We start from the raw sequence: 60,948 nt of genomic DNA, 5'->3' as shown, positions 1-60,948 counted from the left end.
AATAATGTCACTTTTATTGACAAAATGATATCTCTTAGGTTTACTACAGGGTATGATACTTCTCAAACTTTTCCCCATAATAATACTTTGTATAGTCCTCTATACTTCCTCTTTTTAGCAGGGTTCACATTTATAAATATTTGTTTGTAATTATTACACTTTTGTTAGAATACAAGTTCCAGGGGCGCCTGGGTGGCTCAGTCGTTAAGCGTCTGCCTTCAACTCAGGTCATGATCCCAGGGTTCTGGGATCGAGCCCCACATCGGGCTCCCTGCTCCGCGGGAAGCCTGCTTCTCCCTCTCCCACTCCCCCTGCTTGTGTTCCCTCTCTCGCTGTCTCTCTCTCTCAGTCAAATAAATAAATAAAATCTTAAAAAAAAAAAAAAAAAAGAATACAAGTTCCAAAAGGACAAGGCCATCTTATTTATTACTGCATCCCCAAATCTAAATCATAGCTGGCACTTAGCAAGCATTTAATAAATTTTTATAGCATGAAGGACTTTCTGAAATTACCTCTGATGGCCACTAGTCAATGCATACTTCCTAAGATATGGGGCATAGTCCAAAGCTGCCTCTATCAGAAAATATCTTTCAAGGCATCTGTTTTATTTACCTTTAACATTCATGTGACTTTAATTCTAATCCATTACATGTTTCTTTTAATATATGTTATTCTAAAGAAGAATTGATACATCAGGGATAAACATCATAATTTTAAGGATACAGCTGTGTGTGAATGTGTGTTGTGTATGGGCTACATTTGATTTTTAGCAAATATGTTAAACTTAATTTAATATCTAAAAAATGGGTTTAAGAATACTTACCGTGAAGGTTTTTGTTGTTTTTTGAGAGAGCGAAGTGAAAATGCACTTAAAATTCTTGGCATACATAATATGTACTTAAATATTGGCTCCCTTTATCATCTTTTTTTTTTTTTTTTTTTTTTTTTTTTTTAAGTAAACTCTCTTCCCAACATGGGGCTGGAACTCAGGACCTGAGATTGAGTTTCATGCCCTACCAACTGAGTCAGCCAAGTGCCCCAGCCCTTTTACCCTCTTACTAGAAATCTTCTAGATTCCCTTCTAAGAACCTCAATTTATATCTGATTCTTTCCATTAAGTATACATGGTCAGTAACTGTCAACTAAGAGCTAAAAGTTCTCAACCTTTGAGCAAGGAGTATGGCTAATCAACTATTCAAAAATCCTGAGCCTACTGAACACCTCATAGATGAAAATTTTCTAGCCCAAATTTTTAACCAGTGCTAACAATGTCCACAGAAAATTTAAATTGAATTAATTTTTATTACTACTTATTTAAACACAAGTTTACTGTCTTAGACAAGTAAGACTTTATAGAATCTGTGCTTTATTGTATGGATAGAAACTTGAAATGCAGTTATGTTGACATAGTGCAATTTGTGGGAAATGAGAGATGATGTTCTCTGGAATACATGAAGATTCTCAATGATTGTTGCAAGGAATCACAAAAGAGATCTTTGGTCCAAAGAAGATATCTCTGAAAGAAAGTAGGACATCAGTTAAATTCAGGTGAAAACTAAGATATCTATTAGTCTTTAGTGGGTTAAAAATGGACAATGATTTCCAGGATTTCAGACATAACTATTCTTTTTAGGGAATAAAGTACCAAGAGAATGAGTGGGAGGACTTGCCACAGGAGCAACAAAGATCAAGAAAGTAATCAAGTCTCCTACTTTCCACCCCTTTGCCTTTGATATTATGCTATCCTTTATCTATAAAGAAAAGGAAAAATTAAATGATTTCAAAACCTTATGATCATACCGGAAGTATTATTTCTCTGATATGAGTGGAGATGGGCCATGAAGTTTAAATCCACAGATAAGAAATAGAAGGTTAAAAAATTCTTAGAATGTCAATAAATAAATTTCTAGGTTTTATAGGGAAAGGACAAATGTTAAGCTATTCAACTCAACTGTTACTGAAAAGATCACATTAGGTAAAGTATTAAAATGCATGAAAATAATATAAAATTTTATCAGGATTATGGCTCATTAGAAATATACTTAGTGTGTAAACTATAATGTAAGTATAGTTTACACTGCTGTATCATGTATTTGAAAGTTGCTAATAGAGTAAATTCTAAAAGTTCTCATCACAAGGAGAAAACATTTGGGGTAACTATATGAAGTGATGAATGTTAACTACATTTATTATGGTAACCATTTTGTGCTATATGTCTGCCAAGTTATAATATTGTATACCTTAAACATACAGTGCTGTATGTCAATTATATCTCAATACAAATGAGAGGAATATAGGATGGCAAATTAGAATTTGTGTTTACAGGGGGAAAAAAGGAAATATATTTAGCAATATAAATCTGTTGGTACTGGGGAAAAGGTAAGCAAAATCAGATAGAAATTACTTTTGTGTATCCAGACTTCTATTCTCATCCATTAACACAGATGGTCACAAAATTATATCATAAATTAAATACAAGTACTTCTCAATAAATTGGCTTCAGGTCTTACAATTAATTACAAAAGAGCAAACATGGTATTTTAATATTAAATAGCATTTCATTTATGTAGTCTGGGAAAAATTAAGTCATTTTAATGGAATCCGTTTACTCACGTTCTTGATATCATTTAGTACAAGTGATTCTCAAACTTTATCATGCATCAGAATCACCTGTAGGATTTGTTAAGCCATAGTTGCTGGGCCTCACCTCCAGTCTTCCTAATTCAGTAGGTCTGGTCGAGGGCTCCAGAATGGATATGCATCTTTAATAAGAACTAGGTGATATTGAAGCTGCTGATCTGGGAACCACACATTAAGAACCCAAGTGCCTTGTTAGAAAAAATATCTGGTCCAAATCAGAAGACCTGGATTTTAGTTTCAGTACTGATATTAACGAGTTGTGTGGGATGACGCTGGTCACTTTACCTCTCTGCATCTTTCCTTCGTAAGATGATTATATCTGTTCTTTCTACCTCACAGGTTTCTTAGAAAAATGAAAATATGATGACATGTGTTGAAAGTAATTTGAAAGAGCTAATTTCAGTATGAAATAGCCAAGATCATGGTATTTGAGGCTCTTCAGTATCAGAAGAAGATGATTTTAAAAACAAGAACCAAAAAAAATTATTGATTTATCTGCCACTGTATTATCCTTAAAATGCATCTCTTTTCCAAGTCAGTAGATAATTTTTATTTAGTTCATTTCTGGTTAACTCATACATAGAGCTGGAAAGTTTTTCTTTGACCATTACCACTTCTCTGTCCAATTAATTATGTGGCCCTGTTCACTAGGATCTTTTATCTAAAGCCTTTTATTGGTTTTCAAATTGATTTAAGATATCAACCTTAAAGTTGGCCTCTCCTACTGGTAGATTTTTTTGTGGTAAAAGTCAGGGAATTTAGAATTTAATATATTGGAGTGTTATTAATTTTCTGGATTATATTTAGTTTTTTGTTTGTTTGTTTTTTGGGTTTTTTTATATATTTAGTTTTATTAAAATCTGCCAAACTCTGTTTCTTAAATGAAAACAGTTTCATACACAACGGTGATGATCCTAGAAAATAGCTGAGATTTAAGTAGGATTTTACTAAAAAAGGGTGATTAATTTCAGCAAACACATATAAAGTTGTCTTAAGAAAGAGTTGTTATGCATACATTTCATAGCCATATACTTTGTGATTACATTTCCTTACTTTGGGCAGCAGAGCAATTCGCTGAAGTTGCAGTAACAGATCATCTCACATCCCTTCCCATCCCAGAAGTGATCCTGGACGTTGACATCGATCTTTGTCAGGTCAGTCACTCCCTCTGGAAGGTTGTGACAGTTGCGATCTTTTAGGGTCTTTCTGTAGCAAGAGAGGCGACTGGCAGGCATGGCTTGGACTCCTAGCAGCAAAGTTAGCCCAACAGCGACAGCAAGTACTATAAATTTCATCTTGGCTTTTTGCCCTGAGATAGAAGAAAAAGCAAAATGTGTCAGTGTTTGTTTTTTTAAAAGATGAAATTCATCTGAACACAAAGTTCTGTAGCATTCTCATAAATATTTGGATAAAAAGATTGGGAGTTGATCTTTTCTACTCTCTTCTTTGTGTTTCTCAAGTGTAATTTTATGACTACTGACAATAAAAATCCCTTAGAATAATTGTTAAAAATCAGATGCCCCCGGGGGCGCCTGGGTGGCTCATTGGTTAAGGGACTGCCTTCAGCTGGGGTCATGATCCCAGGGTTCTGGGATGGAGCTCCGAGTTGGGCTCCCTGCTCTACAGGGAGACGGCTTCTCCCTCTCTGTCTGCCACTCCCCCTGCTTGTGCTCTCCTGCTCTCTGTCTGTCAAATAAATAAATAAAATCTTTAAAAAAAAATCAAATGCCCGGGTTCCACAACAAAATATTAGGTAAGAAATGCTGGGGATCAGGGGGAGGTGATAGTAAGAGCCAGAATCTGCATTTTTAAGTACTCAAAGTAATTTTTTATTTTTGGTATATTCAGTAGAGAAGAACTGTTTTTTAAGGTGGTAAAACTCAAGTGAATTTCTAGAACTGCTTTTTATGGTGGTCAAAACTCAAGTGAATTTCTAGAACGAATACCATCAAGTTCAGTGGTTTTGTTTTGTTTTTTTTAAGATTTTATTTATTTGTCAGAGAGAGAGATCACAAGCAGGGGCAGAGGGAGAGAGACAAGCAGACTCCCCACTGAGCAGGGAGCCTAATGCAGGGCTCAATCCCAGGACCCTGGGATCATGACCTGAGCCGAAGGCAGACACTTCACCAACTGAGCCACTCAGGTATCCCAAGTTCAGTGGTTCTTAACTTGCATATCCTAACAACAACATTGTCAAATAACTTGGGTTCCACTCTGACAGGAACAAAAAACCTATCTATTCTGACATTGAGAAATCATATTCTATACATATAGTTCAATTAAGTTTTTAAAACCTACCAAAAATACTTTGGGGGCTCATTTTTGTTGCAAATTTTTAGTAATATTGTGAATTTTTATCCCATGCAGATTACTTCATCCTAGCCTCATTGAAAACAGAGACTTGAATTTCCCCTAATAAACATTTAGCCCTGTTCTCAAACACCTACCATGCTGGGGAGCTCATTATTGACTAAGTCAACATATTCTACTGATGCAGTTCTAACATTTCCCTTACTGTAAAATATTTTTTTGTAGCTTCTACCAACCAGTCCCAGTTTAAGCTCTTGGGGTCATACCAAGCAAGTGTTTTTCTCTTCCAGGAGAGAATTCTTTAAATACAGTATTTGCATACAACTGTGGAATATTCATCATCTATTTTTTTTCTTTTTTTTTTTATCATCTATTTAATCAGGCTTCTCTGGCTTTCAGGTTAGACATGAAAAGAATGGAGGCTATTGTAGCAAAGAAAAACTAGCAAAATAGTGGAGGAATCAGAATCAGAATCCACAGCCATTCAGATTTCATCTTGTTGACAGATGCCAGAGGATCTTTCCTACCGTGAAATATTAAAAAGAGGAGAAGACATATAGGTATATTGTACTTTGAAAGAAAACAATGTTGTTGAAAGGAAATTTTTGTATAAAGTTTTCAGTGACTTGATACATCTTAAAGGTGAATTAATTTAGGTAAGATTGTGGATTTTTTAAAAGGACACTTATTTTAGAGTAGTCATTGGTTTACAATAAAATTGAAAGGGAGGTGCAGATTTTCCATATACCCTCTGCCCTCACACATGCATAGTCTCCTAAATATCAACATCACTCACCAGAACGGTAATTTTTTTTTTTTCCCAAGATGAACCTGCATGGCACATCATAATCTCCCAACGGCCATAATTTCATGCATGGTGCTGTACATTCTATGGGTTGGACAAATGTATAATGACATTTATCCATCATTACAGTATCATACAGAATATTTTCACTGCCCTAAAAATCCTCTGTGATCTGCCTATACATTTCTCTCTCCTTAACTTCTGGCAACTACTGATGTTTTTTATTGTCTCTATAGTTTTACGTTTTTCAGAATGTCATATAGTTGTAATCATACAATATGTAGCCATTTCAGATTGGCTTCTTTCACTTAGTAAAATGCATTTAAGTTTCCTCCATGTCTTTTCATGTCTTGACAGCTCATTTCTTTTAGTACTAAATAATATTCCATTGTCTGGATGTACCACAATTTATTTATCCATTTACCTACTCAAGGACATCTTGGTTGCTTCCAATTTTTGGCAAATATGAATAAAGCTTCTGTAAATATCCATGGACCAGTTTTTGTATGGTCATAAGTTTTCAACTCCTGTGGATAAATACCAATGAGCACAATTGCTGAATTATATGGTAAAAATTGTTTAGTTTTGTAAGAAACTGCTAAACTGTATTCCAAAGTGACTATACCATTTCACATATCCACCAGCAACATATGAGAGTTCTTGTTGTTTCATATCCTCACTAGTATTTGGTGTTGTCAGTGTTCTGGATATTGGCCATTCTAATAGGTGTGTAGTGATATCTCATTGTTCTTTTAATTTGCATTTCCTTGATGACATATGATGTGGGGTGTCTTTTCATATACATATTTGTCATCTGTATGTCTTCTTTGGTGAAGAATCTGTTAAGGTCTTTGGCCTATTTTTTTAATCGGGTTGGTTGTTTTCTTATTGTTGAGTTTAAAAGAGTTTTTGTATATTTTGGATAACAGTCCTGTATCAGATGTGTATTTTGTAAGTATTTTTTCCAGCCTACAGCTTATCTTCTAATTCTCTTGACATATTCTTTCACAGAGAAATTTTAACTATAATAAAGTTTAGCTTATCAATTATTTCTTTCATGGATTATGTTTTTGGTGTTATATCTTAAAAGGCATCACCATATCCAAATGTTGATTTTATTCAACAGAGTTTTATAGTTTTTCTCATATACATCTTGTATATATTTTGTCAGATTTATACCTAAATATTTTATTTTGGGGGGTGTTAATGTAAATGGTATTGTTTTTAATTTCAAATTCCACTTATTCATTGCTTGTATATTGGAAAGCAACTGATGCTTGTATATTAACCTTGTATCCTGCAACTTTGCTATAATCACTTATTAGTTCCAGAAGGTTTTTTGTTGATTCTTTTGGATTTTCTACATAGGCAATCATGTCATCTGCAAAGACTTTATATACTTTATATACCTTTTATTTCCTTTTCTTGCCTTATTATATTAGCAAGGACATTCAGTATGATATTAAAAAAGAATGGTGAGAGGGCACTTTCTTGCCTTGTTCCTGATCTTAGTAGGAAAGATCTGAATTTGTCAACATTAAGGACGTTAGCTATAGGTTTTTTGTAGATAGTCTTTACCAAGTTGAGAAAGTTCCCCTCTGTTTCTAGTTTACTGAGAACTTTTATCATGCATGTGTGTTAGGTTTTCTCAAATGAGTTTTCTGCATCTATTGATATGATCATGTGATTTTTTTTTTTAGTCTATTGATGTGATGGATTGCATTAATTAATTTTCAAACATTGAACCAGCCTTGCATACCTAAATCACATTGACTGTGGTTTATCATTCTTTTTATACTTGTTTGGATTCAATTTGCTAATATTTTGTTGAGGATTTTTGTATCTATATGTTCATGAGAGATATTGGTCTATAGCTTTCTTTTCCTGTAAAGCCATTATCTGGTTTTGGTATTACAGTAATGCTGGCCTCATAGAATGAGTTAGGAAATATTCCCTCTGCTTCTATCCTCTGAAAGAGATTGTAGAGAATTGGTATAATTTCTTCCTGAAATATTTCATAAAATTTACTGGGGAACCCACTTGAGCCTGGTGCTTTCTGTTTGGGGAGGTTACTAATTATTAACTCAATTTCTTTAATAGATATAGGTCTATTCAGATTGTATGTTTGTGTGAATTTTGGCAAACTGTGTCTTGCAAGGAGTTGATTCACTCATTTTGTTTAACAGATTTATGGGCATAGAGTTGGTCATAATATTGCTTTATTAGCCTTTCAATTTCCATGGGATCTGTAGTGATGTTCCTTCTTTCATTTCTGATATTAGTTATTTGTGTCCTCCTTTTTTTCTTAGTTTACTTGGCTAGAAGCTTATTGATTTTTTAAAATCTTTTTAAAGAACCAGCTTTTGGTTTCATTGATTTTCTCTATTGATTTCCTGTTTTAAATTTCGTTGATTTCTGCTCTAATCATTTTTTATTAAAGTATTGATTTTTATTTTCTTTTTATTGTGAAAAACTTCAAATATATACAACACAGATATAATGGTTTAATGAACCTCAAACTACTCATCTATTAGCTTCAATTTTTACCACCCCATAACCTCCCTTATATCACCTATACCTCCACTTTTTTTCTCCCTCAATTTTGATTACTTTGAAGCTAATTCTAGTCATCTCATCTTATCCACAAATATTTCAGTATATTTCACTAAAGGTAAGGACTTTTAAAACTCGTAACACAATATCCTTTAACATAACTAAAAAAATTTAATAATTTCTTCAAATCATCAAAAAGCCATTCTTTAAGTTTTTCACTTGAATTCCTAATTTTCTCCTTTTAATTTTTTGATTGAAGTGTAGTTGACATATATTAGTTTCAACTGTACAACATAGTGGTTCAGCAATTATGTACATAATGAAATGCTCACCATGATAAATGTAGTTACCATCTGTCATTATACAAAATTATTACAATATTATTGACTATATTCCCTATGCTGTACTTTTTCATCCTTGTAACTTCTTTATTTGATAACCAGAAATGTGTACCTCCTAATCCCTTCCACCTATTTTGCCTATTCCCCAACCCTCTTTCCTCTGGCAACCACTAGTTCTCTATATTTATGAATATTGTTTCTCATTTTTGTTTGTTTTTTAGATTCCACATATAAATGAAATCATATGGCATTTGTCTTTCTCTGACTTGTTTCACTTACCTGTTCTAATTCTTGTTATTTCTTTTTTTCCTGCTTACTTTGGAGCAAATTGAACTTGCTCTAGTTTCCCAAGGTGGAAACTGAGATAATAGTTTTAGATCTTTCTTCTTTTCTAATATTTGCATTTAATGCATTCATAAATTTCCCTCTAAGCTCTGCTTTTGCTGCATCCCACACATTTTTTCTTTTTTTCTTTTTTTAATTTTATTATGTTGTTAGTCACCATACAATACATCCTTGGTTTTTGATGTGGTGATCCACGATCCATTGTTTTCGTATAACACCCAGTGCTCCATGCAGTACGTGCCCTCCTTAATACCCATCACCGGGCTAACCAATCCCCCCTCCCCCCTCCCCTCTAAAACCCTGTTTGTTTCTCAGGTCCATAGTCTCTCATGGTTCATCTCTCCCTCCAATTCCCCCCGCCCATTTTTCCCTTCCTTCTAATGTCCTCCATGCTATTCCTTATGTTCCGCAAATAAGGGAAACCATATGATAATTGACTTTCTCTGCTTGACTTATTTCACTTAGCATAATCTCCTCCAGTCCCATCCATGTGGATGTAAAAGTTGGGTATTCATCCTTTCTGATGGCTGAGTAATATTCCATTGTATATATGGACCACATCTTCTTCTTTTTTTTTAATTTATTATTTTTCTTTGTAGTTTTTAATTTTATTATATTATGTTAGTCACCATACAATACATCATTAGTTTTTGATGTAGTGATCCACAATCCATTGTTTTCATATAACACCCAGTGCTCCATGCAGTACGTGCCCTCCTTAATACCCATCACCAGGCTAACCAATCCCCCCTCCCCCTCCCCTCTAGAACCCTGTTTGTTTCTCAGGTCCATAGTCTCTCATGGTTCATCTCTCCCTCCAATTCCCCCACCCCCCCATTTTTCCCTTCCTTCTCCTAATGTCCTCCATGTTATTCCTTATGTTCCACAAATAAGTGAAACCATATGATAATTGACTTTCTCTGCTTGACTTATTTTGCTTAGCATAATCTCCTCCAGTCCCATCCATGTGGATGTAAAAGTTGGGTATTCATCCTTTCTGATGGCTGAGTAATATTCCATTGTATATATGGACCACATCTTCTTTATCCATTCATCTGTTGAAGGGCATCTCGGCTCTTTCCACAGTTTGGCTATTGTGGACATTGCTGCTATGAACATTGGGGTGCATATGGCCCTTCTTTTCACTACATCTGTGTCTTTGGGGTAAATACCCAGTGGTGCACTTGCTGGGTCATAGGGTAGCTCTATTTTTAAATTTTTGAGGAACCTCCACACTGTTTTCCAAAGTGGCTGTACCAACTTGCATTCCCACCAACAGTGTAAGAGGATTCCCCTTTCTCCACAGCCTCTCCAACATTTGTTGTTTCTTTCCCTGTCCATTTTTGCCATTCTAACTGCTGTAAGGTGGTATCTCAATGTGGTTTTGATTTGGATTTCCCTGATGGCTAATGATGATGAACATTTTTTCATGTGTCTGTTAGCCATTTGTATGTCTTCTTCAGAGAAGCGTCTGTTCATCTCTTCTGCCCACTTTTTGACTTGATTATTTGTTTTTTGGGTGTTGAGTTTGAGAAGTTCTTGATAGATTTTGGATACCAGCCCTTTATCTGTAGTGTCATTTGCAAATATCTTCTCCCATTCTGTGGGTTGCCTCTTTGTTTTGTTGACTATTTCCTTTGCTGTGCAGAAGCTTTTTATCTTGATGAAGTCCCAAAAGTTCATTTTTGCTTTTGTTTCACTAGCTTTTGGAGATATATCTTGAGTTGCTGTGGCCGATGTCAAAGAGGTTACTGCCTATATTCTCCTCTAGGATTTTGATGGATTCCTGTCTCACATTGAGGTCTTTCATCCACTTTGAGTTTATCTTTGTGAATGGTGTTAGAGAATGGTCGAGTTTCATTCTTCTGCATGTGGCTGTCCAATTTTCCCAGCACCATTTATTGAAGAGACTGTCTTTTTTCCATTGCATATTTTTTCCTGCTTTGTCAAAGATTATTTGACCATAGAGTTGAGGGTCTATATCTGGGTTCTCTATTCTGTTCCATTGGTCTATATGTCTGTTTTTGTGCCACTACCATGCTGTCTTGGTGATCACTGATTTGTAATATAGCTTGAAATTGGGCAACGTGATGCCCCCAGCTTTGTTTTTCTTTTTCAACATTTCCTTGGCGATTCGGGGTCTTTTCTGATTCCATACAAATTTTAGGATTGTTTGTTCCAGCACTTTGAAAAATGTCATTGGAATTTTGATCGGGATCGCATTGAAGGTATAGATTGCTCTGGGTAGCACAGACATTTTAACAATGTTTATTCTTCCGATCCATGAGCATGGAATATTTTTCCATCTTTTTGTGTCTTCTTCAATTTCTTTCATGAGTGTTGTGTAGTTCCTAGAGTATAGATCCTTTACCTCTTTGGTTAGGTTTATTCCGAGGTATCTTATGGTTTTTGGTGCGATTGTAAATGGAATCGTTTCTCTAATTTCTCTTTCTACAGTTGCGTTGTTAGTGTATAAGAAAGCAACTGATTTCTGTGCATTGATTTTGTATCCTGCCACATTACTGAATTGCTGGATGAGTTCTAGTAATTTGGGGGTGGAGTCTTTTGGGTTTTCCACATAGAGTATCATGTCGTCTGCGAAAAGAGAGAGTTTGACTTCTTCTTTGCCAGTTTGAATACCTTTTATTTCTTTTTGTTGTCTGATTGCTGTTGCTACGACTTCTAGTACTACATTGAACAACAGTGGCGAGAGCGGGCATCCTTGACGTGTTCCTGATCTTAAGGGAAAGGCTCTCAGCTTTTCCCCATTGAGGATGATATTCTCTGTGGGTTTTTCATAGATGGATTTTATGAACTTGAGGAATGTTCCCTCTATCCCTATACTCTGGAGAGTTTTAATCAGGGAAGGATGTTGTATTTTGTCCAATGCTTTTTCTGCATCAATTGAGAGGACCATATGGTTCTTCTCCCTCCTCTTATTAATGTGTTCTATCACATTGATTGATTTGCGAATGTTGAACCACCCTTGCATCCCGGGGATAAATCCCACTTGGTCGTGGTGGATGATCCTTTTAATGTATTGTTGGATCCTATTAGCTAGGATTTTGTTGAGGATTTTGGAATCCATATTCATCAGGGATATTGGTCTGAAATTCTCCTTTTTGATGGGGTCTTTGCCTGGTTTGGGGATTAAGGTAATGCTGGCCTCATAGAATGAGTTTGGAAGTTTTCCTTCTGTTTCTATTTTTGAAACAGCTTCAGTAGAATAGGTATTATTTCTTCTTTGAATGTTTGGTAGAATTCCCCAGGGAATCCATCAGGCCCTGGACTCTTGTTTTTTGGGAGGTTTTTGATCACTGCTTCAATCTCGTTACTGGTTATTGGTCTATTCAGGTTGTCAATTTCTTCCTGTTTCAGTCTTGGCAGCTTATAGGTTTCCAGGAAGGCCTCCATTTCATCCATATTGCTCAGTTTATTGGCATATAGTTGTTGATAATAATTTCTAATAATTGTTTCTATTTCCTTGGTGTTAGTCGTGATCTCTCCCCTTTCATTCATAATTTTATTAATTTGGGTTCTTTCTCTCTTCTTTTGGATAAGTCTGGCCAGTGGTTTATCAATCTTATTAATTCTTTCAAAGAACCAACTTCTAGTTTCGTTGATCTGATCTACTGTGTTTCTGGTTTCTAATTCATTGATTTCTGCTCTAATTTTAATTATTTCTCTTCTAATGCGTGTCTGAGGCGTTGTTTGTTGCTTTTTCTCTAGTTCTTTAAGGTGTAGAGTTAGTTGGTGAATTTGGGATTTTTCTATTTTTTTGAGTGAGGCTTGGATGGCTATGTATTTCCCCCTTAGGACCGCCTTTGCAGTATCCCATAGGTTTTGGACCGATGTGTTTTCATTCTCATTGATTTCCATGAATTGTTTAAGTTCTTCTTTGATTTCCTGGCTGACCCAAACATTCTTGAACAGAGTGGTCTTTAGCTTCCAAATGTTTGAATTTCTGCCAAATTTTTTCTTGTGATTGAGTTCCAGTTTTAGAGCATTGTGGTCTGAGAATATGCAGGGAATAATCTCAATCTTTTGGTATTGGTTGAGACCTGATTTGTGACCCAGTATGTGGTCTATTCTGGAGAAAGTTCCATGTGCGCTCAAGAAGAATGAGTATTCTGTTGTTTTAGGGTGGAATGTTCTGTAAATATCTATGAGGCCCATCTGGTCCAATGTATCATTCAAAGCTCTTGTTTCCTTGTTGATTTTCTGCTTAGATGATCTGTCCATTGCTGAGAGTGGAGTATTGAGGTCTCCTACAATTAATGTATTGTTATCAATATGACTCTTTATTTTGGTTAACAGTTGGTTTATGTAGATGGCTGCTCCCATGTTGGGGGCATAGATATTTACAATTGTTAGATCTTCTTGTTGGATAGACCCTTTAAGAATGACATAGTGTCCTTCTGTGTCTCTTATTACAGACTTTAGTTTAAAATCTAATTTGTCTGATATAAGAATTGCTACCCCAGCTTTCTTTTGAGGTCTGCTGGCATGGAAGATAGATCTCCATCCCTTCACTTTCAGTCTGGATGTATCTTTAGGTTCAAAATGAGTCTCTTGTAGACAGCATATGGATGGGTCCTGTCTTTTTATCCAATCTGCAACCCTGTGCCGTTTTATGGGAGCGTTTAGGCCATTCACGTTGAGAGTGATTATTGAAAGATATGAATTAATTGTCATCATGTTGCCTGTGAAGACGTTGTTTTTATAGATTGTCCCTGTAAATTTCTGTTGTAGATCACTCTTGGGGTCTTTCTCCTTTTATAGAACCCCCTTAATATTTCTTGCAGGGCCGGCTTAGTGGTCACATATTCTTTCAACTTCTGCCGGTCGTGGAAGCTCTGCATCTCTCCATCCATTCTAAATGAAAGCCTTGCTGGATAAAGTATTCTTGGCTGCATGTTCTTCTCATTTAGTACTCTGAATATGTCTTGCCAGGCCTTTCTGGCTTGCCAGGTCTCTGTGGATAGGTCTGACGTTATTCTGATGTTCCTCCCTCTGCACGTAAGGAATCTCTTCCCCCTAACTGCCCTTAAGATGGTTTCCTTGGTTATATCTCATTGAGGTTTGATTCACCTCACACCAGTCAGAATGGCTAAAATTAACAAGTCAGGAAATGACAGATGTTGGCGGGGATGCGGAGAAAGGGGAACCCTCCTACACTGTTGGTGGGAGTGCAAGCTGGTGCAGCCACTCTGGAAAACAGTATGGAGGTTCCTCAAAAAGTTGAAAATAGAGCTACCATATGATCCAGCAATTGCACTCCTGGGTATTTACCCCAAAGATACAAAAGTAGGGACCCGAAAGGGTACGTGCACCCCGATGTTTATAGCAGCAATGTCCACAATAGCCAAACTGTGGAAAGAGCCAAGATGTCCATCAACAGATGAATAGATAAAGAAGATGTGGTATATATATACAATGGAATATTATGCAGCCATCAAAAGGAATGAGATCTTGCCATTTGCAACGACGTGGATGGAACTGGAGGGTATTATGCTGAGCGAAATAAGTCAAACAGAGAAAGACATGTATCATATGACCTCACTGATATGAGGAATTCTTAATCTCAGGAAACAAACTGAGGGTTGCTGGAGTGGGAGGTGGGGTGGGAGGGATGGGGTGACTGGGTGATGGACACTGGGGAGGGTATGTGTTCTGGTAAGCGCTGTGAATTGTGCAAGACTGTTGAATCTCAGATCTGTACCTCTGAAACAAATAATGCAATAGATGTTAAGAAAGAAAAAAAGAAGAAGAAGAATGTAGCAGGAGGGGAAGAATGAAGGGGGGGAAATTGGAGGGGGAGAAGAACCATGAGAGACAATGGACTCTGAAAAACAAACTGAGGGTTCTAGAGGGGAGGGGCGTGGGAGGATGGGTTAGCCTGATGATGGGTATTGGGGAGGGCACGTTCTGCATGGAGCACTGGGTGTTATGCACAAACAATGAATCATGGAACACTATATCTAAAACTAATGATGTAATGTATGGGGATTAACATAACAATAAAAAAATTAAAAAAAAAAAAAAGATGGTTTCCTTGGTTCTAAGATTTGCAAATTTTACTATTACACCCCAGGGTGTTGGCCTGTTTTCCTTGATCTTGGGAGGGGTCCTCTTTGCCTCTAGGACTCGAATGTTTGTTTCATTCCCCAGATTAGGGAAGTTCTCAGCTACGATTTGCTCAAATACATCTTCTAGCCCTCTCTCTCTCTCCACTCCCTCCAGGATTCCAATTATTCTGACATTGGAACGCCTCATGGTGTCACTTATTTCTCTGATTCTATTTTCATGGATTCTGAGTTGTTTTTCCCTGGCCTCCTCTTTTCCCTTTTTATCTATTATACTGTCTTCCAGATCGCTTATTCTCTCTTCTGTCTCAGTTACCCTAGCTGTTAGATTATCTAGATTGGATTGGATCTCATTGATAGCATTTTTAAGTTCTGCGAATTCAGCTTTCCTTTCTGCCCTTAGAGACTCTATGTTGCCATTAATTGATTTCTCCATTCTAGCCATTGTCTTCACAATTGCTAGCCTGAATTCCATCTCCGACATCTTGGTTATATCTGCATCCATTTGTAAATCTGCAGCATAAGTCATAATCTCTGAGTCTTTTCTATTTGGGGGCTCCTCCTCCTAGTCATTCTGTTGATGGGTGTTTGAGGGAATGTATAGAGTCCAAATTATTGACCAGAACCCAAGCAAGATGCACCTGTTTTCTTGGGACCTTAGGGTTGCTGGCCTGTTGTTTTCCCAGCCTGTCTTCTGCAGGAGGGGCCTGCCGCGCTGTTACTCAGGCAACCCTGTTTGGGCGGAGTTGCCCTGCCCCCCTGTGGCGGGGGATGGGCTCAGCAGGAATCAGTCTTTGTGGCTTTTGTTCTCTGGCGGCTTTCCCTGGCGGCTTTCCACGTCTCTTCCGCGAGTCAGAGCAGAAGAGACCGTTTCCAACCCTCCGCCTCAGAGCAGAGAGACCGCAGTCTGTTCTTCAGTGAGCTCTCCAGGCCACACCGTCTCCGTTTCTGTCCGTGCTGCTATAAACTGCAGCGGCCTGGGTTGTGCACCCCTCTGCAGCGCTCCCAGTCCTGCCTCCAGGTTGGAGCACGTCTCTGCCCTTTGTGCTTCTAAAACCGCCAGCAGCTCCCAGTTCACCCGCGTGACCCCGCCGCTCCGGTTTTCCATCCCCGGGGGCTGCACTTCGCAGGCGCGACCCCACCACTCTGGGTTTCCACCCCGGGGGCTGCAGTTCGCAGGCCCGACCCTGCCACTCCGGGTTTCCGACCCGGGGGGTGGGGGTGGGGGGCTGCAGTTCGGAAACCCGGGGCATGCAGTTCGCAGGCGTGACCCCGCCGCTCCAGGTTTCCACCCCGGGGGCTGCCCTAAAGTCTTTTCCCCACCGCTACCGGTCTGCGAGTCTGTGCCCGTCCCCAGCGCGCGAGGCTGTCACTCACCGGCAGTGTAGGATCCCCGCGGCCAGGCACCCTCCCGCTGCCGTTTATCCCCTGATATCTGCCCGCGGAATCACGAGTCCCTGCTTCGCACCTCAAAACCAACCGCCTGCGATATTCTGTTTGTAGAGATCCAGATCTTCTTACATCTCAGGGTGGCTTCGTGGGTGCTCAGAGTGGTTTGGTAGATACCCAGCTCAATTCCGGGGACCGGTTGAAAAAGGGTCCCCTACTCCTTTGCCATCTTTCCCCCCAATCCATCCCACACATTTTGATAAGTTGTTTTCCTTTTCATTTAGTTCAAAATATTCTAAAAGTTCTCTTGAGAGTTCTTTTTAGCCCCAACATGTTATTTAGAATTCTGTTAATCTCCATCTATTTGGGGATTTTCCAGTTATCTTTCTGTTATTGACTTTTAGTTTAATTCCATTATGGTATGAGAGAAGAAATTGTATGATTTCTATTCTTTTCACTTTGTTAAGTTGTGTTTTATGGCCCAGAATGTGATCTGCCTTGATGAATGTTCCGTGTGAGTTTGAGAACAATGTGTATTGGCTATTAGTGGGTGAAGTAGTCTGTAGATGTCAATTATATCCAGTTCATTGGTGGTGTTGTTGAGTTCTACTGCTGGATTTGTTCCATTTCTGTGGGGTGTTGAAATCTATGATATATGGATAGTGGATTCATCTGTTTTTTCTCACAATCCTATCAGTTTTTACTTAATGCAGTTTGATGCTCTTTTGTTAGGCACATACTTGTTAAGAATTGTTATGTCTTATTGGAGAATTAACCCGTTTATCATTATGTAATATCCTACTTTATTCTTGATAACTTTCTTTTGATATCTGCTCTGTCTCAAATTAATATAGCTACTCCTGCTTTATTTGGTTAGTGTTAGTACAGTGTATTTTTCTCCATACACTTACTTTTTAGCCATATGTCTTTTTTTAAAGTTTTTATTTTTAAGTAATCTCTACACTTGACGTGGAGCTTGAATGCACGACCCCGAGATCAAGAGTCACACTCTCCTCCAACTGAGCCAGCCAGGTGCCTCTATATGTGTCTTTATTCTTGAAGTAGGTTTCTTGTAGGCAACATATAGTTGGGTTGTTTTTTTTCTTTCCTTCATAGTATCATTCTCAATTCTTTACTAACATCTATAATAACTGCCATAACAAGATACCACAGATTGGGTGGCCTAAACAACAGAAATTTATTTGTCACAGTTCTGGACCCTAGAAGTACAAGATCACAGCAGATTTGGCCTCTGTCATTGGCTACCAGATGGCCTCTTTCTCACTGTGCCCTCCTATTGCTTTTCTTTTGTGCACATGTGGAGAGAAAGAGGGAGAGAAGTGTCTGGTGTTTCTTCCTCTTCTTCAGTCCTATTGGATTAGAACACTGTGCTTATGAGCTCATTTAACTTTAATCACCTCCTTAAAGGCCCTATCTCTAAATGCAATCACATTGGGGGTTAGAACTTCAACATATGGATTTGGAGGGGGGCACAATTTAATATTATTCAATCATAAAAAAGAGTGAAATCTTGCCATCTGCAACAACATGACTAGAGCTAGAGAAAATAATGCCAAGTGAAATAAATCAGTCAGAGAAAGACAAACACCACATGATCTCACTCATATGTGAAATTTAGGAAACAAAACAAATGAGCAAAGGGAAAAAAGGGAGAATGAGAAACCAAGAAGCAGATTTCCAACTACAGTGAACAAAGGATGGTTATAAGAGGGGAGGTAGGTGGGGGAATGAGTGAAATAGGAAATAGGTATTAAAGAGTACACTTATCCTGATGAAAAAAAAATAAAAAATGCTTTTAAATTATAAAGCATTATATACAAAGTTTAACATTGGGTCATGCTTTTTGATCCACTCTGATCATCTGTCTTTTAATTGGGACATTTAGACCATTGATATCCAAAGTGATTATTTATATATTTGGACTAATATCTACCATATTTGTTTTTGTTTTCTACTTGTTGCCTGTTCCTTGTTCCTATTTTTCTCTTTGACTTTTTTTCTGCCTTCTTTTGTGGTTTTAATTGAACATTTTATATGATTCCATTTTCTCTCCTTTCTTAGCATATTGGTTATACCTTTTTTTTTTTACTTTTTTTTTTAGTGTTTGCCCTAGAGTTTGAAATATACGTTTGCAACTAATCTACATCCCCTTTCAAAAAATACTATACCTTGGGGCACCTGGGTGGCTCAGTCAGTTGAGTGTCTGACTCATGATTTGGGCTCAGGCCATGACTTTATGGTGGTAAGATTGAGGCCCATGTCAGGCTCCTGGCTCAGTGGGGAGTCTGCCTGAGATTCTCTCTCTCCCTCTCTCTACCACTCCCCTCCCACTCTCTCTATCAAATAAATAAATCTTTATTTGAGGGGGGAAGGGGAAGAGGGGGAAGGAGAGAAGCAGACTCCCTGTTGAGCACAGAACCCAACTTGGGGCTCGATCCCATAACCCCAAGATCATGACCTGAGCCCAAATCAAGAGTCAGACACTCAACTGACTGGGCCACCCAGGTCCCTTTATATATAAACATACATATACATATATATATGATCTATACATAAACATGCATAATTGAATATATCAATGCTATTTTTTATTTTTTTATCATTGCTATTATTTTGAACAAACTATTATCTGTTAGATCAGTTAAGAATAAGAAAAATTAATTTTTCTTTTACTTATTTCTCCTCTCATGCTCTTCTTTTCTTTATGTAGATCTGAGTTTCTGACCTATATCATTTTCTTTCTCTCAAAAGAACTTATTTTAACATTTCTTGCAAGCCAGGTTTACTAGCAACAAATTTTCACAATTTTTATTCGTCTGAGAAAATCTTTCTTTTTTATGTTTGAAGGATAAGTTTGCAGAGTACAGAATTATAGGTTGAAATTTCTTTCTCTCAACAGTTTAAATATTTCACTCCATTCTCTTTTTTTTTTAATTTAAATTCAATTAGCCAACATATAGTACATCATTAGTTTCTGATGTAGTGTTCAATGATTCATCAGTTGCGTATAACACCCAGTGTTCATCACACCACGTGCCCTCCTTAATGCCCAATTACCCCATCCCCCCACCCACCTCCCTTTCCACAACCCTCAGTTTGTATCCTGGAATCCAGAGTCTCTCATGGTTTGTCTCCCTCTCTGATTTCTTCCCATTCAGTTTTCCTTCTCTTCCCCTATGATCCTCTGCTCTATTTCTTATATACTCCATTCTCTTCTTGCTTGCATGGTTCCTGAAGAGAAGTTGGGTATAATACTTATCTTTGTTCTCTATAAGTAAGGTGTTTTTTACCTCTGGTTTCTTTAAGGATTTTTTTTTAACCTTTGATTTTCTGTAGTTTGAAAATTATATGTCTGTGTGTAGTGTTTGGGACATATATCCTGTTTGGTGGTCTCTGAGCTTCCTAAATTGGTGGTTTGGTGTCTGACATTAATTTGGGTAGATTCTCAGTCATTATTGTTTCAAGTATTTCTTCTGTTCCTTTCTCTCTTTCTTTTCCTTCTAGTATTCCCATTATGAGTCTGTTATACCTTTGTAGTTGTCCCACAGTCCCTGGATATTCTGTTCCATTTTTTTTTCAGTCTTTATTCTGTGCTTTTGGAGGCTTCATTTATTATATCCTCTAGCTCAGTGATTCTCTCCTCAGCTGTGTCAGGTCTGGTAATGAGCCCATAAAAGGCAAGCTTTATTTCTGTTAAAGTGTTTTTCATCTCTAGCATTTCTTTTTTGGTTTTTTCTTAGAATTTCCATCTCTCTGCTTACTTTGCCCATCTGTTCTTGCACTCTGTGTACTTTATCCATTAGAGTCCTTAGTATATTAATCATAGTTGTTTAAATTCCTGGTCTGATAATTCTAACATCCCTGCCATGGGATGTTCTGATGCTCATTTTATCTGTTTTTTAGTATGCCTTATAATGTTTTCTTGATAGCCACATATGATGTACCAAGTAAAAGGAACTGCTGTAAATAGGCCTTTAGTAATGTGATGAGATGTGAGGGGAGAGGAAGCATTTTATAGGCCTATAACTAGGTCTCAGTCTTTTAGTGAGTCCATGCTTCTGAGCTGTGATTTTCACAAGTGTTTCTCAGGTTTTTTTTTCCTCCCCTCTTTGGTTGGACAGCAAGCCTAGAGCCAGCTGCAGTTGGATATTTCTCTTTCACTAGGTCAGTTAGGCTCTGAAAATACCTTGGCAGGTTAGGTTCTGGTTAAGTAGTTTCTCCTGAGGGCAGGCCTACTTAAGAACAGAGCACTCAGGCATATTTCAAAATGGTTCCTTTTTCTTCCCCCTGATGAAACCCTGAGGGGATTTTTCTGTTATTCACTGTGTGTACTTGGTTCAGTCTTAGACGTAAATCTCACAATATTGTGGGGGACCAGCATGACTGGGTCCTTGTGGAGTTGTTAACTCTCAGAGTTGTCCACAGTGAGCCTCCACCAATTCATTGATTAGGTTCAGGCTTTTTGTTGGTGGTGGGTTTTTTGTTTTTTGTTTTTTACTCTGGCACTGGTTCCCATGACAGTTTCTACTACTGAGTCTTGGCTCTGGGAAGACTTTAATTCCTATATTCATCTGCCTGTCTTCCCAATCTCAGGGGCATGGTTTCCCCTGTGTCCTCCCCTCTCTCATGAATCCAAGAAGAGTTGTTGATTTTTCAATCTGTTCAGGTTTTTACTTATTGTTAGGACAGAGTAATGATTTCCAAGCTCCTTACATGTGCAACTGTAAGAAGTCTGATAAACCAGAAGTCTGATAAAAAAAAATTTGATAAACATATTCACTGCTTTTTTCTAAACTTAGAAACTAAAAATATTCCTTCATACTCCAAAGGAGTTTAATATTTTCTTTGTTTCATAATCTAATTTGAATAATTTTGGGCTTTTCTTTTATGTTTTCTTAGAACTTTAAATATTTAATTTAATCCCAACTCCAACATTAGTGAAAGAAAAGACAAATATGAGATCTATTTCACTTTATATTTTTTCAGATTTGATGGAGCAAGATACTTAGTGTTGTATTACATCACAATCTAATATATAGACATATAATAATGCCTTCCAATAAACTTATTACAGGTCATAGTTAAAATTTTATATTTTAAAAAGTATAATTCTCTGAGGTGCTCTAGTTCTCAATTACTTCAGATCAGGGTCTTCCTTATACCCATTAGATAGGTAATATTTTTTAAAAGAGCCACATTTCTTGACATTTTTTTTCAGGTTAATCTTCAAAGAAGGTTAACTAGACCTTCTGTTCACTGAACATTTACTATGTGGCAGGAATCACCACAACCATTAAGCTTTCAACAATATATTGAGATATAAAACAAAATTCTACTATATAAGCAAAACATTTTTGAAGAGTTTTATTGAGGTAAAATTGACATATAATAAACGGTAAATATTTAAAGTATACATTTTGATAAGCTTTGGCATATGTATATTCCCATGAAACCATTACCACAATCAAGATAATGAACATATCTGTTATCCCTAAGTTTCCTCATGCCCTTTTGTAGTTCATCACTCTTACCTCCTCCCTTCCCTCCACTCTTACCAGATAACAACTTATCTGCTATCTCCAGAAATAAATTTGCATTTTCTAGTTTCACATAAATAGAATCATAAAATATGTACTCGTTTTTTCTGGCTTCTTTCACTCAGCATACTTATTTTGAGATTTATATATGTCATTGCAGGTATCAATAGCTGATTTCTTTTTATTGCTGAGAAGTATTACATTATATATGCTTTAGATTGTTTATCTATTTACCTGTTGATGGTCATTTGAGTTGTTTTATGTTTTGGGCTATTCTAAATAAAGCTGTTTTGAACACTTGTGTATAAGTCTTTGTAAGGTCATAGCTTTCATTACTCTTTTTTTTTTTTAAGATTTTATTTATTTATTTGACAGAGAGAGACACAGCGAGAGAGAGAACACAAGCAGGGGGAGTGGGAGAGGGAGAAGCAGGCTTCCCACGGAGCAGGGAGCCCGATGCGGGGCTCGATCCCAGGACCCTGGGATCATGACCTGAGCCAAAGGCAGACGCTTAACCGACTGAGCCACCCAGGCGCCCCAGCTTTCATTAATCTTAAACTAATACCTAGAAGTAGAATAGCTGGATTGTATCATAGGAGTATGTTTTACTTTATAAGAAATTGCCAAATTGTTTTTCCAAAGTGATTGTACCATTTTTACATTCCCACCATCAGTGTATGAAAGTTCCAGTTTCTCCACATTCTCTCCAAGACTTGGTATGGTCAGTCTTTTTAATTTTTGGCCATTCTATTAAGTGTCTCATTGTGATCTTATATTGCATTTCCTTAATGATTAATGGTGTTGAGGCCCTTTTCATGTACTTATTTGTCATCTGTATGTCTTCTTTGGTGAACGACATGTTCAAATCTTTTGCTCTCTTTTAAAAATTGGGGTGGTTTTCCTGAGTTTTGAGAGTCCTTTACATATTCTGGATACAAGTTCTTTATCAGATATATACTTCCTAAATATTTACTCTTTATCTATGGCTTTCCTATCACTCCCTTAACAGTGGGCTTCAAAGAGAAAAAGTTCTTAAAATTGATGAAGTCTGATTTATCAATATTCTCTTTTTCTTAAAAAAAAATGCTTTCATTGTCATATTTAAGAAATCATTGCCTTACTCAAGGTCACAAAGACTTTCTCTTATGTTTTCTACTGGTTTTATAATTTTAGGTTTCCTATTTAGTTCTGTGATCTATATTAGTTAATTTTTTATTTAGTGAGTGGTGTGGTTGAAATTCTTTCTGCATTTCTTCATACAGTGTCCAGTAGTTTCAGTACTATATTTGAAAAGATTGTTGTTTCTCCACCGAATTGCCTTTGCATCTTTGTCAAATATCAGTTTTCAACATAGCTGTGAGCCTGTTTCTGGACTCTATTCTTTCCATTGATCTATTTATTTATCTTTATGCCAATATTATAGTTTTGATTACTGTCACTTCTTAATAATTCTTAGAATCATGTAGAATTAGCCCTGAAACCTTCTTCTTTCACAAAGTTGTTTTGGCTGTTATAGGTCTTTTGCATTTCTGTATGAGTTGTATTATCAGCTTCTCAATTTTACAGAAAAAGCCTTCTGAAATTTTGATTAAGATTGCATTGAACCTATAGATAAATTTGGAGAATAATGGCATTCTAATGGCATTGGATCTTCGGACCCTGAATATATTTTTCCATACTTTTATTTTTACTCATTTGTGGTTTTAGATTTCCAATGTGTTTCTTATAGGTAGTCTATCATTTGGTCTTGCTTTTTTATCCAAACTCTCTGGATATATTTATCCAATCTCTGCCCTTTAAGTGGAACATTTAGATCATTTACATTTAATGTGATTACCGACATCATTGGGTCTAACCGACTGAGCCACCCAGGTGCCCCAACATCATTAGGTTTAAATCTATCAACTTGCATTTTGTTTTCTGTTTGGTCTGTTTGTTCTTTGTTCCTTTTTTCCTCTTTGTATGTGTCCTTTTGGATTAATTGAACTTTTGTGTGTGTGTGTGTGTGTGTGTGATTTCATTTTACTTCCGTGGTTAGCTCATAGCTATAATTCTTCATTTTGTTATTTTAGTGGTTACCTTAAGATTTATAGTATATATACTTTAACTTATCATTTCCTTCAAATGATATTATACTTTACATATAGTATAAAAACTTTACAATAGTATACTTCCATTTCTCTTATCCCATCCTTTATGCTATCACTGTTACATATTTTACTAATGTATATGCTAAAAACTCAAAATATATTATTATTGTTGCTTAAACAATTGTATTTTAGGGCATTAGATAATAAGAAAAAATCTTATGTGTTTATTCATGTAGTTTCCTTTTCAAGTGCTCTTCATTTTTCTGTGTAGATCCATGTTTCCAACTGATATCATTTTCCTTATGCCTGAATGATATCCTTTAATATTCTTATAGTGTTAGGTTTTCTGGTGAGGAATTCTTTAAACTTTTGTATGTCTGAAACTGTCTTTATTTTACATTTGTTTTTGAAAGATATTTCTGCTGGTTATAGTATGGTAGATTGACAGTTTGGATTTTTTTCAACACCTTGAAGATGTATCTGTTCTAATATCTTTGTTGCTAATACTAACATATGTATTAATTTTGGGTTGGTTTCAATTGATTATTCTAGTTATGAGTTATGTTTTCCTACTTTTTTGCATACCTAGTAATCTTTGATTGGATTTCAGACAGTTTAAATTTTGCATGGTTGGGTGCTGGATATTTTTGTATTCTTATAAATATTCTTGTGCTTTGTTCTGGGATGTAACTAAGTTACTTGGAAACAGTTTGATTCCTTCAGGACTTGCTTTTATGATTTGTTAGATGGTTCTAACTCAGCCTAGGGCTAATTATTCCTCACAACCGAGGCCATTCCTTCCTGAGTATTCTACCCAATGGCCAATGAATTACAAGTTTTTTTCAATTTGTCTTTATGAGTATGCCTGACTTTTTGTGAGTGCCAGACATTCTGTTCTCTAATCCTTTCAGATTTTTCTCCCTGACCATGGATAGTTTCCTCATCTGCATGTACGAATCAGTTTTCTGAATACTTCAGTGGGTCCCTCTGCAGACATCCAGCATTCTCTCTGTATCTTTCTCCTCTCCAGTACTCTGTTCTGTGAATTGTGGCTGTTTTAGTCTCTCTGACTCTCAGCTCCATTTTCTCAATTCAGGGAATCTTCAGGACTCTGTGTTCCCTCTCCTTTTATTTTACCAGCCTGGAAATTCCCTCAAAACAATAGAGTTGGGGAAATCTACCTCATTTGTTTCCCATCTCTCATAAGATGATGTACTTCCTTGCTTGGAATCCAGTGTTTTGATAGAGGTTCTTTCATATGTTTTGTCTGGATTTTTTTTTGTTGTTGTTTCAGAAGAGTGAGTAAATCTGGTTCTTTTTATTCCATCTTGGGTAGAAGCAAAGCTTTCTATATTACTCTTACTATTTGCAGCTATTTTTGGAGGAATACTAAGGACAGATAGCCAAATCTTACAGATTCTAAAAATGAGTTGTGTGGTACTCTGATAATTTTAATACTTAAGCCAAATTCTCAGAACTATGTTTTTCTCTTCCACAACCTTTCCAAATTGAATTATGGTTGCTCTGACTCCGATCTCTTGGATAGGGTAAGAGCTACTGGGTCCCAAAGGACAACAAATAAGACCCATTATGGTTTACACAAGGAGCCATTCAGTCTGCCCTTCCTATTTCTGGAATGATGCTTGTATATTTTGTTCTAATTGATTTAGGCTGCTGAAAAATAGCCTGAAATCATTCTTTTATCTTTAGGCCCAAATCTTCATATACTGCTTCAGGCGACTTAGAATTTCTCTGCCCATACCAAGACCAAGCTGGCAAGAGTATTCAGGAGAAGAGCAGCCAATATTGAGAAAGTGAGGGAGTCAAAGAATAGCACTGATGTAGGACTCACTGATAAAGTGATTAAGTAATTATGTGTGAGAGAGAAAAACAGGAGCAAGCTGGTTTAATTTGGTTCAATGTAACAGACATTTTTTATTATTTCCTTTATGCCAGGCACTGTCCTAAGTACCAGCAGTGCAAAGGAATTAAGAAAAATATTAATAACTAAACCTATTCTCTTCCAATCACTCCAGTTACTTCAATTAAAGCTAAAGTCATTGTGGTGGCCTCCATATGCAATCTGGCTTCCTGTTATCCCTCTCTGAAATTATCTACTCTTCCCCTTGTTCTTTCTGTTCTAGCTAATCCTCAAAAATACTAGACACATTCTTGCCTTAGGGCCTTGGTACTGGTTAATTCCTCTGCTTGGAAAGCTCTTCCAACAGATTAACTGCATGTCTACCTCCCTCACCCTCTTCAAGTTTTTGTTCACTTTGTTCCTAAGATCTATTCTACTTAAAACTGTATCTCCCCTCACATATTCTCAATCTGCCTTAGTTGCTCTACTTTTCCATGGCATTTATGAACCTCTAAATTGTTAAAAATATTCTTATTATGTCTCCCAGAACTTGAATGTAAGCTCCAGGAAGGCAGGGTTTTATCTCATGTGTATCTCAAGCACCTCAAACAATGCCTGGCATGTTAGTGAAAGAATAAATAATATACCCTAATCTCTAGATGCTTATATATAGTCAGGGAAGGAGGAGTTTCTCAGATTGCTAAACTCAATATCGAGTTGCAGGGAACAATTATTATGGGAAGATGGTAGTGAGCTGTCAAATTCTTAAATTTGGATATCATCAAGTACTATTGTTTTGATTAAATTGTATTGTATTTTTTTCTAAATAGTCTGACTTTAAAATGAACTTCCTAATTTCTATTTTGTTTTCCTTTTTTTATCAAAACTATCATTTATTCTAGTCAGCTCATACCTGTCTTAAAAATATATATTTATAGGGGCATCTGGGTGGCTCAGTCGGTTAAGCATCTGATTTGATTTCAGCTCAGGTCATGATGTCAGGGTGATGAGATTGAGCCCTGGGTTGGGCTCTGCACTCACTGGGGAGTCTGCTTGAGATTCTCTCTCTCACTCTCTCTCGCTCTCTAAAATAAATAAATCTTAAAATGTGTATGTGTGTGTGTGTGTGTGTGTGTGTGTGTGTGTGTGTGTGCTTTTATCAGAAGATTCAACAATAACAAAGACCCCTCCCCTTTTCTCTAACCTCCCTTACCAGATTACTCTCTATCAAAAAACTGGGTGTAGGGAGAGGGGTGGAGAGAGAGTTTTAAATTTTTTGTAACCTTTTTACCAATTGTGTTTGAAGAATTTTTCTATTATATTAGTCATTAGCATTTTTCATATATTTTACAGTTTGTGTCACCATAGGTTTTTTTTTTACTATGCAATCATGTTGTTCTTATTTTTAGTAATTAGCTTAATTTTGTCTAATTCTTGTGGCTTTTGGAAAGTTGTGCATTTACTAAGCTCAGACTCTTATTACCCCTTATATTTTTCCTGCATATAAGTGTAGTTTGTTTGTGAGCTCATTTCATGATTGTTAACTGCTTAAGCTTTCTTTCGATTAGATGGTTCTAATTATAGCCAGAAACCTGATTGGGTTTTTTTTTTTAAAAATACTTTAAAAAAAAAGTAATAATACTCAGTGTAAAACACGGAAAATACAGAAAAGAATAGATAGAATAAAATACAACTAGAGTTTCCATGTAGAGATAAGGTTGTTAGCATTTTGGTATATCTCTTTTTGGTATGCATAGGTGAGGGTATTAAGGAGAAATTGAGATGGTCAGGGACAGAACACTGGAAAACTAACATTTGTAGACTGGGTGGAAGAAAAGTCAGAGAAAGATGTTATACCAGTGAAAGGTATTGAGAAGGAAGTACAGGGTCATAAGATAATGAGAAAAGGGGAAAAGTGTAAATGGGTGGAAAGCTGAGGACAAACTCATCACAAAGATCGGTATTAACTGAGGTATATTCTTCAGAGTGTCTCCACCACACCCTCCTACATTAAAGCAGATAAATTCAAAACCCATATATTACCACTCCCTGACTTCTTTTACAGTCCTGTGTCTCTGATTATATACATGATATTGACACTCAGATGATATTTAATATTGCTAAAATATAATTGTCAGATAAAATACAGGATACTCAGTTAAATTTGAATTTCAGATAAACAATAAATAATTTATAATATAAATATGTCCTAAATATTACATAGTTTCTATCTCTTGAGTTAATTTTCATAATTTATATTTTGTTAGAAAATAGCTCATCTGACCCATTTAAAAATATATTGCAATAAATATATAGAGAGTATTTCCTTATAATTAAATAGAAATCTTTCTTCCTCCGTTAGGATTTTCATATATGCTGCCTCTCTAGAAAGAATGCTCTTTACTTGCCTGGCTTATTCTTGGCTTTCAGTTCTCAATTTAAATGTCATTTTTTCAAAGGCTTTCTCTGACCATCCAACCTAAAGTAGTTTCAACTTGATTCTTTCATAGTGCCTTCTTTTTTCTAATGATATTTATCACATTTTAAATTATATATTTATGAATTTACTCATTTTATGTTTGTCATTCCCTTAAGACAGAAACCTCCATGAAGGCAGTCTATTTTGTTCGCCACCACATACCCCCGTGGCTAATACAATGCATGGCCCCTATGTGTAGTATTACATGAATGATTCTCTGAAAACACTTTTTTTTTTTTAATCCTGGGGAAGAGGCTGCAGTGGTTTCATGGTATCTAAAAGATGGTGAACTTCCTAAGGCTAATCCTAAGGCCTTCCTTCCACTTCCCCTCCACATCTATCATTCACTATAGCTCAACTAGTAGAAAGACCAGTCATCTCTTCAATCCTGCACATATGTCTTTGCCTTATTGTTCCCTCTCCCCTCTTCCCTTTATGTTAATTTCTGACCAAACCATCTATTGAGGATGAACCTCAAATTCATCTCTTCTAAGAAGCCTTCCCAGATCTAGCCCATACTGCTCTAATAGCTCCCTTGTTCTATGTGCCTATAGCACTCATGTGTAATCCATTCTTTAAGAACTGTGAATTTGACTAAATAATGCCTTGTCATTGTCAACATTTTTCATAAGACAGTTAACAATAGAGAATATGGCTACAGTTGGGAGTGGGAAATTCACTGAAAGGCATTTGGCCATTGAGTAAATTGGTCATTCTGTGTATTTACCTAGAACCAGGAAGGAAGATATGGAAACATCATAAAGGGTCTTATAGAACATGACTAAGAGTTGGATTTTATTTAAGATATTATGAAACCATTGGAAGATTTTGATAGAATAGTAACGTGATCTGATTTATGCCTTAAAAAATAATCCCTGACTGCTTTACAAAGATGTGTTGTGGTGGGACAAAATTGGAAGAAGAAAAAGGCTATTGGTGACAGTTGATGGAAGATAAGAGGCAAGAGGGAGAGAATCAAGGATGACTCTTAGGTTTTTGACATGAGTGATATTGACATTTTTTGAGCTGAGGAAGAATTAGATGGGGTCAATTTGGGGAAAATTTAAGAGTAAATTTTCAGACAAGTTAAGTTTGAGATGCCTACTAGACATCCAAGTTAAGATCTTGAGTAGACAGTATGTGTCTGAAGGTTAGGGCTAGAAATAAAAATTTGAGAATCATCAGGATGTTTATTGATCATATTTATAGCTATGGGACTGGCAAGGTAGTGAGTATAGATGAAGAAGAGAAGAGACGAAAGACTGAGACCTGGGGCAAGCCAATATTCAGAGGATTGGAAGAGGAGATGCCAGCATCATGAAGGCAAGGACTATAACTTCTACTTCTTTTGCATCTCTCAGAGTGCCTGCTTCAATACTGGGCTCACAGTAAATGTTCCAAAAACATTCACTGAAGGAATGAACAAATAAATTGCTGGAAAAGTTGCCATACCATGCACCTCTTCTGAATATGTCCATGCCAGAGCACAAAATAGTGCTTCTGTCAGTCTCAGTCACATACTAGGATGGAAATTTCCACACCTGGCAAGCACCTACTGGTAGTTTTTTTTTTTAACACTTAATAAATTACATGTTTGAACTGAAGTTTTCTCTTCTTCTTTTACTTGAGTGCAGATAAATAGATTTAACTTTTATTTAGCAAGTGGGAAAATGTCTCAACCAGTATGTTCCAATGTGATACATTGATTATTTTTTTCATTAGAAGACACCAACCTTAATCCTTGGCAATCCATCAAGACCATATATTTTCAAGTGCCAACAAGAGTGAGATGACTTTGGCAAATTTGAAGCAAAATGCTCTATTTTTTTTTCTATTTTTTTTCTATTTCACTTAAAATTCCTCCTGGAGTACATCCAAATTACAAAAGAAAACAAAGCTAAAAACTGAATACCTAAAGGAATAAGCAAGAGATCCTTAGATAGTTATCTCTTGGTTTTTTTTAATTCAAATTTATGTAATTTATATTGTTCCTAACACTGTATGATACCATTCACATCCCAATAGTGGCATAATTTTTAAAGGATCAATGCAGAGGATATAGAATCATGGGCAAGGTATTTCCAATTAAGCAACAAATCATGGCCACCATCATAAAATAGGGAATTGCAAATTTTGATTATGTGAGGGTATTTGCCATCAGAAGGCTTTTGAATGGTTGAGTTAAATGAAGACTTAAAAAGAAAAATTATCCCATTTAATGGCCAAAACTAACAGGGCTATGCAGTTTAAGTGTTCAGAGATTTATGGTGCAGTGTTCATACAGGCAACTGAGGTCAATTCTGGGAACTGGTATTAAGAGCAATGGAATGAAACAGAGTTGATGAATTCGACATAAAGGGCAGTCCCTTTTCAGATTTCTTTCAAAACACAGCAAGAGAGAAGCAAAGGCTGCAAAAACAAATGAAAATTCCAGCCCAGAACCTGACATTTAAAATATCAAAAATTATAGCTAGAAAAGATTAAAATTGCCATCTAGCCCATGATGTTTCCCATTCATCTTTCTTGGATGATGGAAAAAAACAAAAAAACAAAAAAAACCTGTCATTTCAAAAAATCTCTCTTTCTTATTAACTGTGTTAGAAGAGGTTTGTGATAGAATGCGCCCTGAAGTAGAATGTGTATGTTACAGAGAGGTGGTATGAGAAAGTGGATAAGCCTTTCAAACATCATTAAACCAGACACAATCAGCCCAAGTACCCAAGAGACCTTCATCAGTGGAAACATGAAGTTCACATCCTTCCTGAAAGTAATCTTCCTTCAGAGAACGCATTCGGAGAATGCTGTCAGATGATATTAATGTTCAGTCTTGCATCATTCTACTTGTTTTGCTGGCTATAATAAATCATCATCCCTGGAGAAAAGGACCAGCATTTGGGAGAGCTTTTCACAGCTTGCATAACTAAGTTAAGGAATTTTAAAGAGGAATTTTTATAAGCCTGAAAGGGAAAAAGTGTTCCCTTTATCTTAGCAGTACAGACACTGTAGTGTGTTCTATGGTGGGGACACCAAGGATGAATTCAGTGAATTCCCTCTTTGTATCACACATTTATACCAGTTCCTTTTTAGGAATTAGGATTTTAAAAGCAAAACAAACAAACAAACAAACAAAAACCAAAAACATTTCCTTTCTTAGACATTGCAGTTAACTTCACATAGAGTAGGTAATATGGGTACTGCATTAAAAGACTAACCTTATATACTTCATTATTCTCATATGATTCCGAGATGTGGAATAATAAGGTCCTGTTACATGGTCCTGTTACAGATTCAGAATGGACATGGGCATTAATCAGGAATCACAGTGAGGGAGCTGTCTCTTTTTAAAACTATGATTAAGTGACTCTCCCAGTTAAGGAATGTATATTTTCTAGTGCCTTTTAATCTGGTTATTTTCTTTTATCCTAGGAAGCATTATCTTTTTCAAAGTATATCCATCCCTTTCTCTCTTTCTCTTCTGATTCAACACATAAATACATCTCTGCTCTAATCTGTAGTAATAATTTGTAGTAGAATAAGTGATACAAAATGATATTTAAGAAAAAATACATACCCTTTCTTCTCCGTTCCTTTTGGTCTTCTTGGCGGAGGAATCTTCTTAAATGCTCCAATTCACTGGGTGAGTTTGGGCAAAAGGAGAAAAAAGGAGGTGCTAGAAGGAGGTTCTTTACAAATAAACCTTTGTCTGCCTTGTCTCTTGCCTGGGATTGACAGACTCACTGCTCCAGCCAGGACTGGGGGAGGAGGGGAGTGGAAGAGAGACAGAGCTGAAAGAACTGCCTCCCCTGGATTCTTCCAAACCAGGCGAGGAAGAACTGAACAGCTTCTTTACAGAGGGAAATAACTAGTCTATACAAGAACCTCAGGGAGGCAGACTCTTGGAGCAATAAAATGTAAAACCTGAGGGATTTAAAAAGAACACAGAGTAATTTCAACCTTAGAAGTGTGTGTGTGTATGTGTGTGTGTGAGAGAGAGAGAGACAGACAGAGACAGAGATAGAGAGAGACAGAGAGATAGATGGGAACAGAGAGAGCAGAAAGAGAAGGAGAGAAGGAGGAGGAGAAATGGCTAATGTGATTTAGGCAAATAGCTGAGCACCTCTTCCCCTTTCACAGTTTCTTTGTGTTTTTTCACTAAGTTTTCCTCACCATCTAGATCTCTTATTATAATATTTTGGTTGAATATATGTTCAAAGTCTCCAAATCCTCACCCAACAAGTCATTACCAGTCAATGGAAAGTAAAAAATAAAATGACTAAAAAAGAAATCTGTGTCTCAAATAAAGGAATTTTACTCTGTTTTGAGCAAACTGCACTGGAATTGTAGCATCTGTTAACTATCTTTTAATTGTTGGTTAATTTTAAAAATTCAATTTGGAGTAATGTTGCAGGAGTTGGAAAAATTAGAATACGGATTATCTAAGACAGAGAATGGAGGGAAGAGCATTCTAGGTTGTATAAAGGAAGGCAGGAAGGTGAAGGAGAGGGTAACAACTCTAAGGATCACAAGTAGCTTCATGTAGCTGGATCTAGGGATGGCAGGGGATAAAATTAGAGGACTAGAAAGAAGCAAGTTGATGAAGTACCTCATATGCTACATTGAAAATTTTGGATTTTACCCTAAAAGTGAATGGAAAGATGATGAAAAGTATTAAAAAGGATGAAGCCCCTGACTGCGGTGTGAAAGAAGAAAGCTAAGGACAGAAGAGGGGCCCTTGCAGTAACCCAGAAGAGAAGATAGGAAGCAAAGCTGAAAAGATTTGGTGACCAATTAGGTTTTTATGTTTAGGGTAGAAGTAGTTGAAAGAAGGGGAGGAGACTTTATTAACTTTCAGGAGCCATGAATGGATAATGCATTATCCATCTAGGAAAAAGAATACAAAAGGAAGAGCAGTTTTGGTGGAGCAGGAAAGGGAGATAGAAATGAGTTAGTTTATTTATTTTTTTATTGAGTTTGAAGTTTTTTTTTCACTTTAATTCCAGTATAGTTAGCATAAAATGTTATAGTTTTTTCAGGTGTACAATATAGTAATTCAACAATTCCATACATCTCCCAATGCTCATCATGACAAGTACACTCCTTAATCCCCATCTTCTATTTCCCCCCCACACCCACCTCCCCTCTGGGAACCATCACTTTGTTCTCTATAGTTAAGAATTTGTTTCTTGGTTTGTCTCTCTCTCTCTTTTTTCCTTTGGTTATTTGTTTTGTTTCTTAAATTCCACGTATGAATGAAATCATATGGTATTTGTTTTTCTCTGATCAACTTATTTCACTTAGCATTATACTCTCACCGTCCATCCACAATGTTGCAAACTGCAAGATTTCATTCTTTTTATGGCTGAATAATGTTCCATTGCATATATATCTATGCCACATCTTCTTTATCCATTCATCAATTGATGGACATTTGGGCTGCTTCCATATCTTGGCTATTGTAAATAATGCTGCTGTAAAGATAGGGGTGCATATATCTCTCTGAATTAACATTTTTGTATTTTGGGGGTAAATACCCAGTAGTGCAATTACTGGATCATAGAGTAGTTCTATTTTTAACTTTATTTTTTTTTAAAGATTTTCTTTATTTATTCATGAGAGACAGACAGAGAGAGAAGGAAGCAGAGGGAGAAACAGGATCCCCACAAAGCAGGGAGCCCAATGCAGGACTCTATCCCAGGACCTGGAGATCATGACCTGAGCTGAAGGCAGACGCTTAACCAACTGAGCCACCCAGGCACCCCTATTTTTAATTTTATGAGGAAATTCCTTACTGTTTTCTACAGGGACTGCACCAGTTTGCATTTCCACCAACGGTGCAAGGGGGTTCCTTTTTCTCCACATCCTTGCCAGCACCCATTGTTTCCTCTGTTTGGGATTTTAGCCATTCTAACAGGTGTAAGAAGATACCTCACTGTGGTTTTGATTTGCATTTTCCTGATGATGAGTGATGTTGAGCATCTTTTTTAAAATATTTTACTTATTGATTTGAGAGAGAGAGAGCACAAGCAGGGGGAGCAGCAGGCAGAGGGAGAAGCAGGTTCCCAGTACCCTGGGATCATGACCTAAGCCAAAGTCAGATGCCCAACCAACTGAGCCACCCAGGCATCCCTATTGAGCATCTTTTCATGTGTTTGTTGGCCAGCTAGATGTCTTCTTGGAGAAATGTCTGTTCATGTCTTCTGCCCATTTTTAAATTGGATTATTTAGGTTTGGGGTGTTGAGTTGTATAAGTTCTTTACATTTTTTGAATACTAACCCTTTATTGGATATGTCATTTGCAAATATCTTCTCCCACTTAGTAGGTTGCCATTTAGTTTTGTTGATTATTTCCTTCACTGCGCAGAGGCTTTTTATTTTGATGTAGTCTCAATAGTTTATTTTTGCTTTTATTTCACTTGCCTCAGTAGACGTGTCTAGAAACATGTTGCTATGGCCAATGTCAGAGAAATTACTGTCTGTGTTCTCTTCTATGATTTTTACGGTTTCAAGTCTCACATTTAGGTCTTTAATCCATTTTGAATTTGTTTTTGTGTATGGTTTTTGTGAATGGTTTTGTGAATGAATTTGTTTTATGTATTACTTTTGGTATAGTTATATGTGGTATTGTTTTCTTAATTTCTTCTTTCTGCTATTTCAAGAAATGAGTTAGTTTATGAATGTTGAATTTAAGGATCCCTGGATGCAGTGGGGAAATGGTTAGTAGGCAGTTGGTTAAATGGGCTTGGAGTCCAGAAAAAAAACTATGGGCTATAGAATTATGGTTTATCAATTAATCAACTAAATATTAACTAAGTAACTAAAAGTTATTCAACTAAATGTAGTTGAAGCCATGACTTTACCCCTTAAAAGTTACCAAGTACTTGCTGTGCGCCAAGCACTTCACATGTCTGAACTCATTTACTCTTCCTTATGAGCCTATGAAGTAGATACTATTATTAGTCCCTTTTTATAAGTGAGGAGAATCAGAGTTAGGTAACCTGCCCCAAATCTCACACACAGCCAGAAAGTGGCAAGACCCTTGCGGTATGGTTCTAGTGTTCATGCTTTTTACTATTGTGCTTCTCAGAATGCATTATAGAGTAAGAAGAGAATAGGACTAATCAGAATCAGAATCTTACGGACCATCAGCATTTAAGGGATGGCTAGAGAACAGGAAGTAGTGGAAAAATTGGAAGAGTATTATCGTGGAAGTCAAAGAAAGGGTACTTCAAGAATGGAGGTGAGTGGAAGGCCCTTCGTGACCGGTGTTTTAGGGAAGCCATACATGCACACCCTGATATGGAGGTACGTAGAGCAAAGTGAAGACCAGCAAGACCAGAAGCAGTTATCAGTCTTAGGAGAGATCAAATCTCTGGTCTCAATTTTATTGAAGCTGGAGCAAATGGCATGGAATTCAAGAAAAGAGATGAGAGGCATATGTGCAATTGATTGCACATTTTCTTTGCATATTTATAAATAAGTTTCCTATGATACTTACTAAAAAAAAAAACCTATGCCACAGATAGGGTTAATTTATGTGTATGACTTAAAAGTGTAGAAATATGTGAATTTGAAGAGGAAAATGGAAACTATTCAGCCTTCACTCCATCTTAAGAGCTATCCATCTTGTTTACCCCATGTCAATCAATCTAGACCAGAAGTATGGTGCCAACCCAAACTGATTCTCCGGTAAACGAGTTCTCTCTTTTCCTCTGTTTTACTGTTATTTCCCTGTGTGTCTGATTCTCTTTTATTTACCTTAGTGCACTGCTCCTTTTGTTTCCTTGCATTTATTCCATAGCTGGTCAGAATTGTTGATTCATTTTTATATTCAGCAATATTCAAATCTTAATATGCCTGCCACCATATTTCTTGCATGCCTGCTTCAAGTGGTGCCAACAGCCCTAGATAGCGAAGTAACTATCTAATGCCTCTGGATCATGTTCCTAGACACTTAGGAAAGATTACCCCTAAACAACACATTTTGATCTTGGCTTCCTAGTCCCTTGTTGTGTCTCAAACATTTACTTATTACTATCTAGACTTCCCACCATTTCTAGGGAGAATTATTGAATGTTGTTAAATTTAAAAACATCTGCCATTATTTATCCTGATGTCCTTTACACAGATTTGCCCATTTGAAAAGCAATGGAATTGCAAACCAAGGCCAGCAATTGGAGAGGGTGCCCTTGTGACTTTTGATTTGGGGTTCAAATCTGAAACCACTTTTTAACTTCTTATGTAAGGAGCCTTAAGACATCTTGTTTGTTTTTGTTTTCTCTCTTGATGGCTAGTTACTCGGACCTCATCAAACCCTGGTTTATATTGCTCTGGAGACCATCTGAGACAGTCTCTGGGGCCTCTCAAAGTAAAGCTCTTATGTGTGGTAGGTTAGGACATTTAAATACGTTGTCCAGATTTCTAGAAAACATGTTCTGCTAGATTTTCATGTGATATTTACTGTATGTGTGTGTATTGTGTATGATTTATATAGATATATGTTATCACCCTTATGTCCAATCAGGTTTGTTATAAATAGAAAATCCCCACAAATTAGTGACAGAGTCAATTCACGAGTAGAGAAACATTTGATGTAGAACTTAAGCAATTATGTTAAAAGTATTGTTATTAAATTTGAAAAACAAGCTGATTAGTATTTTATAAGCAAACAAACAATAACAACAACAAAATCCTTCCAATCAGTTGAAGTCTCAAGAGGTATCTTAGATACAGATTTTTAGGCATTGGACATCTTAAGCTTATGAAGAAAATGGGAACACACCTAAGCTCTTCCTCTGATTTCTATCAGGGAGCTCATGCATATGCACTGATTTGGAATCTGCTTCTCCGCTGTTGCATAACTGACCCTTTTCTCTCATCTCCCTCGGGCCTGAATCCTTCTGGAGTCACTAAGGTTGGCCATGTGGGGGGAAGCAGCAGCTCGTTTCAACCTTCACACGTTCCTCCTAAGAGAGAAGTAGGACCTGTTTTTCATGACTATTCTTTCAAAATAATTATGCTGGCTGGAAATGAATCCTCAGTCTGTTTGTTGCAATAATAATGAGCCACAGATAAAATGATCTCTTAAAATTCCTTTAAAATCAGTTAAAAAGAAACAATTAACTTAATTATTTTTGAACCCTGTAAAAGAGTATCCTTTTTGATTAAAACTATTTTGTTTCCTTTAAGATTTCCTCTGAAGTTGGAACATTTGTTGTTAGAATGGTTTTTGCAACTGGGTTGAACAAGATAAGCTCTATTACTCAAACTTAGCTTTCTGCTACTGAAGTAGAACTTATGAAAACAGACTCCAGTGAGCAGTCTCAAGGGAGACCCTGGAGAAGGCAGCTGAAGTACCAAGGAGCTGTTGTGAAGGTGTTGAGCTGGTGCCACCAGAATGACAGGCAGAGAGCACTGCTTCCAAGAGGCATTCATATGCGCGTGCAGTCTCAAAGGGCTGATGTCTTGGGGAACTACTGGGATGCCCACACAGGCAGGCAGCCGTGGCACTAGCGGGGATTGCAGAGGGAGAATTCTTGCTCAGACACTTTTTATTTTATTTTATTTTATTTTTTAAAGATTTTATTTATTTATATGACAGAGGGAACACAAGCAGGGGGAGTGGGAGAGGAAGAAGCAGGCTTCCTGCTGAGCAGGGAGCCCGATGCGGGGCTCGAACCCAGGACCCTGGGATCATGACCTGAGCTGAAGGCAGACGCTTAACCTCTTAGCCGACTGAGCCACCCAGGTGCCCTGACACTTTTAGTCAGAATAACAAACACAAGACCTCTTTTACCTGGGCACAGAGAAGGAGGCACCCTCTGGGAGTGCTGGACTTTTTCTCAGCATTTATACATAGAGGTTGTGAGCACCCTGAGTAATGTGATCTTTAAATATGATAGAAATAAAGTCAAAAAGATGAACATCAGGAGAGGAGTGTATCAAGGACAACTATCCACTTTGAGGGACCCCATGGAATATTTAGAATGAATGATAATGTTAACATGAAAACACACTTGGGCAGGAAAAGAGGCCAAGAAGGAAAGGAACTTGAAAATAACCCCTTTAGTTTCCTAGCAGTCTAAAAAAGGCACTGGACTGACAGTAAATAGAGTCATAGTCCAGATCCCAACACTAATTCTGTGGTTTGTTGGAAACAACCCACTTATTAAACCTAGAAAAATCAAAAGATTAAGTGTGCCAACGTGTGTTCTTTTGTAGATCCTGAGTTATTGCCCTAAGTTATTTCAGAGGTACAAGCATCTGGTTGGTTGGTTGATTATTACAATAATGATACTAGTAGTAATAATGTCATTGCCAAGTGTGCTAAACACTTTAGAAATGTTGGTTTACTGAATCTAAGCAACATTCTTTTATGAGGTAATTTTTTAGATGGGGGAACTGAACCTCAAAAAGATTAGGTAACTTGGCCAAGATCGCACAGCTGGAACTGGAAAGCAAGACAAAACTATACTCTCAGCTTATTGCCTCAATAAGTAGTAAAAGGAGTAGAATGAGAGATTGGAGATCTACTACTATACAAAAACGTTGTAGCCCATAATTTGAGTGTGAATGAACCACACATACTCTCTGTGACTCCTAAGAGCCATCATTCTCTTCGCGCCTCCTCAATCTATTTCCTGTTAATACTTGGCTTGAAACAATTCTTCCTTGGACACTTATAAACTTGAATCAGTTAAATAGAGTTTCCTACAAAGTCAGATATGGAAAATTGCCAAAATGACATTCCTTTGGTAGAGTTTCCAAGTAATTGTAGTTCTAGGAGTAAAATTATGATACCAGACACTCAGCAAATTTGTTGAATGAATGAGTTAATAAATAAATTGAACGGACAAAATACTTGGGTAGAAGGTGGGTTTTTGGAAATTATTCACCATTCAGTAATTATTTATTGAGTGTCTGTTATGTACTATGACTAATGTTATAGTGTCACTGAGGGCAAAGTTCAGCAGCTAACCACCACTGTTTATTCAAGACCTTCTCCAAAGTGCAGGCTATCAAGTTCTACTGGGCATCCTGTTTTCTCCCTTGTAAAGCAGAGAGTTTAACTGGTGAATTTTATGGTCCCTTCTACTTCCCACTTTCTATGACTGTATGATTCTCAATATTGTTTTAATAAACTTTTAAATTGGGCGCCTGGGTGGCTCAGTTGGTTAAGCGACTGCCTTCGGCTCAGGTCATGATCCTGGAGTCCCCGGATCGAGTCCCGCATCGGGCTCCCTGCTCGGCAGGGAGTCTGCTTCTCCCTCTGACCCTCCCCCCTCTCATGTACTCGCTCTCTCTCATTCTCTCTCTCTCAAATAAATAAATAAAATCTTTAAAAATAAATAAATAAATAAACTTTTAAATTTTAGAATAGTTTTAGATGTACAGAAAAAAATGCTAACAGTGCAGAAATTTCCCATACACCCTACACCCCACAGTCCCTATTATTTAACATCTTACATTAGTATGGTGTGTTTGTTACAATTAGTCAATACTGATACAGTATTATTAACTAAAATCCATACTTTATTCATTTTTTTCTTAGTTTTTACCTAATATCCTGTTCTAGGATCCCCTCCAGGACACCACATTACATTTACTTGTTATGGCTCCATAGGCTTCTCCTAGCTGTGACGGTTTCTTAGACTTTCCTTGTTTTTGATGATCTTGACAAGTTTTTTTTTTTTTTTCCAAGTGATCTCTACACCGAACGTGGGGCTTGAATTCACGACCCAGAGATTTAAGAATTGCATGGTTTATAGACAGCCAGCCAGGCGCCCCTGATCTTGACAAGTTTTGAGGATTGCTGGTTAGGTGTTTTACAGAATATCCCTCAACTGAGATTTGTCTAGTATTTATAGTATGATTTAACTGAGGTTGTATGTTTTGGGGAAGAAGACCACACAGTTAAAGTGCCATTTTCATCACATCATATGAAGGGTACGTACCGCGAATGTGACTTATCACTGTTGCTAGTAACTTTGGTCACCTGGCTGAGGTAGTGTTTGCCAGGTTCCCCCACTGTAAAGTTATTCTTGTTCTCCCTCTCTCCATACTGCAGTCTTTGGAAGGAAGTCACTTTGTGCAGCCTACCCTTAAGGAGTGGGGAGTTATGTTCCATCTCCCTGAGGACAGAGTATCTACATAAATTTTTTGGAATTCTTCTGCACATGAAATTTATCTATTCTCCCTCATTTATTTATCCATTTGTTTATTTATATCAGTATGAACTCATGGATATTTATTTTATACTTTGGATTATAATCCAATATTACTTTTAAAAAGTTTTTTGTTACTCTAATTGTCCCAGCTTTGGCCATTGGGATCTCTTTCGGCTATATTCTGTGTCCTTTTGATATATACCCTCATCAGGTGTTTGGGTTTGTTGTTTTTCTTTTTTTCCCCAACACTTACGTTCTGCTACTCCAAGATGCTCCAGGCTCATCTTGTATGTTTCCTGTCCTAGTTTCAGAATTAACCATTTCTCTAAAGAGCCTTGGTTCCTTTTATTGGAGAATGGATTAGAAACCAAGTCTAGTTACTAGGTAGGCTCAATGCTACTGGTGAGTCATAACTTCTAGGCCCTCCCAGCTCACAGAGCAAGGAAATATATATATTTTTCCTTGTGTATACTAATCTATATACGTACATATATCTATTCAAATTTCTCTGTGTAACCATTTGTATCTGTATCAAGCTAAACATGAGTTATACTGATGTCTCCAACTTGAATCCATTACCACATGAAACGTTCTAGCTTCCTCCCTTTGCTTATCTATAACCTCCCACTCAAACAGTGAGAAGCCTCTCCTTCACCGTCTGCCATTTATTCAGTTGTTAAACTCAAGTATACATGTATAGCAGTATCAGAATTGTTAACCTGCATCCTGTGATAAAAAACTTTATCAACTAGAGTACAATACCTATGTATAGTGTCTTTTTGCCTTCGGTTTTATAGACTCTACTTCCAAAGTGACTTAGGTCAGCACCTTTCCCTTCACCACACCTTCAGTGGGGATGTTTTTTACATTTTAAATATAGTTAGATTGTTTTGTCACATTCTGCATTCCATCCAGGGATACCCCAACCTCTTAATTTTTTTAAAATTTGCATGCATTTAGATTCAGTCTTCGTGCCATAAAGGTCATAGTGTCATTGCATATCCATCATTATCACATTATGATACAGAATAGTCTCACTGCCCCAAAATATCTCCTGTTCCTCATCTACTAGCCTTACCCCTGACTGGAACTCCTGGCACCATTGATCTTTTTACCATTTCTAGTTTTACCTTTTCCAGACTCTTATATAATTGGAATCGTATAGTATGTAGACTGTATAGACTGGCTTCTTTCACTTAACAATATGTATTGAAGAGTCATCCTCATATCTTTATGGTTTGATAGTTTATTTCTTTTTATCACTGAATCATATCCATTATATAGATATGCCAGGGCTTGTTTATCCTTTTACCCATTAAAGGACATCTTAGTTACTTATAGTTTTTGCAGTTATGAATAAAAGTGCTATATATATTTATGTGCAGGTTTTGTTTGGACATGAATTTTGAAATAAGTTGATCAATATCTTTTTGATATTTATTTTTCAGTTTGTAATTGTTGGTTTGTAATCATCTAGCTTTTATATGGCTTCTCAAATATAGTTATTTGTTTATTTATTTGTTAAGATTTTATTTATTTATTTGACAGAGAGAGAGCACAAGCAGGGGGAACAGAAGAGGGAGAAGCAGGCTTCCCACTGAGCAGGGAGCCCGATGTGGGACTCGATCCCAGGACCCTGGGATCATGACCTGAGCCGAAGGCAGATGTTTAACCAACTGAGCCACCCAGGCACCTCTCAAATACAGTTATTTAAAAAACAATGAACAGTTGCACATAAAAAATCTGTTCAGACTCAGGTACCATCTTTTATAAAAGTATAAGTAATAACCCCATAAATATTTTATGGAATAAGAGAACCTTAAATATAGGGCAATTTAGAACTATTTACATTAATGTTTTTTGAAATATGAGCAGACCTGTGGTCTGCCAAGGCCATTTCTTTCATATCACAAACAGGGAATTTATAGGTGTTGAATTAGCTGCAAAATATTCCTTTTATTGCTCCCTCACTAACAAAACATGTTAAAAATTACATGTTTGGAAATCCAAATACAAGCCTTTACAACTTGAAGTAATAAATACAACACCATATTAGCTAAGTAAACCCAGCTTCCCTTACATGTATGCATGTCAGATAGGACACGTGAGGTACCAAGAAATAACAAGCATTGGGAATATTTTCCCTGGACATTTCATTTTTAACACATGACATATTTTACATACAGCAAATCCTATTAAAACATAACTTGTGATTCCATAGGATATGGGTATACATTAGAGCGGGAGACACGTATATTCACTAGAAGTCTAAAATATGGTAGAAATTCTACCAAAGAAAGAGAAAAAAGTCTTTCTAAAACACCGTCTTCTATTAAATTGCAAGTTAGTCTTTGCCTTTAATACTAGTATTCAAAGATGGTTCCTTCTTTGGAGATGAATTAACAAAAATTGCCCCCACCTTGTTACCGCCTTACAGAATTTTCACTGTATTTTCCCACAGTGTCCAATGGCTTCTGCTGATTGGTCTAGCAAAGCTCGAGTATAAAAATCCTGGCATCAAGAAAGCTTTAACATTGAATGTTATGTTTTATTTTGTGTATTTAGTTACCTGGCATAAAATATTTGAAAAACTGGAGAAGGCCAAGTACCAGTGAGAATGAGGGGCTTAAGAATATACTAGGTCAATACATGACTTTTTTAGTATCAGAAGATTAATGATTCTAAAGCCATGTTGTCAAATGCTGGCATTTCCTGACCTAAAAAGTTCTGGGATTTCTCTCTTAGGAGCTTGACTCACTGAGAGATGAGGACTGGTTTACCAAGAAGCCTGGAGGATTTTAGGGCTTTAGTTCAGTGGAAGGAATTTAAGAGAGAATTCTTGGGAGTCTGATTCTCTCTGAAGCAGAACATACCTTATGATGTATTACATGGGGGCTTCTGTAGATAGACCATGCCCCTTTTAATGTACAAAAAATAAAACAGGGAAAAATCTTTCTCTTTCTTTCATTTTCTCTTCCCCATGTAACAGGGGCCCTTCAGATGCTTAGTTACCTCCAAAGTCCTAGAATCTCTTTACCCTTTGTTCCCATTAAAATTTATAAGTGATAGGTTCCATATACTCCCACGTTTTAGCTACCTCTCAAATAGGGTCAAACTATTTATAACCAATAATTTTGAAGTGTTCCAACTTCCCAGAAACATTCACAGTGGTTTGAAACTTTGTTTGTTCCTTTGTTTGCTTAGGTGGAGAAGCAGCAAGACAGAATAAGACATTTATTCCCTGGATCTTCTTTAATAGTTCCCTGAATACTCTTAATTATGCCAATATGAGGTCAGTCAATACACACGTCTCTGAGGAAAGGAAATTTACAGAGATTGTTCTTCCCAGTATCCCCCTGATATGCCAAATTAAACTCACCTAAGGCCAAAGATCCTCCAGGAAGAAAGGAATTAAGACCCTATCCCCTGTCCTTTGGACATTAGAGCTTTCTGAAGGGCTGAGAAACCCCTGACAGAGGTCCCCAGCTAGCAAAACCCACTGAAGTTCCCCCAAGGAGAAAGAGGGAGTCTGGCATAGTGACTTGGGCTCAACACCAGGGCCCAGAGGTTTGTGGGGACGGGGTGTTCTAGATACAGAGTGTAGCTGTGGTTAGAAACCCAATTATACCTGGCCACTTTGGCAAAGCTGTAATGTCTGGGGAACAGTGGCTGATTCTGTGAGTGTGAAGCCAGTGAGCGGTCATTTTGGGAGTCCGTGTCCTCAGCGTCACTCTGCTGCCCGCGCAGGGTTCTACAGCTGAAAGGACATCCTTATAAGCAAGTCAAGGACACATTGGAGGCTCAGGAATGAGTTTTCAACAATGACACAGCGTAGAAGTGATTAAAATCAGAACTTTAAATGGACTGATTAGTTCTTCCCACGTGGACCTTTGAAACAATACTGCTCCCTTTGGACTAAGTAACTTCCCAGGGTTCCTGGACAGTTTGAGGAATGGTGAGTTCTTGAGAGAGGGAGATTACCTACTATGGAGGAATGGAGGCTTAAGCAAGTAATTAGAAAAATAAAGAAGATGCCCAATTTGGCAATCCAAACCGATAGAGGTCATGCAGATTACATGTAATATTAGTTTATCGTGAATTTCCAAGAGATGAAGTGTTTGTCAAATTTATTTAACCACCAAACATTTTTTCCCCTTAACCAAGCATCTTGAGGGACTAGATTCCAAGGAACACTTGGAAAATGCTTCTCAAATGGTAGAATTTTAGATACTAAATCGTGACAAAGGAGCAGCACACCTGGGACAAGGACCTTTTCCTGGCACCCATTCAAATGACTGCTTAACTGTGACAGACGAGTTCCACAGTTCTGTGAAGCTAATGACAATATTCTAGTAACTCAAACTCAAGGAGGGCAGAGTGCACAGAGAGAGGGTGCTGAAATGAAAGCACAGCTTTCTCCTTGACTCCATCTATCCTTTGCCTTTGTATAATGACCATCACTGCAATCTCTTGTTGGCTCCATGAGTAAGGATTTTTGTTTTATTGTGTTAAGTATCCTCAGTCCCTAGAGCTCTGCTTGGTACCATGTAGGTGTTTAATAGCTATTTGTTGAATGAATGAACTTCTGGCCCTCACTGACCTGGCAAAGTTATTAAAAACTTAACGTGGCCAGGATGCCTAGGTAGCTCAGTCATTAAGCATCTGCCTTTGGCTCAGGTCATGATCCCAGGGTCCTGGGATGGAGTCCTACATCGGGTTTCTCGCTCAGCGGGGAGCCTGCTTCTCCCTCTCCCACTCCCCGTGCTTGTGCTCTCTCTCTCTCCCTGATAAATAAATAAATAAAATATTTAAAAAAAAACAAACAAACTTAACATGGCCTTTCTTCCTTTTCTTTTTTTCTTTTGCATAGTTTATACCTTGCAGCTGCAGAACAGATCCTTCTGAAAATTAAGGAAGTCTGAAAAGAGTAATGACTGGGAAAGCTTGACAGGGTTTGGTAGGCCCACTTCTCTGAAACAAATGGAAAATAACATTTCATCTATAAAACAAATGAAACCCATATTTGCCCAAGTCAAACCAACCTGGGATTGGGGTCAGGAGTACAATGAAGCCATTTCAAACCCCACCCGCTGAATCACTCTTCTCCAGCTCCACTCTGTGCCCAATCTAAGGACGATTTGTAACATATTTAACAACTGTAAGTTTTATAAATAAAGTCAATTCAATAAATCAGTATATAGGTAAAAAATTTAAAATGTTTCCTTTCTATTCTCTAAATTATCATGTAACTACTTACCATGTGGTATAAGGCAAAATGGTCATCAAATCCTTCTAATGATTTCTTAAGTCATTGTTGTTTTTTAGAAATTACTTCTGTGGTCTTATGTTTGATGAGCTCTCACAAAACTAAATGTTGCCTGTCTCTAAGCTACAGTTGTACGGAGGAAACAGCACCAGACTCTTTCACTGATTCCTCATGAAATTGATGGTCATTCAATCTCGTACCAGGTGCTTGCCATAGCGTGAGGGTGACTGAGTGGACTGTCCCTCATGTTCTAGATGCTAGTGCTTCTCACAGAGCCAACCTGGGGGGCCTTTGCTTGTGCCCCCCACCTACAAAACTGCTCCCAGCAGGCTGGTCCCAAACTCCTGCTAACGCTGGGCCCCTCCTGAGCAGCAGACAGAGACCAGAGTCCCCCCAGACACCACCTTGGTCTGCTCAACTCATGCCCCAAAGTCCAGAGGCACTAATCCCATTACCACCTACTTAGTGGCCATCGGATCATGCCATTCAGTGACGTGTGGTCTAATGTAAGCTATTTACCAACCATTAGGGCAGTATTTCAGTATTTTAACCTCTAAGAATGCTATGCCAGTGTGTATTAGCTGAATATCAGCCATGGCCCAGTTTCTTCCAAGTAGTTCCGAAAATCTCAAATGTTTTTCTCTATCTCAAGATAGCTGCCATTTCTTATTCTGTCTCTCACTGCCATAAAGTGACTCCCATATTCATGTATTGAGTCCTGGAAGCAGCTACTGATTTTGCTTCATCTCTTAAAGTCCCTCAAGTGTTGTTGCTCTTGCCAATGCTCTGTCTCTGAGCTAACGCTGGAGAAAATCCCCTTCATTGGCCTGAGTTGCCCAAGGTTACCAAACTAAGGCTGCCTTACTCTCTTTGTGTCTTCCTCCTATTACAACCCAGAGTTTCTGGATAACTATATCAGAAAACAACCTGAGCATCATACCACCCTCAGTTTGCTGTTTCCTCCCATAGCTCACCATCTTCTGGATTAAGTTTGTACATTTCTTTTCTGTTTTATTGAGATATAATTGACATATATCACTGTATAAGTTTAAGATGTATAGTATAATGACTTACATTTATTGTAAAATGGTTGCTACGATAAGGTTCGTTAACATGCATTATCTCATAGAGATAAAAAAAAGATAAACCATTTTCATTGTGATGAGAACTCTTAGGGTCTACTCTCTTAACAACCTTCAAATATATCATGCAGCAGTGTAGAGTGATCGTGTACCTTACATTCGCACTACTTAGTTATCTTGTAACTGAGGGTTTATACCTTTTGACCACCTTTATCCAGTTCTTCCACTCCACAGCCCCACCTCTGGTAACCACAAGTCTGATCTCTTTTTTCTTTTTTTTTTTTTTTTTTAAAGATTTTATTTATTTATTTGACAGAGAGAGACACAGCGAGAGAGGGAACACAAGCAGGGGGAGTGGGAGAAGGAGAAGCAGGCTTCCCGCGGAGCAGAGAGCCCGATGTGGGGCTCGATCCCAGGACGCTGGGATCATGACCTGAGCCGAAGGCAGATGCTTAACGACTGAGCCACCCAGGCGCCCATGATCTCTTTTTTCTATGAGTTTCATGTTTTATTTCTTTTTTAAGATTCCACATATAAGTGAAATCATACAGTACTTGCCTTTTTCTGTCCAACTCATTTCACTGACCATAATGCCTTCAAGTTCCATCTATATAGTCACAAATGGCAGGACTTCCTTCCTTTTATTTATGGATGAATATTCAATATACAGCTTCTTTATCCCTTCATCTGCCTATAGACGTGTTGTTTCTGTGTCTTGACTATTGTAAATAGTGCTGCTATGAATAGAGGGGTGCAGATATCAATTTGCCATACTGTTTTCATTTCCTTCCCATATATTCCCAGAAGTGGAATTGCTAGATCATATGGTAGTCTTATTTTTATGCAACTAAAAGTAGAAATTTGCCCATTTTTTTAATTGGATTATTTGTTCTTGGTTTTTTTTTTGCTATTGAGTTGTATGAGTTCTTTATATATTTTAGATATCAAATATATGATTTACAAATATTTTTTCCATTCTGTAGGTTATTAATCATTTCTTTTGTAGTGTAGCCTATAGATTTTGACACTCTCTTTTGTCCTAGATAATTTTTTTCCCCCAATAGCTTGAGAGCTTAGGAAGAGATCTTTGATTCCCAGTGGTTTAGGAGAATTGTTCTCAACATAGCTGGGCCTCAGAAGCAGTCAGTTAGTTATGTGGGACCAAGGAATGAAGACTGAAAACTCCATAGGTCAGTTGGATCTGCATCCAGGGTTGGGAACCCTTAGCTTAAGGGGTCTGTTTTGGCTCCAAAGCAAGTACTCACTTTTCCCCTCCATTTATTAGGCCCACTGCCAGATGTACCCTCATGCCTCAACAGGATTAATTCTTAGAAAATTCATAAACAGTTTGGTTGTTACTTTGAGATTCCTGCCACTCTGTGAACCCCTCCTCTGAATAGTGATGCACAATTTCCTTTAGGTTAATTCCATAAGTTGCATTTCAAGAAAAAAAAAAAAAGAAAGAAAGGAAGAAAAGAAAAAAAAGCCTTGACATCACAAGGAAACCACTTTTAGTTGCTCCATTTCCTGGAGCCTACAGCTGGCGAAATGCCTGGGACAAGATGTATTCAAGTCAAAGCAGAGCTGTGTTAGGAGAAACAGATGGCCCACCTAAGGTGAAAAAATTACTTTCTTGGGAGAAAAGGCAGGGTGGTTTATTCGTCTCTTCCTCTAGGAAGGCAGGAATGTGTGCAGGCTAAATAAACAAAACTCATTACAAATGCGTTCCACAGATGAACAGAATAAATGGCGCTGAACAAGCCTATGGGAGGCATCTTCCTGCCCCCAGGCAGGTTGTAGGAGCTCGTCACACGTATATTCAAGTGCCTCCAGCACTTGAAAATCATTCTGTCAGAGGAAGTAATAAGAACCAACATGTAATTGAAGAGACAACCCATCAGTAACCCTCTCTGAGAGCTGGTAATGAGGTACTGACTGAGAAGACTGGGGATAGTCCAGATGAGCCAGATACTGGTTCAGGAAAATGACTGGATATGAAACAGAGCAGTGAGAATTGGGTTGTGCTCCATTTGAAGAAAACTGGGATTAATTTGGCTAGAGGGGTGGTAGATAGGTCATTTGCATTTGTTTAGAATAGGGGAGACTAGGCAGTGAGAATTTGCTGCTGATCATCTCACATTTTCCAGAGGAGAGAGACACCTTTCCTGGAGGTTACCACTGTTCAGATCACCTAGAAAGCACATTCCCCTCAGAAGATTTTTCTAATACCCGGATGAAACACGCCTTAAGTTTATCCAACTCTTTTGTTCTAAATGTTTATTCAACAAGGAACATTCTGATTATGAATTCGGTTTCTCAGTTACCCTAATAATGGGTAGGATTGAGGGAACAAGTTTGGAGGCCCCTGGAGAGATTTATTATACACCTGTTACAAACAAATACATTTGTGTTTTGTTTGATACGTCAATCTTTTGAGGGTTTGGTTAGCATAAGTTAGTTCTGCAACCTAATTTCCTAGCAATATAAACAAAATCCACTCTTTCGACCTACACAGCTGAATATCAGAACCCACAACACTGGGACCACTGCCCCCGTATTGCCATCCTGTAGGCTACATCCAAGCAGCCCTGGGCCTTCTTCTGTAACATCTGTGCCTCTCTTTAAATTCAGTACAAATCATCCCCAAAGGTCATCTTCTTACTTGCTTCTTTAAAATCTGCAGAAGATAATTCTAAATTATGTTCCCTGTAATGCATTCTAGTGTCTCACAGCCCTGAACCTTAGGAAACAAGTCATATTATCTGTGACCATGTAGTTTCACCAAGTACACTGTAACCATATAGTTTTACCAAATAGCAAACTTACAGCTCCTATGGTCCTTTCTGTTCTCTTCTTCTTGAGAGGGTGGGCCATAGTGAGGCCACAAGATGATGTATCAAAGGTCCTTCAACAAGGGGTGGGAAAGGAAGGAGTACACTACCAAGCACAGTTCCTACCCAGACCCACTCATGTGATCAAATAAAAGGGACTAGTAATTTGAAAGAGAACGTAATTGGGTTAAATGAAGAAAACGTAGAGTGTTCTCATACAAAAGAGCAAAACTTGAAGTGTACTTCTTTCTGTCAGCGGTGCTCAAGGTAACTGTAACTGTAGGAGAATGTGGAGCTTTGCCCATTTCTCTCCATCAGAGAGAATGTGTGCTTCTAGGACTTACCCTGGCATTCTCATCCCTGACTCTTATACTGGCGGAGCACCATCACTTCAAGTACTCTTGCTTAGTTGTCTCCCTCCTCGGGAGTAAATGGTGAGCACTGTGTACCCCCTTGGTGGATACTGCACACTTTCTTGCTGTAGGGCATTTGTCCATTGTCTTTTGGTGATAAATAATTTTTGCCATTTCTCCAAAATGAGGTGGAAGCAGCAATGACCCAAATCTGGAAATTATCTATTAGTCTTACATCCCAGAAATTGCCCTGTGTTCCTTGAAAAAAGCAAACTGTCTTCCCTTTAAATGCAAAATAGAAATATTAATGTTGCACATTAATTTCTTCTTCTCCCATATTGGAGAGTTGGCTGAAGGACTAATGATGACAACTATTGTAAAAATTCTCTCAAAATACTCATCTCATAAATAATATAAGAGAGATATTCACTGCAACTGAGATTTATAAAGGTTTTGTGAGGTGACAAAATGGGGTTTGCAATTCAGGATATTTATTGCTCCCAGGGGCTATGGCTAATCTCTTATGAAGCAAAGTTTCAGTTGGGTAGAGATTGAGCAATTAGAACACAGAGGTATTGTGTAACTCCTTCTTCCTCTTTATTTACTGTGGAAGAGTGAATATCTTAAGTCTCAAGCTATAGGCCAGCTTAATAGATTTAATTTTTGAGTATTTTGTATCATGAGAACTCAGCATTTCTTATAAAAAGTGGCTACAGACAATCAAGGCCATTATATGTCTCTGTGCTGATATGGAATTTATCTGACAGAGTTCACATAAGAACATCCTAATAGTTTTTTTTCTTTAAAGGGAAGGAGAATTGACATTTACTGATTATTTACCCTGTAGCCACACTGCCTTTATTGACAAATCTCTGAGACTGATACTAGTTCTCTTATATTACAAATGGGATTGAGACTCAGAGAGATTAAGCAATTTTTTTTATTGATCTTTTTTTTGGTATGTCATGTTATTCTTTTTTTTTTTTTTTAATTTTATTATGTTATGTTAGTCACCATACAATACATCATTGGTTTTTGATGTGGTGATCCACGATCCATTGTTTTTGTATAACACCCAGTGCTCCATGCAGTACGTGCCCTCCTTAATACCCATCACCGGGCTAACCCATCCCCCCTCCCCCCTCCCCTCTAAAACCCTGTTTGTTTCTCAGAGTCCACAGTCTCTCATGGTTCATCTCTCCCTCCAATTCCCCCCGCCCATTTTTCCCTTCCTTCTCCTAGTGTCCTCCATGCTATTCCTCATGTTCCACAAATAAGTGAAACCATATGATAATTGACTTTTTCTGCTTGACTTATTTCACTTAGCATAATCTCCTCCAGTCCCATCCATGTGGATGTAAAAGTTGGGTATTCATCCTTTCTGATGGCTGAGTGATATTCCAGTGTATATATGGACCACATCTTCTTTATCCATTCATCTGTTGAAGGGCATCTCGGCTCTTTCCACAGTTTGGCTATTGTGGACATTGCTGCTATGAACATTGGGGTGCATATGGCCCTTCTTTTCACTACATCTGTGTCTTTGGGGTAAGTACCCAGTAGTGCACTTGCTGGGTCATAGGGTAGCTCTATTTTTGAATTTTTGAGGCACCTCCACACTGTTTCCCAAAGTGGCTGTACCAACTTGCATTCCCACCAACAGTGTAAGAGGGTTCCCCTTTCTCCACAACCTCTCCAACATTTGTTGTTTCTTTCCCTGTCCATTTTTGCCATTCTACCTGGTGTAAGGTGGTATCTCAGTGTGGTTTTGATTTGGATTTCCCTGATGGCTAATGATGATGAACATTTTTTCATGTGTCTGTTAGCCATTTGTATGTCTTCTTCAGAGAATTGTCTTTTCATATCTTCTGCCCACTTTGTGACTTGATTATTTGTTTTTTGGGTGTTGAGTTTGAGAAGTTCTTGATAGATTTTGGATACCAGCCCTTTATCTGTAGTGTCATTTGCAAATATCTTCTCCCATTCTGTGGGTTGCCTCTTTGTTTTGCTGACTGTTTCCTTTGCTGTGCAGAAGCTTTTTATCTTGATGAAGTCCCAAAAGTTCATTTTTGCTTTTGTTTCACTAGCTTTTGGAGATATATCTTGAAAGAAGTTGCTGTGGCCGATGTCAAAGAGGTTACTGCCTATGTTCTTCTCTAGGATTTTGATGGATTCCCGTCTCACATTGAGGTCTTTCATCCACTTTGAGTTTATCTTTGTGAATGGTGTTAGAGAATGGTCGAGTTTCATTCTTCTGCATGTGGCTGTCCAATTTTCCCAGCACCATTTATTGAAGAGACTGTCTTTTTTCCATTGCATGTTTTTTCCTGCTTTGTCAAAGATTATTTGACCATAGAGTTGAGGGTCTATATCTGGGTTCTCTATTCTGTTCCATTGGTCTATATGTCTGTTTTTGTGCCACTACCATGCTGTCTTGGTGATCACTGATTTGTAATATAGCTTGAAATTGGGCAACGTGATGCCCCCAGCTTTGTTTTTCTTTTTCAACATTTCCTTGGCGATTCGGGGTCTTTTCTGATTCCATACAAATTTTAGGATTGTTTGTTCCAGCACTTTGAAAAATGTCATTGGAATTTTGATCGGGATCGCATTGAAGGTATAGATTGCTCTGGGTAGCACAGACATTTTAACAATGTTTATTCTTCCGATCCATGAGCATGGAATATTTTTCCATCTTTTTGTGTCTTCTTCAATTTCTTTCATGAGTGTTGTGTAGTTCCTAGAGTATAGATCCTTTACCTCTTTGGTTAGGTTTATTCCGAGGTATCTTATGGTTTTTGGTGCGATTGTAAATGGAATCGTTTCTCTAATTTCTCTTTCTACAGTTGCGTTGTTAGTGTATAAGAAAGCAACTGATTTCTGTGCATTGATTTTGTATCCTGCCACATTACTGAATTGCTGGATGAGTTCTAGTAATTTGGGGGTGGAGTCTTTTGGGTTTTCCACATAGAGTATCATGTCGTCTGCGAAAAGAGAGAGTTTGACTTCTTCTTTGCCAGTTTGAATACCTTTTATTTCTTTTTGTTGTCTGATTGCTGTTGCTACGACTTCTAGTACTACATTGAACAACAGTGGCGAGAGTGGGCATCCTTGACGTGTTCCTGATCTTAAGGGAAAGGCTCTCAGCTTTTCCCCATTGAGGATGATATTCTCTGTGGGTTTTTCATAGATGGATTTTATGAACTTGAGGAATGTTCCCTCTATCCCTATACTCTGGAGAGTTTTAATCAGGGGAGGATGTTGTATTTTGTCCAATGCTTTTTCTGCATCAATTGAGAGGACCATAGTGTTCTTCTCCCTCCTTTTATTAATGTGTTCTATCACATTGATTGATTTGTGAATGTTGAACCACCCTTGCATCCCGGGGATAAATCCCACTTGGTCGTGGTGGATGATCCTTTTAATGTATTGTTGGATCCTATTAGCTAGGATTTTGTTGAGGATTTTGGAATCCATATTCATCAGGGATATCGGTCTGAAATTCTCCTTTTTGATGGGGTCTTTGCCTGGTTTGGGGATTAAGGTAATGCTGGCCTCATAGAATGAGTTTGGAAGTTTTCCTTCTGTTTCTATTTTTTGAAACAGCTTCAGTGGAATAGGTATTATTTCTGCTTTGAATGTTTGGTAGAATTCCCCAGGGAATCCATCAGGCCCTGGACTCTTGTTTTTTGGGAGGTTTTTGATCACTGCTTCAATCTCGTTACTGGTTATTGGCCTATTCAGGTTGTCAATTTCTTCCTGTTTCAGTCTTGGCAGCTTATAGGTTTCCAGGAAGGCCTCCATTTCATTCAGATTGCTCAGTTTATTGGCATATAGTTGTTGATAATAATTTCTGATAATTGTTTCTATTTCCTTGGTGTTAGTCGTGATCTCTCCCCTTTCATTCATAATTTTATTAATTTGGGTCCTTTCTCTTTTCTTTTGGATAAGTCTGGCCAGTGGTTTATCAATCTTATTAATTCTTTCAAAGAACCAACTTCTAGTTTCGTTGATCTGATCTACTGTGTTTCTGGTTTCTAATTCATTGATCTCTGTTTTAATTTTAATTATTTCTCTTCTAATGTGTGGCTTAGGCATCGTTTGTTGCTTTTTCTCTAGTTCTCTAAGGTGTACAGTTAGTTGGTGAATTCGGGATTTTTCTATTTTTTTGAGTGAGGCTTGGATGGCTATGTATTTCCCCCTTAGGACCGCCTTTGCAGTATCCCATAGGTTTTGGACTGATGTATTTTCGTTCTCATTGATTTCCATGAATTGTTTAAGTTCTTCTTTGATTTCCTGGCTGACCCAAACATTCTTGAACAGAGTGGTCTTTAGCTTCCAAGTGTTTGAATTTCTGCCAAATTTTTTCTTGTGATTGAGTTCCAGTTTTAAAGCATTGTGGTCTGAGAATATGCAGGGAATAATCCCAGTCTTTTGGTATCGGTTGAGACCTGATTTATGACCCAGTATGTGGTCTATTCTGGAGAAAGTTCCATTTGCGCTTGAGAAGAATGAGTATTCTGTTGTTTTAGGGTGGAATGTTCTGTAAATACCTATGAGGTCCATCTGGTCCAATGTATCATTCAAAGCTCTTGTTTCCTTGTTGATTTTCTGCTTAGATGATCTGTCCATTGCTGAGAGTGGACTATTGAGGTCTCCTACAATTAATGTATTGTTATCAATATGACTCTTTATTTTGGTTAACAGTTGGCTTATGTAGATGGCTGCTCCCATGTTGGGGGCATAGATATTTACAATTGTTAGATCTTCTTGTTGGATAGACCCTTTAAGAATGATATAGTGTCATAAAAAAAAAAAAAAAAGAATGATATAGTGTCCTTCTGTGTCTCTTATTACAGACTTTAGTTTAAAATCTGATTTGTCTGATATAAGAATTGCTACCCCAGCTTTCTTTTGAGGTCCGCTGGCATGGAAGATGGATCTCCATCCCTTCACTTTCAGTCTGGATGTATCTTTAGGTTCAAAATGAGTCTCTTGTAGGCAGCATATGGATGGGTCCTGTCTTTTTATCCAATCTGCAGCCCTGTGCCGTTTTATGGGAGCATTTAGGCCATTCACGTTGAGAGTGATTATTGAAAGATATGAATTAATTGTCATCATGTTGCCTGTGAAGTCCTTGTTTCTATAGATTGTCCCTGTAAATTTCTGTTCTATATCACTCCTGGGGTCTTTCTCCTTTTATAGAACCCCCCTTAATATTTCTTGCAGGACCGGCTTAATGGTCACATATTCTTTCAGTTTCTGCTGGTCATGGAAGCTCTGCATCTCTCCATCCATTCTAAATGAAAGCCTTGCTGGATAAAGTATTCTTGGCTGCATGTTCTTCTCATTTAGTACCCTGAATATGTCTTGCCAGGCCTTTCTGGCTTGCCAGGTCTCTGTGGATAGGTCTGACATTATTCTGATGTTCCTCCCTCTGTATGTAAGGAATCTCTTCCCCCTAACTGCCCTTAAGATGGTTTCCTTGGTTCTAAGATTTGTGAGTTTTACTATTACCTGCCGGGGTGTTGGCCTGTTTTCCTTGATCTTGGGAGGGGTCCTCTCTGCCTCTAGGAGGCGAATGTTTGTTTCATTCCCCAGATTAGGGAAGTTCTCAGCTACGATTTGCTCAAATACGTCTTCTAGTCCTCTCTCTCTCTCCACTCCCTCCAGGATTCCAATTATTCTGACATTGGAACGCTTCATGGTGTCACTTATTTCTCTGATTCTATTTTCATGGATTCTGAGTTGTTTTTCCCTGGCCTCCTCTTTTCCCTTTTTATCTATTATATTGTCTTCCAGGTCGCTTATTAGCTCTTCTGCCTCAGTTACCCTAGCTGTTAGATTATCTAGATTGGATTGGATCTCATTGATAGCATTTTTAAGTTCTGCCAATTCAGCTTTCATTTTTGCCCTTAGAGACTCTGTGTTGCCATGAATTGATTTCTCCATTCTAGCCATTGTCTTCACAATTGCTAGCCTGAATTCCATCTCTGACATCTTGGTTATATCTGCATCCATTTGTAAATCTGCAGCATAAGTCATAATCTCTGAGTCTTTTCTATTTTGGAGGCTCCTCCTCCTAGTCATTCTGTTGATGGGTGTTTGAGGGAATGTATAGAGTCCAAATTATTGACCAGAACCCAAGCAAGATGCACCTGTTTTCTAGGGACCTTAGGGTTGCTGGCCTCTTGTTCTCCCAGCCTGTCTTCTGGGGGAGGGGCCTGCCGTGCTGTTACTCAGGCAACCCTGTTTGGGCGGAGTTGCCCTGCGCCCCTGTGGCAGGGGATGGGCTCAGTGGGAATCAGTCTTTGGAGCTTTTGTTCTCTGGCGGCTTTCCCTGGCGGCTTTCTGTGTCCCTTCCGCGAGTCAGAGCAGAAGAGACCATTTCCAACCCTCTGCCTCAGAGCAGAGAGACCGCAGTCTGTTCTTCAGTGAGCTCTCCAGGCCACACCGTCTCCGTTTCTGTCCGTGCTGCTATAAACTGCAGCGTCCTGGGTTGTGCGCCCCTCCGCAGTGCCCCCAGTCCTGCCTCCAGGTCAGGTCACGTCTCTGCCCTTTGTGCTTCTAAAACTGCCAGCTGCTCCCAGTTCCCCGTGCGACCTGGCCACTCCAGGTTTCCACCCCGGGGGCTGCCCTAAAGTCCTTTCCCCGCCGCTACCAGTCTGCGAGTCTGTGCCCTGTCCCCAGTGTGTGAGGCTGTCACTCACAGGCGGAGTAGGATCCCCATGGCCAGGCTCCCTCCCTCTACCATTTATCCTCTGGTATCTGCCCGCAGAATCACGGCTCCCTGCTTCGTACCTCAAAACCAACCTCCTGCAATATTCTGTTTGTAGAGATCCAGATCTTCTTACATCTCAGGCTGGTTTCATGGGTGCTCAGAGTGGTCTGGTAGATATCCAGCTCAATTCCGGGGACCAGTTGAAATAGGGTCCCCTACTCCTCCGCCATCTTTCCCCCCTCCTGAGATTAAGCAATTTATTGAAGACAATAGAGTACCTTAGAAGCCTAAATGAACATGTTCTCTTCTGGCCGATTTTATACAAAAGTGAAGTGATAATACTGTAGAGTTGGACTTTAGGATTTAAACCCAGTCTCTCTCACCCCCAAACCATTGCTGTTTTCACTGTACCATGTTGCCACATTAACATACAAGAAGCTAGAGAATTGCCACAGAGTTCGTTTGTTCTTTCTTTCTTGCATTTTACTGCTTTTTTTTCAAAAATTTTTTTTTGTGGTAAAATACACAACATACAATTTACTACCTTAACCATTTTTAAGGGTATAGTTCAATGGTATTAGATATATTCATAATGTGAAACCATCACCACCATCCATCTTCATAACTTTTCATCTTATAAAACTGAAATTTTATTTCCATTGAACAATAACAGCCCATTCCTGCCCCCCTCCCCACTCCTTGGCAACCATGATTCTACTTTGTGTTTCCATGAATTTGACTAATCTAAGAACCTCATATAAGTGGAATCATACAGTATTTGTCTTTTTGTGACTGCCTTATTTTGACATAATGTCTTCAAAGTTCATGCATGTTGTAGTATATTGTAGAATTTCTTTCCTTTTTAAAGCTGAATAATATTCAATGTATATATACACTACATTTTGCTTATCCATTCATTTGTTGATGGACTCTTGGATTTTATCTATTGTGAATAATGCTGCGAGGAACATGGGTATACAAATATTTCTTTGAGACCCTGCTTTCAATTTTCTTAGATATATACCTGGAAATAGAATTGTTGGATCATATTATAATTCTATTTTTAATTTTTGAGGAACCTCCATACTGTTTTCCACAGTGGCTCTCCCATCTTATATTCCCACCAACAGAGCACAAAGGTTCCAATTTCTCTACATCCTTGCCAATAGTTGGTTGTTGGATTTTTTTTCATAGTAGCCACCTTAATGGGTATGAGGTTTGCCAATTTTTGATTGGATTGTTTTTGTGTTGTTGAGTTTTAGGAGTTGAGTTCTGGATATTAATCCAGTTATTAATCAGATATATTATTTGCAAATATTTTCTTCCATTCTGTGGGTTGCCTTTTTACTCTGTTGATGGTGTCTTTTGATGTACAAAATTGTTTAGTTTTCATGAAGTCCAGTATGGTATCACATTTGAGAAATCATTGACAAATCCAATGTTGTGAAGCTTTTGATTGTTTTCTTCATAGCGTTTTATGTTTTAGGTCTTACATTTAGGTCTTTAATCCATTTTTAGTTAATTTTTTATATATAATATTAGGTAAGAATCCAACTCCATTCTTTTGCATGTGGATATTCAATTTTCCCAGCACTATTTGAAGTCTGTCCTTTCTCCATTGAATGGTCTTAGCACCCTTATCAAAAATCAGTTGACTATATATACAAGGGTTTATTCTATTCCATTGGCATATATGTCTGTCTTTCTGATAGTACCACACTGTTTTGATTACTGTAGCTTTGTAGTAAGTTTTGAAATCAGGAAGTGTGAGTTCTCCAGCTTGTTGTTCTTTTTCAAGAGTGTTTTGGCTACTCAGGGTCTCTTGAGATTCTGTATGAATTTTAGAATGGGTTTTTCTATTTCTGCAAAAAAGAATGTCATTGGGATTTTGATAGGAATCACATTTAATCTGTAGATTGCTTTGGGTATTGACATTTTAACAGTATTAGGTCTTCCAATCCATGAACATGGGATGTGTTTCCATTTATTTGTCTTGTTTAATTTTTTTCAACAGTGTTTTATATTTTTCATTGTACAAGTCTTTTCCTTCCTTGGTTAGCTTAATTCCAAAGTATTTTATTCTTTTTCATGCTATTATAAGTGGAATTGTTTTGTAATATTCTGTTCAGGTTGTTCATTGCTAGTATATAGAAATGCAACTAATTTTTGTGTGTTGACTTTGTATCCTGCTATTTTGCTAAGTTTATTCATTCTAATAGCTTTTTTTCTTATATGTGTGTGTAATCTTTAAGGTTTTCTACATATCAGATCATGTCATCTACAGAGACATTTTCCTCTTCTTTTCCAACTTAGATGCCTTTTACTTATTTTTCTTGCCTAATTGCTCTGACTAGAACTTTCTGTACTATGTAGGGCAGAGGTGGTGAAAGCAGGTATTCTTGCCTTTTTCCTGATCTTAGAGGAAAAGCTTTTAATCGTTCACCATTGAGTATGAGGTTTACTGTGTGTTTTTCATATATGGTTTTTATTGTGTTGAGGTAGTTTCTTTCTATCTCTAGGTCTTTGGAGGGGGTTAGGGTTTTTTTGTTTCATTTTGTTTTGTTTTTGGTGTTTTTTTAACCATGAAATGATGTTAAATTTTTGTTAGGTACTTTTTTTTTGGCATCAATTGAGATGATCATATCCTCCCCCCAAAAACCCTTTATTCTGTTAATGTGATGTATTATACTGACTGTTTTTTTGTATGTTGAACCATCCTTACATTCCAGGAATAAATCCCTTTTGGTCATGGTGCATAATCCTGTTAATATACTGTTGAATTTGATTTGCTAGTGTTTTGTTGAGGATTTTTGCATCAATGTTCACAAGAGATATTAGTCTGTAGTTTTCTTTTAGTGTCTTTGTCTGATTTTAGTATGTGGATAATTCTGGCTTCATAGAATGAAAAAGTGTTTCCTTCTCTTCAATTTCTTGGAAAAGTTGAAAAAAGATTGGTATTAGTTCTTTAAATATTTGGTAGAATTCACCAGTAAAGCAATTGAGTCCAGGGCTTCTCTTTGTTAAGAGGGTTTTTATTGTTAATTCAATCTCCTTACTAGTTATAGGTTTATTCAGATTTTCTATTTCTTTGTGATTTAGTCTTGGTTGGTTTTGCATTCCCAGGAATTTGTCCATTTCATCTAGGTTATGCAATATGTTGGCATACAATTGTTCATAGTACTCTCTCATATCTTTTTTATTGCTGTGGTGTCAGTAGTAATGTCTCCATTTCTGATTTCAGTAATTTGATTCTTCTCTCTCTTTTTTTAGTCCATTTTTTTTGTTCATCAATTTTGTTGATCTTTCTGAAGAAACAACTTTTGGTTTTATTGATTTTCTCTATTGTTTTACTATCATCTATTTCATTTATCCCTGCTCTAATCTTTATTATTTCCTTGCTTCTGCTAGATTTTGATTTAGTTTGTTCTTCTTTTTCTAGTTCCTTAAGTTATAAAGTTAGGTTGTTGATCTGAGGTCTTTTTTGTTTATAATGTAAATACTTTTAGCTACAAATTTCCCCATTAGCACCACTTTCCCTGCATCCCACAACTTTTGGCATATTGTGTTTTTGTTTTCATTAGTCTCTAAGGATTTTCAAATTTTCCTTGTAATTTCTTCTTTGACTCATTGATTGTTTAAAAGTGTATTGCTTAATTTTCACAATTCTGTGAACTTTCCAGTTTTCCTTCTGTTACTGACTTCTGACTTTTACCCATTGTGGTTAGAGAGGATACTTTGTATGATATTGACCTTTAAAAATATATTGAGGGCGCCTGGGTGGCTCAGTTGGTTAAGCGACTGCCTTCGGCTCAGGTCATGATCCTGGAGTCCCTGGATCGAGTCCCGCATCGGGCTCCCTGCTCGGCAGGGAGTCTGCTTCTCCCTCTGACCCTCCCCCCTCTCATGTGCTTGCTCTCTCATTCTCTCTCTCTCAAATAAATAAATAAATAAATCTTTAAAAAAAAAAAAAAAAAAAATATATATATATTGAGACTTAATTTGTGGCCTAACATGTGATCAATCCTGTGAAATATCCCATGCACACTTGAGAAGAACGTGGTATGCTGTTGTTGG

General features: G+C 37.6%; 1 protein-coding gene across 1 annotated transcript; it reads right to left on the bottom strand.

The window, feature by feature from the left end:
* Positions 1-419: 419 nt before the first annotated feature.
* SCRG1 (stimulator of chondrogenesis 1) lies at positions 420-32,199 on the bottom strand. The gene is made up of 3 exons (XM_032389169.1): positions 32,029-32,199; positions 3,694-3,949; positions 420-1,516 (listed from the first exon to the last, which is right to left on the bottom strand). Exons 2-3 carry the CDS (start codon positions 3,933-3,935, stop codon positions 1,462-1,464), a joined length of 297 nt encoding a protein of 98 aa, XP_032245060.1. The 5' UTR covers positions 3,936-3,949; positions 32,029-32,199; the 3' UTR covers positions 420-1,461.
* Positions 32,200-60,948: the final 28,749 nt, after the last annotated feature.

The sequence above is a fragment of the Phoca vitulina genome, unplaced genomic scaffold (assembly GCF_004348235.1).
Source record: "Phoca vitulina isolate PV1807 unplaced genomic scaffold, GSC_HSeal_1.0 scaffold53, whole genome shotgun sequence".
In the NCBI taxonomy this organism is placed as follows: domain Eukaryota; kingdom Metazoa; phylum Chordata; class Mammalia; order Carnivora; family Phocidae; genus Phoca; species Phoca vitulina.
The sequence above is the reverse complement of the archived record's forward strand: the minus strand, read 5'-3'. Positions and strand labels throughout refer to the sequence as shown.

Coding starts and splice junctions, on each gene's coding strand:
- SCRG1 (XM_032389169.1), bottom strand. CDS start 3,935: ATGAAATTTATAGTACTTGCTGTCGCTGTTGGGCTAACTTTGCTGCTA. Junction 1,517..3,693: donor GAATTGCTCTGCTGCCCAAA/GTAAGGAAATGT, acceptor ACTTTCTTTCAG/AGATATCTTCTTTGGACCAA.